Below are 72,089 nucleotides of genomic sequence, written 5' to 3' on the forward strand. Positions count from 1 at the left end.
GAGTATAAATGTTTTATAATATATTTTTTAAATTTTTATTATTAAATTAAATAGATAATCAATTTTTTCTTGATAAATTTTATTTTATTTAATTACATAAGTGCTTGAATCTAGATTATGTGTATAGTTAAAAAATTTCTCACTTTAGTAAAATGATTTGTCATGGTGTTCATTATTCTTGGAGCATGGACAAACTGAACTCTCATAATTTTAAACACCAATAGATCAATATCATCAAAAAGATACCACTACTTCCAAGGTCGAAGAGTTATAGTCGAGATCCAATACAAGACTGATTGAAAATCAAATTTTATAGTCAATTAAGCTTTTTTGGTCCAATTCGCCTCCACAAATATCTCAAGAGCGATTTTATTGTTAATACTTCTGTCTAGTCTGACCCTAAACAAGGTGTTGGTCTCGAAAACATAGTTATAACAATATCTGATTTTGTTCTAAGAATTCCCCCACAGCTAGCAGCTTCCTCTTTGGCAGCCCCATCCACGTTGAACTTCAATTGACCGACCATTAGAAGTAACCATCTTGAAATCGAATTGTTCATCTTGCAATCAGCCTCCAGACAGTCCAATGGATTCTCCCATCAATTTTTACCATTCAATAGTGGACCTTTTTTGATTTCCAAAGTGCCAAAACAACAAAAATAAACCAAATAGATTTGGTCTCTCTTCTTAAAAGGGCATAGAAGTAAAATTCCAATAATTTTTCAATTGTACTTGGACTCGTCCAAGCCACACTCCACCATCTGCACATACAATGCGTAGATGCTCATTTTGTCCGAAAATTTCATTCGAGTTTTCATTTCTGTTTATATATATATATATATATCGTATTAGTTAGTTTAAGTATAAGAGATTATTAGGTTAATTATTTAGTTATATGCATGTAGTATGTTATATAGGTTCATATATGATACTATTACTAGTTATATAAGGATTAATTATTAGTTATTAATATTAATTATGTGAGTGTTTATATATATATATATTATTACTTATATAATTGTATGGTTAATCGCTTTATATATATATATATATTGTTATTATAAGTATATATCTCAATAGTTATATTATTATATGTATGCAATGTGTATACGATTATAGTCTAATATATATACATGTAAGCTAAAAACTAAAAACTAAATATTCAACACTTTATTAATTTTGGTTACAAGCCCAAATATTACACCTAATCAACACACAAGGCCTAAGATGTAACCGCCCAGTCCAAATCCAACAGCCCAAGCTGCTAGGGTTTATAGAAACCCTAGATTCCATCAAGTCCCAATACCGTCGAGCCTCAACCGTCAGATAAAGAACCGGTCCATCGATTCATATTAGGTATGATCTAGGGTTTGTTTACCCTAGAATGTTGTTGCAGCCGCCAATTTGTTACTGTCGTTGGATCCAATCAATGATCCAACGGTCTATATTCACCCGAGAAGGCCTTTTTTTGAGTCATTGGAGGTAACCTTTTCTTGAGTCTCTTGGTTATTTTTGGGATTCAGGTTTCGAAAGGAGGATTGTTGGGTTTTCTTTAGCCCCTCATCGAGGGTGTTGAACAATAACAGCCACGACGACCGCCTTGGCTGAACAAAAGGGGACACATGCTCATTTAACCCATTTAATTTTTGTTATTTTCATTTTTGTACTCAAAAAGATATGATGTGCGCATATATATTTTGTTTAGTCTAAATAAAAATATTACTTATCACTTTAATATGCAAGTAAGTGGACAATTTATGGAACACATGACATCATTTTGGCATGATATGTATGATATCCTCATAGGCATCACTCGATTCAATCAAATAACTGGATTAAGGGTAATACCTTTTCATTTTAAAGTCGTTGTGAAGTGACTGTCTTAACGTATAAGAAAGTCAGTTTTGATAATTTTAAAATGAAAGTGTATCTCATTAAGTGAAACCCTAAAAATCTAACTATGCATAAAATTTGGGAACGAGAGAAAAAGAAATGTTCGTCTAATTAAATTCTAAAAGAAAAGATCGTTAGAACTTATAAAAGGTCTAATCTCAACGTCTTTAAATAATCGAATATCCTTCTTCTTTTTAAAAAGGATTAGTCATTTTTAATTTAATTTAATTTGTTTTATTTTATTTATCATTATTCGTGCAATTTAAATTAATAATGAATTTTAGAATGGAATTGTAATATTTCTTTATTTCGATTGGAGTGAGAATCGACTTTTTTAAGGAATGAAATGTATTTTCTTCTCATAGGAAATAAATAAATATTGTCATTTTTCGTCCTAAAATTCAAAGAATATTCTCTGAAGGGATCTTAAATTAAATTAAATTCAATTCAAACTCGTAAATTTCATTGCAAAGACAATTAATTAATCAACTAGGTACCGATTTAGGGGACTGTGGGGGTACTAATCATTCCCCACGCGTAATCGACTCCGAACGATTTTTTTTAAAAATACACTTAATCAATTATTTAAAATTAAATCATTTGTTTTTTAAGAAAAAAATCGCTTCGACAGCTTGGAGACTCCGCCGGGGAATTTTTTTTAGAGTTAGGCCATTAGTCAATTAGCTAATTGTCTTTGCAATAAAAATTACAAGTTCATTCTAATTTAATTCATGATCCTTTGTTAGTTTAAAATAAATTTGTTGTTTGAAAATTGATTAACCACTAAAAAGTTGGACTGATTTGTTTGCAAATGTTTTCAGATTGAATGTGTCTTTAAGGGAATTAAGAAATGAGTTTCATGTGTTGTGTGATTGTGTGCTTTTTTGCTTTTCCTCACACACTATGCACTTGCATTATCATAACATGAGCTAAAACCTCGCTCTGACCTATTTAAGTAGGAGTGAGAAATTACTCCCTCGTGTAGTTTTCACCTCCATATGGATAGTGGATCATTCTTGGGGCTCACGCCTTATGGTTCTTATGAAGGTTTTCACCTCCGTATGGACATAAGAAGGTGTGTTCCCTCAAATTGAACTCGATCCAAAAGCCTGTGATGGGCCAGGATTGAGGGTCTGGCAGCCCAATGGGGCATCGACAACGATAATTCGAGAACCTTTTACTTTAGAACCAAACCCAACATATAGTGAACCTAGAACCCGAACCTAGGTAGAGCCTAACCCAAACCTTAAGAATCCCGTGAGAAGGGTACACAAGGAAAAGCTCTTTTGAGCCTTTTAATTTTTGTAGTATAATTTTGCTTTCCGAATAAATATATGAGAACTAGAGAGATCATGTGGTTAGGTTTATTTTTTCGAATCAGCATCCGAATAAGTATGGGGTAGAAATCATGTTTCGGTAGGATCTGCTAAAGCTTGATTGGGTAGCCAACATGTGAAGGTAGGCTTTATTGACAAACTATATTATACCCGATTGATTTGTTTATGATTATTGACTAATTTTCTTTTGCCTTTTTGTATTTCACTATTCATTCCATGGTGTTGATCCATGATCGATGTTTATATAGAAGGCTAGTAATATGGAACGAAGGGTCAAAAAAGAGGTAGAAGACAATGCAGATGTTCTGAGATGGTCCGAGCAGTCCCAACTCACCAATGGAGATAACTTACAGCCTGGGTACATGTCAGGTTTGATTGGTTATACCCACATCAATGTCTGTTAAAATGATTTGAGTGAGCTAAAAGAGATTTGGGGAAGATGAGAAGCAATCGACAAGTTATTGTTCTATCAACTCTATGGCGACATTTCCTATCTCCTAGACATGCCGATTGACTGAAATCTATTTATAGCTCTTGCGCAGTTCTAGAACCCCACCTATAGCTACTTTACTTTTGGCCGAGTAGATATAACACCTATCATTGAGGAGTATTATGCCTTGATTTGTTGTCTGAGATTCCAAGTGGACAGAGTATACACCAAACCACTAAACACTTTATCTTTTAAAAAGAAACTACTTTTGATTACTGAAATAAGTGAAGAGTGGGTCGTTAGAAGCATTAAGAAGAAATGATATAGTGAATGCATCATATGGATTGCTCTTAAAGAGGTAATTGATCGTCATCCCGATAAGAGAAAGAAGATAGACCTGTTTGTTATGGGTATTTATGGGCTAGTCATATTCCCAAAGGCCCTAGGGCATATAGATGTGTCAGTGGTTGATTTATTCAAAATATTAGACAAGCATGTGGATCTCGTTCCAGCTATTTTTGGCTGAGATATTTTGTTCCTTAAACTCTTGCAGACGAGAGGGGAAAAGACGCTTCATAGGGTATGCACCATTGTTGTTAGTTTGGATCCTCAATCATTTCAAACATGTTGAGAGGGCGCCTGGATGAGTGTTTCTAGAAGGTTTTTCGCCTTTAAATATTTTTTTTCTGAGAGTGGCCTGTTGGTTTCATTGAGGAAAAATGGATGATCATCTTCAAATATATCTGAGATGGCGACATATTATGGCGTGCTTCGTGGAATATCTCTTCAGACATAACACCACCTAGAACCCCACCTATAGCTACTTTACTTTTGGCCGAGTAGATATAACACCTATCATTGAGGAGTATCATGCCTTGATTTGTTGTCTGAGATTCCAAGTGGACAGAGTATACACCAAACCACTAAACACTTTATCTTTTAAAAAGAAACTACTTTTGATTACTGAAATGAGTGAAGAGTGGGTCGTTAAAAGCATTAAGAAGAAATGATATAGTGAATTCATCATATGGATTGCTCTTAAAGAGGTAATTGATCGTCATCCCGATAAGAGAAAGAAGATAGACCTGTTTGTTATGGGTATTTATGGGCTAGTCATATTCCCAAAGGTCTTAGGGCATATAGATGTGTCACTGGTTGATTTATTCGAAATATTAGACAAGCATGTGGATCCCGTTCCAGCTATTTTTGGCCGAGATATTTTGTTCCTTAAACTCTTGCAGACGAGAGGGGAAAGGACGCTTCATAGGGTATGCACCATTGTTGTTAGTTTGGATCCTCAATCATTTCAAACACGTTGAGATGGCGCCTGGATGAGTGTTTCTAGAAGGTTTTTCGCCTTTAAAAGATTTTTTTCCTGAGAGTGGCCTGTTGGTTTCATTGAGGAAAAATGGATGATCATCTTCAAAGATATCTGAGATGGTGACATATTATGGCGTGCTTCGTGGAATATCTCTTCAGACATACTGTATAGGTTTGGATAGCAAGATTGGGTTCTTTTTCATAGTATATGGGGTTACATGAGATAAACTCCTTTATTGGTTTCCAGGCAGTATGTATCAAGACAATTCATTCCTGCAACTTGGGATTTGTCTGGGTCAGAGTTTTTATTTAAAGGAGAGCAGTACAAAAGTAAAGTCAAAGGGGTTGCTGACGCATGAAAACAAACTTGTCGAGTAAATCTATTCACTTTTGACCTGAAGCTTTCACAAGAATACGAGGAATGGAGAAGTAATCGAGTTAATGATTATACCCCAATGGTTATTCCCGAAATACCCAACCTATGGAAGAACATCTTACATTGGTACCATATCTATTAGAATTAGCCAAGTGTGATTTTTAGGCTGAAAGAAAGAAGTGGAAGGAAACATTACAAAAGATGGAGGATGTGGTGTATCAGATAGGAGTGGAGACCGATATCCAAAAGGTCGAGCTGAACGAATTGAAAAAATAGAAAAAACTCATATTGGATTTTGAAGATCTTCAATTTTCATACCAACGAATGGTAAAAGCTCATATGGCCGCTAGCTCAAGTAAATAACCTGCTGAGTGGAGGCAAAAAGTAGAAAATCTGAAGAGAGAAGTTGGGGAAAGCAAAAAAGAGCTCAAGCAGAGTATAAATTATGTCAAGATACTTTCAAAAGAAAAGAGTGCATTAGAGTAACAATTGCTAGAGAGTCAAGACCAAAATGAAAAATTGAAAGGAAAGTCTTGAGTTTAGATGTAAAATTACAACGATACCGAAGCCGAGAAGGCAGCTCGAGTCGTGGGGAGGTCAAAAGCTTGAGGAAGCGAGTAAGTGAGCTTTCGACTATGGTTCATGATTTTGAGAATGACAAGTGAATTTCTGATAGTCCCTTATGAAGGAGATATACAGTGGCATTATCTCTGGGAACATGCTCAGTGGAGAGTTAAGCAAAGGGATGACCTCATTGCTATCTACCTGGAACATGCTCAAGGGGTAGCTCATTACTTGGTCGACTTAGCACATGAAGCTTCTACTGTGAGCGAAGGATTGGAACCCGAGACTGAAGAAGCCCAGAGGATTTTGGATGTACTTGGACACATACAACAATTAGGGGAAATTGTGCAGATCTATCTGTGATATGTTTAAGCCTTGTAATCAAACATCGTTTCTAATATAAAAAGTTGTTCTAAGGAATCGTTCTTGAATCAACACCTTGCATTTTGCATCTGTATTTTATTTTTCGCATTGCATTTTATCTTTCGCATTACATTCTATTCATTCATAGTTATATTTTTTAATATTCATTAATAAAATATCAACCTTAATAAAAAAAACTCTGTGGCAAAATATTGGGAACTTCCAAGCATCCGTACAATACCAGGAAAAAGGAAATAGATGATAAAATCACCAAGATTAAGAAAAATCAGCAAGAGATACCATAAAACATGATAAAGATGCAAGAAGACATGTTAAATGCCCAGATAGAGATGTTTGCTAATATACTTGAAGGAATGACTCCAAAAAATGGAAAAAGCCATGTGCCTGAAACTGTGACTCCCACCTAGGTTCACCCTAGCTCAATCCTAGATACTTCAAGAAATGCCTATTCAAACAGGAAAATTGCACATTAACCAGTTGGTGTCTCTATAAACTTATATCCTGGAGCTAGCTCACGCCAAGAAGAACATTAGCATGACAAAGTCCTATATTTTGATGAATAAGCTAGGTTGGAGTAAAACAAACAGCTAGAAAAGAAGTGGAAACAACTAGAAGATGAAATCAGGGCTATGAAGGAGGATACTAGTGTGTATGGTATCGATTCCAAGATGTTGAATCTGGTTCCTAACTTGGCACTACCTCCAAAATAAATTCCTAACTTTGAGAAGTTCGATGGCACAAAATGTCTATCTGTCCACATAACAATGTTCTGCAGGAAAATGACTGGTTACGTAGGGGATGATCAAGTGTTGATCCACTACTTCCAGAAGAGTTTAACAGGTTCCACTATTCGATGGTACAATTAGCTTAGTAGGGTTCATATCAAGTTGTGGAAAAATTTGGCCAAAGATTTTCTTGAGGAATATAAGCATGAGAAGGATGTGAGGCCCGATCGAATTATGTTGTAATGTATGGAAATGAGATCCAATGATAGCTTCAGAAAATATGGTTAGAGATAGAGAGACGTGGTTGTACAAGTCCATCATCCACTCCAAGAAGAAGAGACAAACATGCTCTTTATAAACACTGAGATCCTTTCATTAGTCATCTCATAAGGAATTCATCTAAGAGTTTTGCTGACTTAGTCACAGTTGGGGAAATAATTGAGATAGAGTGGAAGACTCGATGAAGGAGAGTCTAACAAGAAACCACTGGTGAGAAAGAAAGATAATGAGGTCTACAACATGAGAAAATATGACTCAAATAACATCATTGTGTCTTGACCTTATGCCATATGATCATCTACATGAAATTCTACTAAGAATGGGGCAAACGAGCCAAAGAAAAAGAGAGAGAAGCCTTAGTTTGATATGATCCCTATGTCCTACAAGGAGTTATTCCAGATCTTATATGAAAGACATGTGGTGTCACCTTACAATGTGTTACCTTTATAATGTCCCTACCCTAAATGGTATGATGCTAATGCGAGTATTAAGCTGGGGTTATTGGAACTTCAATAGGGAACTACATTACTTTTAAGAAAATTATCCAGAGGTTAAGGCAAAAGAGCATCATCAATTTTGGTGATAGTGAGAAACCAAACGTGGCTCATAACCCATTCACAAACCATACAAGAACAAGAATCAATGCAGTTACTAAGGAAGTGGGAAAGCATATCATAACTGACGTGAGTGACGTAAAATACCAATGCACTAGATATGGGGTAAAATGATCAAGGCATGGCTATTGGTTCCTAATCTATCAAATAAATGAGTTATGAATGGGAATATATGCCAGTATCACAATTACAATGGACACACTATACAAGATAGTTATGAATTTTGAGCTTTGGTGCAAAGAATGATGGGCGACAAAGAGATGGAATTTTACAAAGAGGTCGTTGAAGAAGAAGAGGTAAAGGTATGTGCATCTGAGGGTTCTTCTAGGTGAGTTTACAATGCCAATTTCCCTCTGGTCATCACACCAAAAACCCGTGTTCTAGAAAAAGTAACTCTTAAGGTGGTAATCGCGCCCCCGTTTCTATTCCCTTACAAGGACAACAAGTATGTTCCTTGGATATACAAATGCAAAATGGATAACATGGAGGAGAAGAAGCAAGAAGTGTGTGAAGTAGATCATTTCACCAGGAGCGAGAGATATAACTCTCCTAATTAACCGAAAGAACCTGAGAAGAGATCTACCAATGACAAAAGAAAGAAGGTTGACTTGTTGTTAAAAGAGGATGAGGCAACCATCAACGAACTAGTAACTGAGAACGAGGCTGTGGAATTTCTGAAATTTTTGAAACACAACGAATATAACATTGTTGAACAGTTGCATAAGCTACCTACTCACATCTCAGTACTTTCTATTCTAGTGAGGTCTAAGGCACACCGAGACGCTTTGTTGAAAGTCTTGAATCACACTTTTATGTAGAATGATTTACCAGTGGATAATCTAGATAGATTGGTTGCATATATTCAAGCTGATAACTTTATTTCCTTTTCCGATGACAAGATCCCGTCTGGGATGATTGGCAGCCACAAAGCTATACTATCACTATTAGGTGCATGGGGTATGTTTTATCTCGAGTACTAGTTGACAATGGATCTGCAATAAATATGATGCCATTGGTAACCCTAAATAAGTTTCCTGTTGATAATACACACATGAGGAGCTGTCAAAGTGTCGTTCGAACAATCGATGGAACGAAGAGAGAAGTTCTAGGGAAGATTGACATCCCCTAACTATTGGCCCATATACTTCTAAGGTCGAGTTCCTCGTTATGGCCATCATGCCTACCTACAATTTCCTATTAAGAAGGCCTTCGATCCATCAGCCAGGTGTAGTTCCATTTATGTTGTATAAAAAGCTAAAGTTTGTGATTGAGGGGAGGCTGGTATGCATTAATGCTGATGAAGACTTTATTGCTTCTGTTTCCACTACTTCCCCTTATGTTGAAGTAGATGAAAATTGTGGAGTGTTTCTTCAGATCCCTAGAGTTTTTCAATGCAACATTCGTATCTGAGAGAAGAAAGATGTCCAAGCCTAGACTGTCCAACTGCACCCGAATGAAACTCAAGCTGACTCTAGGAAGGGGAACTAATACTGGAAAAGGGCTAGGGAACTACCTGCAGGACCTGTCAATCCCCTTTTTCCCACTACCAAAAGAGATCGATTTGGCTTGGGATATCATCCAACCTTGAGGGAAAAATTAAAGGGAATCCAAAAGAGCCAAGAGAGGAGAAGAGCGAGGTTAGTTGGAGAGGACTTCAATTGGGAGCCGATGACTTACCCACCGTTGCATGATACCTTTGTGCCTAGAGGTCATATGTTCCTGGGCAGTCAATAAGACAAGAAACCCATCATCGAGGATGTACTAAAAGATCTAGACATTAGTGTGATACTAGGTGATGAGATTGAGGAAGAAATGACTCTAGGAATCTATCCCGCACCGCCAGGCTTCGTGTTAAACAATTGGACTACAGAGGAATTACCTGTTGTTTACAAAACTTTTTCAGAGTAACACACGAAAACTTTACATGTTGTCTAAACCCGGGCCACTAGGTGATCATATGTAATAGGTTAATCTATCTATTTTTAATTTTAAATGAAAGATGCATTTCTATTAATTCACAAAGTGGCAAACATTCTCCTATGTATTTCTTCATTTTTTATTATTTATATATTATTATTTCCTTTTATTTATCTTGATATGGGATAGATTCTCTTATTTATGTATAAGTATATATATCCTTTTGTTTGTTATTCTTTTAGAACCTCAAATATCAATAGCATGAATATGATAACATTGACCTAGAGTTTGATTTCCAGCTGCCCATATGTTAGGGGAAATTGAGGGTTGTGTTAATGATGAGGAATGCGACTTACCTTATGAACTGCTAAAAATGGTGGAAAAGGAGGATAAGAATATTTTGCCTCATTAAGAGCCCACTGAAACTTTGAATATGGGATTAGATGGAGATAAGAAAAAGATAAAGATTAGCACCACCCTATCAGTCGAGGGATGACAGAGTTTGATTGAACTGCTTTGAGAGTACAAAGATGTATTTGCTTGCTCATATTAAGATATGTCGGGTTTGGATACAGAATTGGAGGTACACAAGTTGTCGATAAAGCCAGAATGTAAACCTGTGCAAAAAATCATAGAAGGATGACACCCGAGATGCTGTTAAAAATTAAATAAGAAGTAAAGAAACAATTCCGTGATGGTTTCCTTAAGGTGGCCAAATACCCTGAATGGGTGGCAAATATTATCCCAGTACCAAAGAAGGATAGGAAGGTTCGTATGTGTGTTGACTACAGAGATCTTAATAGGGCAATCCCAAAGGATAATTTTCTTTTGCAACATATAGACACGCTGGTGGACAATACTACTGGAAATTCCTTATCTTCGTTCATGGATAGGATCTCTAGCTACAATCAAATAATATGCTCCCTGGAGATATGGAGAAAAAATATATTTTTCACTATGTGGGACGTATTTTGCTACAAGGTGATGCCATTTGGGTTGAAGAATACAAGATGAACATACTAGAGAGTCATGGTAACATTGTTTCATGAGACGATGCATAAAAAGTACAAGTTTATGTTGATGATATGGTTGTTAAGGCCAAGACAGAGGAATAACATGTTGAGAATTTGAAGAAACTCTTCCAGAGGTTGAGAAAGTGCCAACTGAAACTCAACCCAAGTAAGTGTACCTTCGGGGTAACATCTGAAAAGCTCTTGGGATTTGTAGTAAGAAAGAAGGGGATTGAAATGGATCCAGACAAAGTCAAAACTATTCAAAATTTGTCAACCCCACATCTAAAAAAAGAAGTTCGAGGATTCCTGAGGCGATTAAATTATATCGCCCGATTTATCTCACAATTGAACGAGAAATGTGACCCCATTTTTCATCTTCTTCGCAAAAATAACTAAGGGGTATTGAGTGATGAATGTCAAGAAGCTTTTAAAGAAGTCATTTAATATTTGTTAAATACCCCAGTCTTAGTGCCACCTATCTTAGACAAACCATTAATTCTCTACTTCTCAGTCTTTGAGAACTCAATGGGGTGTGTATTAGGGCATCATGTCCACTCTAAGAAGAAAGAAAGAGAAATTTACTATCTCAGCAAGATGTTCACTGATTATGAGGTAATGTACTCACCGATCTAAAAGTTTTGCTACGGTTTGGTTTGGGTACTCGAAGGCTCAGGTAGTATATGTTGTATCACACCACTTGGTTGATATCCAAACTTGACCTTTTGAAATACTATCCAAAAGATTAGCTCAGTGGTAGATTCTATTGTCAGAGTTTGACATTCAATATGAAAGTCAAAAAGCAGTTTAAGGGAGCGCCATAACATATTTTATTGCAAGTAGGGCTTCTGAAGAATATGAGCCGCTGAGTTTTGATTTCCTAGATGAAGATCTAATGTCTATTTCAGTAGAGGAAACAATTATGTCTACTAGTGAACATTCAAAGTTGAACTTTGATGGTACTTCAAATGCCTTGGGGCATGAAATCAGGGTAATTTTGGTCTCACCGAATGGAGAACATTATCCTTTCACCAGTCGGTTGAATTTTGATTATACAAATAATATGACCGAGTACGAAGCCTGTGTTTTGGGTCTGAGAGCTGCCATTGAACGTAAAATAAAAACACTCAAAGTATATGGGGATTCAACTCTAGTAATTTATCAACTCAAAGGAGAGTGGGGAAAAGATCCCAAGTTAATGGAATACCGTAAATTGGTCATGAGACTTATCAAATAATTTGAAAAAGTGATATTCAATTACCTCCCTAGAGAAGATAATCAAATAAAAGATGATTTGGTTACTTTGGCAGCAATATTTAAAGTAAATGAACACTCACATATGATGCCCATTGAGATGTACACCTATGAGTATCCATCCTATTGATATAGCATCGAAGAAAAAGAAGATGAAAATCCCTGGTATTATGATATCTTTCAATATATCAGATAACAAAGTTATCCTGAGCATGCAACAGAGAATGAAAAAAAGCGTAAAGGGTGTCTTGAAACCAATGGAGGTCTCAAGTTGAAAACCCGCAAAAGGCGGCTTGAGTATCATTCAAATTCAGGATTCGTGCATGGTGGAGGTTCTAAATTGATTTTGAGATTAAAATGACTCATGATTTGAGCAGTAATATCAAATGATGATCAGGGTTGGGACTAGAGATAGAAAAAGCTTGACTAAAACAACCAGAAAATAAATTGAATGCATACAAGATTCAATACTGGTTTATAGCATCCAACATCTGAAGATTTGGTAGTCTAAAGGGAGCTTCACAACCTTACGCTTTGTCATAATTCTCGAAATCCCTTAGACAGAAGCTACGCTTGAGTCACTTTATGGCATGCCAGTTCAAAAGCATTATTGCTATTGATATAATGGGATGCCTACTTCATTTTCTTTTAATTTTTTAGTTAAAAGTTTAACATGTATTTACCCAAAAAAATATTTACATGTATATAAATAAAAATAGGTATTTTTCTTTTTAACACCCTTTTGCAAACATCCTACTTTGAAGTTAAATACATGTAGTTTAACTTGAAAAACATGAGATCATCATGTATTATTGTGCAAAAAGTGTAAGCAAGTTGGGGATAATCCAAGATGTTTGTCATTGATCAAGTAGTAGGTGATGAATACTGTTGGGTTTCAAGAAAGAGGAAAACCAAGGCATGTCCAACCAAAGAGTATCTGATCAAGATTGTCAGTTGGGTGAACCAATCCTTCTTTCTATGCCCAAGATTGGATCGAGTCACAAGACGACCAACAAAAAAGGATTCTCCTTTGAAAAAGAAAATAAACCAAAATTGCATTATTGTACACATTTTAGGCATAAATAGGATCATGACATTCATAAATGCATGATAAAAGATGTAATTATGTATCTACATGTCTTCCAAAAGAAAGCTGAAGGTTGAAGATACTGAAACCTCAAGACAAAAATAACCAATTCAAAGTTCCAAAATTGGAGAGGTTTAAATGACACTTGAGTCAAGTCAGATTCCTATATCTGGTGGCTGCAAGACAAATTTTCACAGGAGAAATTGATTTTCAAAGATTCTCGTAAATTCCAAACCTTCAGGTATCATGTTTTCAAATTCACAAACATACACTAACAAGGGGTAATGTTTAATTTTCAGATTCGATATTCTTGAAGACAAGAGAAACAAGTCGATCCTGGTTCAGTTCTTTCCAAAGAGTGGTGGAACAAATCAAATTTCTTTAAAAATATATGGTTTTCCCTAAAGAGTAGTAGAGAAAATCCCCATTTTTTTCTCAGATTTGGTCTTCCTGAAGAGCAGTGAAGCAAATCAAGTTTGATTCAATAATTCCTGAAGAGCAACGAAGTGAATAAAAAAATTTCAAGATCTGATTACCCGAAAAACATAAGTAGATTCTTCTTATTTCATATTTGGCCTTCTTGAAGAACAACAAAACAAATCAAGTTCGATTCAATCTTCCCTCAGGAGCAACAAAGTGAATCAAAATTTTTCGAGTCTAATCTCCCCTAAAGAGTAGTGTAGCAGATGCTTTTTCTTTTAGATTTGGTATTCATGAAGAACAAAAAAAAAGCAAGTTCGATTCAATCTTCCCTGAAGAGCATCGAAGTGAATAAATAATTATCTCCCAGAGAATTGATTCCCCTTGTACCTACGTCCAGTCATCGTCTGCACTAGCAACCACTCCTCCTACCTGTCACGTTCCCCTGCCATGACAGTGGCAGAGGGGCAGAGTCTACTTTATGCAAAACTCCAAATCCCTCGCATGCAGTAAAAAATGAAAAAAAGGAAAATATGAAGAAAAAGGGAGAGCAATATACGAGAACATTTTAAGAGAAAAGAGAGGGCATCTCTTTTCTCTGGGGGGAACACACAACCAAAAGAAAAAGGAGATATTTTTCTCTTCAGCAACCCAAAAAAACTAAAAAATAGAGAGGTCATTTTTTATATGAGTGAGCATCCAAATACCGAAAAGTGGAAAAAAGAGCGTTGAAAGGTAAACACCTTACCTTTCCCGTAGGGAGAAGCTCACTGTCGTCGCCCGGAGCCAAATCACTTTTGAGTCGTTAGAGGTAACCCATTTTTTGAGTCTCTTGGTTATTTTTGGGATTCAAGTTTGAAGAAATCCGAAAAGTGGAAAAAAGAGCGTTGAAAGGTAAACACCTTACCTTTCCCGTAGGGAGAAGCTCACTGTCGTCGCCCGGAGCCAAATCACTTTTGAGTCGTTAGAGGTAACCCATTTTTTGAGTCTCTTGGTTATTTTTGGGATTCAAGTTTTGAAGGGAAGAGTGTTAGGTTTTTTTAACCCCTCATCGATAGCCACGATGACCGCCTTGGAAGAACGAAAAGAGAGAGGATGAAAGAAAAAGAAAGAGAAAAGAGAGAAAGGGGGTATATAATGAGGGAATGGCATAAAGTTAGAAAAGAAAAGGGGTATAAAATGAATTAGGGTATATAATGAGGGAATGGCATAAAGTTAGAAAAGAAAAGGGGTATAAAATGAATTAGGGTTTGGATTTTTTTACCTAAAATACCCTATTTATTCAATCGCCAAAAAGATATTGTTTTGATCCAGCGCCTAGAGATGGGTTATTCATGTAAGGGCTTCACCTAATTTTCTTTTAATTCAATTTCAGTCCTCAAATCGAGTTTCTTTATATTTCTATTTTTATCTTTTAGATTTACGCGTGTTGCATTTTAGTCATGTGCTAAGTTATTCCCCAATCTTTGTTGTTTTTCCATGTAATTTCTTTGATTTCCATTTTAGTCCATACTTTATGTTTGTTATTATTTTGTATTGATTATTTTTTTTCCTGTTATTTCAAGAGCTTTCATTTTAGTCTCCGTATGCTTATGGGTTTATTTTAATTGTCGTACCTAGAATATATGACTTGTTCTTCTTTATGACTAATGTTTGTTTAACCTACCGATTAAGTCCTTAAGCTTGTTTTTTAAAAAAAAAAAAAATTGGTCACATGCTCATTAAACCCATTTAATTTTTGTTATTTCCTTTTTTTTACCAAAAATGTTATGATGTGCGCATATATATTTTGTTTAGTCTAAATAAAAATATTACTTATCACCTAGGTTTTAAAAAGCGCGCCTAGGCGCAGTGCAAATAGAAAAACGCCTATGAAGTTCCAGGCGAAGCGTCATACAAAAGGCTCATCAAGACGGTCGCTTTTGAAGCCTTTTGAGAGAGGCGCTAAGCGCACCGCTTTGCCGCCTGATGAGTTTCACCTTTTTCTGTTCTTTTGTCATACCCTCACCTTTTTATATTCTTTAGTCATGCCCTCACCTTTTTATATTCTTTAGTCATAATAGGTTTATAACACAACTAATCACTTTAATATGGATGTTAGTGGAAAATTAATGGAACACATGACATCATTTTGTATGATATGCATGATACCCTCATAAACATCACTTGATTCGATCAAATATATGAATTAAGGGTAATACTATTTCATTTTAAAGTCGCTGTGAAGTGATTGTCTTAATGTATAAGAAAGTCGTTTTTGATAATTTTAAAATGAAAGTGTATCCCATTAAGTGAAACACTAAAAATCTGATCACGTCTAAAATTTGTAAACAAGAGAAAAAGAAATATTCGTCTATTTAAATTCTTTGAGAAAAGATCGTTAGAACTTATAAAAGGTCTGATCTCGACATCTTTAAATAATTAAATATCCTTCTTCTTTCTAAAAGGATTGGTAATTTTTAATTTAAGTTTTTTTTATTATAATTATTCATGAAATTTAAATTAATAATGAATTTTAGAATTGAATTGTAATATTTCTTTATTTCGATTTGAGTGAGAATTGGTTGTTTTAAGGCATGAGAGGTCTTTTCTTCTCGAGACAAAATGATTAAATATTGTCATTTTTTGTCCTAAAATTCAAAGAATATTATCTAAAGGGCTTTTAAATTAAATTAAATTCAAACTCATAAATTTCATTGCAAATACAATTAATTAATCGACTAGGTACCGATTTAGGGCGCTTTAGGGGTTCTAATCCTTCCTCACGTGTAATCGACTCCCGAACTCAATTTTTTGGTACGTAGACCTAAGACGTTGTTTTAATAAAATTAAAATTATTTTTATTAAAATGACAATCGTTTTGGGTATCCAATCTCACCATAATCCAAGATTGATGGCAAATCCTTGAACCACTTTTTATTCTGATTTTTAAAAGAAAACACAAAATTAATCGAGATGAGAGTTTTTTTTAAATCACACTTAATCACTTATTTAAAAAAAATTAAATTTGTTTTTTTTAAGAAAAAAATCGTTTCGCCACCATGTTAAAAGAAGAAAACAAGTCGACAAATAACAACCAAATGATTAAAAGATTCAATTTCCCACACCACGAACACACGCACTGCAACTCATCTAAGTACATCCCTCGAGACCTCAAAAATTATTTTGTGGGTATATATCCCATATAATTTATCCACCCCACCCATAAATTAGGCTCATTGCTTATTATTTTTTAAATCTTCAATCTCACTTCATAGGCATTTTTGTTTTGTTATCTCATAAGGCATGAAAACATTCATATGTATAAATTTTGAACCATCCTAACCATTTATCTTTCATCATCAATATACAATTAGGTGGGGTCATCCCCTCACTCATCATTATTTCGTTCATTCTCTAATCTAGAATGTTATGCAAGGGTTTATTAATCTTTTTACATCTATTAGTTCATTAGACCACACTATCGTAGTCATTTAATACACAATGCATTTTGGTTATTTCTGTCTCTAAATAGGTCTTCAATGTTTAAGCTCTTAGAACAATTACTATTACCGCTACCCACTTGGTTTATTATTTACTAGCTCAATATTCAACTTAAAGTTAGTTAATCATAGTGACTCTCTATTCACTCACATCACACATTCGTATGATATATCATCTCACTTGTATACATATTCTTTGTAACAAGCTTTCATTCGTGATTGCTCGATACATGCTTAATTGAGGGGTGTTCGAAAGAATCCTACCCATTAAGGTAATTTTTATCATAACCCACTCCTAAAAGTATTTTTAGTCCACTGCAATCATTTAAGCCTCCCTCATGCTGAAATCCACTATTATGGGTCATCATTCGCTACATGTAATACAGATACTTCCTAGTCAAGTATCGATACCCCTTGAGTATCAGTATCAAAAATAACTTCAAAGTTGTCAAGAATCACTCTAGTATCAGTACTGTAATTCTAGTATTAATATTGTAATTCCTATACCGGTACTATAATTTCATTACTGGTACTGTAATTCTAGTATCAATACTTTAAGTCCAATACCAATATTATAATTCTATTATCGGTACTATTATCTAGGGTTATCTATCACTATAAAAACATCATCTTTACACTAAAAACGTCATTTAATCATGAATAAAACAAAACCTCTAATATGCTCAAATACCTAAATCCCCACAAAGCATCACATTTAATGGAGTCATGACACCACAAAGAATTAGAAATACACTATCTTTGTTAGAGAATCTCGAAATGAAGCTCCTTGGTTAGCCACAATCACTATCTCCTTCTCCTCTTGAACTAGGATACTCACCACCGATTTCCTCTAGTCGGAACAAGAAAATAAGATTGTTGAATCATAAAATAAGGTTGCTGGAAGGCTTAAAGAAAAAATTTGGAGTTTAAAAGGAGCTTAAAATGTGCCCAAGGACTTGAATTTGAGCAATGAAGCTTGATAGAAGAATAAAGAAGAAGAAAATGGAGAAGAAGAAGTTGAAGAGAAGAGACAAAAGCGTTTCAGCTTTTTACCCTCAAAAGTCACGTCCAACTCTCTATAAAACCCTAAGATATCAACTTCTTTTTTCTCAATAATAAAATTGCACTTTTGATTCTTCCTTTTTTATGTCATATGTGAAAGTTTCTTTTTTATGGTCAATTGGGCCTAAATTACACCCAATTTACTCCACAATCTGCCCAAATTACATCCAATTTAGTCCACACTCGACTCAACAACTTCAATCGGTATCTCCACAAGGCTCACGTATCTCTTGGGCCAATCCTCACATATTGACCTTGAAAATTAGGGCGTTACAAAGGAAGTCACCTCCAGCCGTGGTATTAAAATATTTTTGGATATCAGATTTTAGACTAGTTCAATTTTGATTATTCCATGAGAGTTAACCATGTATTATTTTGATTATTCAAAATATTAACAGAAAATATATGATGTTCTATCAGCAATTTTTTGTTGTTGCTTAAATCAATAGCTTGCAAGTATCTTCATTCCATGGTTTAATAATTACGTTTAGACAGTATAAATATTTAAAGCATACATAGCCTTGTAAAGTAGAAACACGTACATCAAAGATACATACATGTCTATCTTAATTTAATTGATAATACCCCTGCCGGTGATAACAACTATAACGTCTTGCAGCAACGCAGAGAGGTCGAAAGGATCAAAGCCACCCCGTAGCACGCTTATTACCACCTCTGTTCACCTCACGCTCTTCGATCACCGTTTCCTGGGGAATAAACTGATGGTACCTGTTGCAAGTGAGGTCGGGAAGAACACAAAATTTTATGTTAGTAGACGAATTTATATTATTTTGAAGGTTAAAATAGATTATCTACAGAAAATACAAAAAATATATATCTAAAATATATGAGAATTTGAAATTTTCATGGGTCGTTCCGACAACTCCTCTATTCATCCCGAGTCCAACTATTCATCACAATGTAATTTGCTTAAAAATAAGGAAAACTCCCATCATTTTTAACCTCTATGACTTCATCTTTAGCTGGATTGAAGAGGGAAAGCTTACCCCATTGAAGGTTGTTGCCGGGCATGGTTTGCCTGTGAAGTAATCATTTCATATTCATTTCCCACTTCTATGTTAGGGTTTCCTAACACTTGTGCTGGTTGAAAAACATTCTCTAATTCTAGCTGAAAATACCATAAATGTGCAAGGTAATAGTCAAATTCATTATTCTAGCTGAAAATACCATAAATATGCAAGGTAACGAAACCTGAGATTTTAGCTTATTGTTTTCATCTGCAAGTTCACTTTCCTGAATTAATGCAAAGCAACAAAAACATATCACAAAATACAGTGTTAAGCTAATTCTGAAAATGTTTTCAATTACCATCTCTCTCTCTCTCTCTCTCTCATTTTTGCAGTAATTCATGAGAAGAAAGTTGTTTAGCTAATTGGTTTCTTTTACCTTTTTGTTTAACTCTTCCATTCGATCCAACAACAACTGCATCTGCAGTCATAATCAAGAAATTGAAGTTTCAACGTTATGATAACCGTAAATAATAAATGCATAAGTAGCTACCGGCGTTACCATGATAATTAGGTAAGTTAACAATTCTGTCAAGAAAATAAAATCTTGATTATCTCACGATGTATTTGAGAAATATTACAAATGATTTTTTTTGTGTATGGAATAAAACATCATATTACCAATTTAACACTGAGTTTTCAATGATTTTGAAGAGGTACCCATCTGAGCATAAATATATAAATATAGGTTTAAACATGTTAAAGGTTTCTAAACTATTTTAAAATTTAGTTTTTACATTTTAATTTTATGATGTTTTTATTCTATTTTTTATTTAAAATTTTTTTATTTATTATTTTTTAAATTTTAGGGTAAATTACACAAATGGTCCCTTGACTATAGGATAATGTTTTATAGATTTCTTTGACTATTAAAAGCTAGAAAATGATCCCTAGACTATTGAGAGTTGGTTTGTTGAGTTCCACAACTATTAAAAGTTACAATATGGTCATTCGACTTGTAACACCCTGAATATTGGTATAGTATTTTTGTTTTGACCCAATAATTTATTTAATAAATGTAGTATAGCATGAAAGTCTATCGATTTGATTTATGTTCAATCGGGTAAGAATTAGCCTTATTGGGGTTAAAAAGAGGATTTTGATCTTGAAGTAAAGTGATGAGGACCTAACATGCAATTAGACCCTTGAGCAATAAAAAGACTTAATATAATTTATTTTTTATGAGGTCATCATGGGTTAAAGTTGAAAACTTTTTTCTTCTCTTTCTCTTTACTTTGTCTTCTACTTCATCTTCTTCTTCATTTCTTCTTCTCCAGTAAGCAAGAGATAAAGTTAAAGCCTTTGTCTTTCTTCACATCATTCCTCATCCAAAAATCTAAACGTAAGATTCATAACCAAGAGTACTTGATCTTCATGAAAAGTACATCATCTTTATAAATTGTGGTCCAAGAGCTTTCATGAAGTTTTGGGAAAGTTGAGCTCCAAGGGCTTCCTCCCTCGATTCCATTTGTTTTTCATGTGGTATAGTTGTTGTTTAACAACTACTATTCTTCTTTTTCATATTGGAATCGTTGGTTGGCTTTTGGGTGATGAATAAATGGTGTAAAGGCCCCCCATTAAGCTAGTTCAAGGAAAGGTTGAGCCTTGGGTAAGGTATATACTTTTTTCGATTGCTAGGAGCTAAGCTAAAACACTATAACTCTTCTTTAGCACTTTTAGTACATATCATCTAGCATGAGTTGCTTGCATGAAGTAGAAAAGTATATGGTGGCTTGGGTGCTTGATTTATTTTTATAGACGTTTTGGATGTTACTTTAGTGTAAAAATGATGTATGATGACCCCTGATGACTTTCATAAGTTTTAATAACCAAGTTAGAACTTATGACAAGTTTATGGGGTAAGTTTGGGGTGTTTCCTAAGAAAAACAATATATTTATGGGTTACAATATCAATACTGCATGAATAGTATTGATATTGTTCATATTATGGGTGAAAACTAGTTTTTTAGGTAACAATATCAATACTAGGTGAATTGGTATTGATACAAAAGGTTGTGGTATCGATACTAGAGGCTTGGTATTGGTACCAGAGTGTTGTTATCCATAACAAATGATTTGGTATCCATATAAGATGAACTGGTATCCATATCTAATGAGTTGGTATCCATTCTAGATGAACTACTATCCAAACCAAAGATTGGGTATCTATACCGAATGATTGGTATCAATACCCAAAATGGTTGAGTAACTTCAAGATAGACTCGAAAGTGAGGATGTTAATTACTTTTGAGCTCAAACATGTAGCTCGAGAATGTGATATATTACTAAAATACCCTTAAGGGGCTAAAATCACCAAATTTCCCTTGTGGCCTAAGTGAATAGAATAACATATACGAGTAATATTGGAATTTTTGGATAAGTAGTATTGATACCTTACTCATGGAGTAACAGTATTGTCCCTTAGGTATCAATAGTGGGGGGTATTGATACCATCGATAAGGTTCAAATTCTAGTGACCAATATTGGTATTGATACTTAGGCGGCATCAATACCAAAAGAGAGTAGTATCGATACCCTAGATAAGGGTATCGATACTAGGTTATTTTCCATGCATTAAATGTGAAAATGATACCGGTACCAATGGTTGATATCGATACTCAAGGGCTTAGTATTGGTAACCTCGTACTAAAATAGATAAAAAGTCTCATTTTAGTTTAAGGACTCGAGAATGGGTCTAAGACTACCAAAACCTCTCAATAAAGTTTACAAGTGGAAATATTGAATAGATTGTGTGATAATTATAAAAACCTTATGAAGTAAGATCTCATAAGACTTATACTTTTATTTGACACTTGAGAAACAACAAGGACACCTAAGTTACTCGTATAAGTCGATGACGTAAAAGTTATTCCTTCAATTCAAGGGTGAGTTGAGGGAAAGTACGACGAGAGCTACAAGAGAGTCGTTGTGATTAAACAACCCCGATTCTAATATCGGGCTAATAATAATATACCAAGTGGGTGGCAATTAGTATTAATTGTCTTAAGGGAATAAAAAACTAAAAGACTAACAAACCCTTGCATAACATTCTAGAGGAGAGTATGAGAGAGATAGTAACGAGTTGATGACCTCACCCGATTTTGATGAACTATATTAGTGTGTAGTCGAGCTATCTTAACTCCCCTAGCATGGCATTGATTAATGTGTTTATTCTATAGGCACCCTTGTATGTTTTTCTGTATATGAATATCTTGTTTGCTAGAAATATACAAATATATCCAAGTCAGTTCTAAGAAACTTAAATTTTAGTTACGCGTAGGTTGCAATGCTATGTGACCCCGTATGAATCCTAATTACTTCAGAGGAGTAGACAAGTTGGACGTAGGCTTTGATGCTATGTGACCCTAGAGGCTTCCTAGGTATTGGACAATGAGGGCCTTTCTAGGTGAAGGTTTCAATGTTAAATGATTCAGGTCTTATCTAGGGTACTTTAGGTAGGCCAGAGGGGTGTGAGTCTCGAAGGCTATGTGACCTCACACTAAACCATAATGCCTACTACTATTTGTGTGTTTGATATTTTGTGTTGCATATAATGGTTCATAGTTGTATGATATTAGGGTTAGAGATGCAATATATGTATACTCATGGCGATGGCCTTAGCAATAGATTAAAAGAAGCATGAGACTCAAACCCCTTTGATAGTGGATGTAGCTTGAATAGATGGTTTAGTAAAATTGATGGCATAGTAGTATTGTTTCTCTTACTTTACTTGTTAGCATGTTTATTTTATCAATGCATGTATTATAGTAGAGGTATAATGTGATGTGGAGCTTGCGAGCTCACCGCTAGAAATGTGTTACCATTCGCAGGTTTTAGGTTTTGTGAAGTGCGATGGGACAATGATATCATCGGATGAGTCTTAGTAGAGTACCAAAGTACAATGATGACGACTTAATAGGCATGTAGAAGTCATGATTTGTAATGAGTCAACTTGTAATATTTTAATTATTTATTTCATTTATCGAGTTTCTAAATTAGGGACCCACTTTTGTGAATGGTTATGCTTTTATACATTGTGTAAATTTTTTAAAAGTGAGTATGGTTTCAATGAAAAAATGGTTAGTCACTTTGGTGATTCCATGTGACACTCAAATCCGTGGGATTTGGGTATTTCATTTAGTGGTATTCGAGCTAGAGTTTAGCCAGTTTTAATTTAACATAGTCAAGTCCTATATTCCCTCGAAGGTCACAAAGTGTACTCATGGAATAATACTCTAATATTGTTCATCCATTTTTGATTGGTAAGTTAACGAGTTAGACTTGATTAATAATTGTTCAACAAAGACAAACCTATAAGAAAATTTTTTAGATGACCTATTTGTGGATGCAAACTCTAGTGTGTTTTTCATATCAAATGATAAATATATTACGAAAGGTTTGGGTAAGTAACCTTGTGGATAAAGCTAAGAAAGTGTTTTCTGAATCTATGAATAAAAAGTACTATGATAGAAGTGTAGAAAATATTATCGTAAGACTATAAAAAGACATTTTAATGCTATAACTATAAATATTTGTGGATGTGTGATCTTATCAGGGTTATGAGTGATTCATTAGAATAAGTATCGATTATACTATCATCCTTTAGTCAATATGGTAGTTAATGAGGTTGAATTTTCTCCCTTGAACACATCTTGAGTATCAGAGTACGCAGTGAAAGCGGAAATACCCTATCAATATTACTACTAGAAATCAAAACTTTTTAAGAGTTCGTTAATGTGAATCATAGTCAGCTGACCTAGTTATACTGTGGGGGCAAGTTCCATGTTATTCCTCTAAATCAATGACCCATGAGGATCATATTTCATAAAACCTGTATGTCTTTAAGAGTGATCTTCAGCTCGATTATTATAGATTGTAGGTTCTCAATTGCATCTTAGAGGATGATGTTTATGATAGATATCTCTATAAACTTTGTGAATTCGATTCCTTGATATAATCTTGACATTGTGATGGTTAATCTCAGCAATGGCGTTCGTATGCATTCGATCTAAATCTAGAACCATTGAATAAATTGTTTCGTTAATTCAATAAGTGGAAGTCTTCTTAGTATTAAAGATTTTATACTTGTGATCTTTAGAAGATGTTCGTATGCAATCCAATACATCTTTTCCTTGTCTTGATTAGTGAATGTCTCTTCACCCTTGCTAAGTGAGTACTTTGATGTTCCTAACAATATTCCTCAGTTGAATGTCCTATCTAGGTAAGTGATCGTGTAAATGCTAAACAAATCATACCAAGCTCTAATAAGAGTCGTTATTATGATGATCTTTATGTTGTTAATAAGAGATTTATTATTCCGAAATTGTGTTAGCAAAAACTTTAAAAAATTCAGAGTTGTAAAATTGAATTCTACAAATTATGCTCCATAGATTTTCTCACAACTCTTTGAATTCACTCAAATTCGAGTTTCTTTGGCCTTGATGAATTTGTTCTCGTGATTTCTAAAATGATATTCCTTGATCAGTTTTTATAGGGTTTGATGATAGAGTTAGAACTCAAAGTATATATCATATTCTTGAAAGAACCCAGGAGGTAAAAGTCTATGTTTGTAAATTCAAATTTTATACTCGGTAGTCGGTGAATTCTTCTAACACTTCGTTGACTTCTTTTTTGGTTGAGACTTAGATAACATGTTACGTCTCGATGATTCAATCAACTGTAATTTTCAAAAATGTTATTATGAATGTCTCTTTGAGTTCCATTAGAGAAAAATATTTGTAAGCTTCATGTCTATTCCATGTCAAGCTTTGTAATATGAGTCTGGTAAGACCTCTAATTGTGTTGGTTTCTGCGCTGTTATTAGAATATCGTTCAGTCTATGTTTGATAAGATATTCATTTATGTCATCTTTTTTACCTTGATGTGTCTTTTCTCAAGTCAAAGTATCATGAAACATGATAGAGGAATGTTCATAAATCAAAGATTTTGTTTGTCTTAATTCGATAAATTTGGACAAGTGTCTTTGAATATCTTATAAATTCACAACTTCATTGTAAAAGAGAAAATCCTTAACATATTAATAACACTTTCATCGTATTTCCTTGTGGATATGCTAAGTATTAAAAAATATTTCTCTTAAGCATAAATTCTGGAAATTTTACTCGTTTTATTCAACGATCTTTTTGCAAAGATTAATCAGTTAGTAATTTGTAGGGAATGGGATTTGAGTGTGACATAATGCCTATGGTAAAGGTCTTTTGGAGGAATTGAGGAGTCGTAAATGTTGTGCAGCTTATTGGGTATAGAAGCCCCATAATAACTCTCTCATCGTATTTCCTTATTGGGGAATTGAGGAGTAGTAAATGTTGTGCAGCTTATGTGACCCAATATTTTGTTTAATAGATTTAGTATTGCATAGAGGCCCATCGATTTGAATTTAGGTTCAATCGGGTAAGAATTGACCTTATTGGGAAATAAAAATAGGATTTTTGAGCTAGAAGTAAAATGAGGAGGACCCAATGTGTAATTATACCCTTGGGTAATAAAAAGGTTGAAAATCATTTATTTTTGATGAGGTCACCATGGGGTTAAAGTGGAAAACTCTTTTTTTCTCTTTCTCTTTAATTTTTCTTTTTCTCTATCTTCTTTTTAATCTCTTTCTCCACCAAGCAGGAGATAGAGCTAAAGGCTTCATCTTTGTTAATCTCCTTCCTTATTCAAAAATCTATAGGTAAGCTTTAGAAATAAGAGTTCTTGAACTTCATGAAAAGCTCACCATCTCTATAAATAGTGTTCTTGAGCTTTCATGAAATTTTGGGAGGGTTAAGCTTTAAGGGCTTCCTCCCTTGATTCTATTCATTTTTATGTGGTTTAGTTGTTGTTTAAAAAACTACCATTAGTTTTTTCTTTCATTTTGGAATTGTTGGTTAGCTTTTAGGTGATGAAAACGTGGTCTAAAGACCCCCGTTAAGCTAGGTCAAGGAAAGGTTAAGCCTTGGATAATCTATAGATGCTTTTAGGTTGTTAAGAGCTAAGGAAAATCACTATAACTCTTCTCTACTACTTTTAGTGTAATACCCCAAATTTGGTTAGTGACTAAAAAACATAAATTTTAAAAGTTTGGTTACCAAAGTATAAAATTAGAAAAAGTTTAGGGACCAAAGTGATAAATTTTCATTTATCCAAAAAAATGGTAAATTTTCCTAAAAAGAATTTTATTCCATAAATTGATAATTTACTCTTTAGAGTGGGCTTTTATGGAAAATAGATTCTTGATCCAAAATTTATGTTAAAAACTAGAAGGTGTTAAAGTCCGGTAAGAATTCAGTTAATCGAATCGAATAGAAATTTTGAGAAAATTTGAAGGATGATAAATTAAGCTTAAAAATATTATTTCCATATGTTAAAATAATGGAAAACAATATTGACCATTGGATTTGGGGAATTGTTACTTTGTTTAATTGGAACCGTTATATTAAAATGACATATTGAAATTTTTGAAATTTGCATGGTTAAAATGGTAAAGGGTCATTTAATTTGTTAATCTTTGACTTTATAAAGATGATAAGGGTTATGTGGCTTGATATGGATGTAATTATAAGGTTTCATTAATGGTAAAATGGACATTTCTCTTTAAATGAATTTTATATTCATTATAGCTTAAATAAAGGACAAATTAACATAAAATTACTTAGAAATTTCATGTATTCTCTTTGAAAAAGCCGTGAACCCTAACCAAGGTATGGAAAATTTTATTTTTCATTTTTGAGCAAATTCATTTGGATTTTAGATTAAGACGTGAAATACAAAATCGTTCTATTCAAAAAAGTTATCATTTGGTACCAATATTGTATGTTAATCTTGTTTGCTTCCAAAGATACCAAATTATAGGGTTTAGGTTCATATTAGGATTTGATGAAATGAAGATGGATTTTGAGGTTATTGATGTTGTAATCATTTCCAACCATTATTTTAAAATGAGGAATAGAGGTTGATTTCATGCTGGAATCTAATGAAAACCTTGAAGCCCTTAGCTACATATTATTCGGCCTTGAGGAATTTAATGGGGGAAAAATTGTGAAAAATTTCCCATGGCTTAGAAATACTTGGAAGGTTCTACAAGCCTTAGAAAATATTTTGGTCCAATCTGTAATTTTAAGAAAGTTGATGGACCTATTCGACAATTTTAAAAAGTTATTGTTTGAATGCGTAATTACTCAATTGTTGATGTGCATTGCTAGAAATTACTGTTTGGGGGCTGAAATTGAAGTTAGAATGTAAAATTAAGTTGTTTTGGAAAATTGCCAAAGTTTAAGTACAAAATGGAAAATATTGGAAAAGTTAGTGACATGTAGTAATAAAGGATTTGTTGAGGTACTTGCTGGAGATTTAAAATGCTATAAATTTATTGGGCTTATTTAAGGCTTAAAATGAATAAATAATGGGAAGGGTCCATTATAAGTAAAAAGGAAAAGTTAAGATGAATTTCAGAAGAATTCAAAAATAATAGTGCTTTTGGGTATTATTATTATGTATAAAATGTTAGTAAGAATACTAACATGTATTTTATATTTGTATGTGTGATTATGGATGCTTGTGTAGATTGTGAAAAAACTTGAGATACAAGCAAAGCGAAAGGTAAGGAAAAAGTTCAAGAGTAATAGAATACTGACGGTAAGGCATAATAGTGAGGCTTACTAGATGAGTGCATTTATTATGTGCATATATGATATGATGAAGACTTGCGATGAGTCAACCTCGAATGTTTTTATGAAAGAATGTTTTAACATTTTTTTGAAATATTTTTATAAAGTTATATGAAAATTGTTTTATGAATGATTTTTAGGGTATGAATTTCCCTAAAACAAATTGATGTATTTTATATTGTTTAACGACTATCGATGCTTTAAAATAAATGTTTAACATGCGATTTGGATTTAATAGCATGTTGTATGTACATTGAGAGTCATAAGTGCATTTTGACATACTTGGAGTATGATGATTATTGATCGATTTTGTTTAATGCATTTGTTTCATTTTCATATTAGTACATTTGCTTACTTTCGGCACTATGTGTGCATTGATGGAGTTCATAATTAGTTTGTGAATTACCATTTCGATATTTTAGTATAGTGCAGCTATTACTACAATACATATACTTTCGTTTAGCACTTATGTGCAATTTATGTACCTTATATTCTCATCTATCATACATTGGGCCGTGAATAGATATTTTGGAATATTCTGATTGATAAGTATGTTAGGCATACGAAATACTATTTCGCAGGTTATTTAATGGAAACTTGGCTTATCAAGTTTGTTTTATGTACTAATATATTTTATACGATTAAACTCATATTTTGATCTTTTATGAATTACTTATGTTTTAGTATGCTTAATTTATTTTATTATGTCTCACTAAGTGGATACTTAGCGTGTGATTGTTTCACGCATAGGTAATACAATATGATCGAAGTTGCATTTCATATCATCTGTCAAGGGTTGCCTCATCAATAACAATATGTAATCTCTAGATGTTTATTTTGATATTACTAGTTGGCATGTATTAGTTATATTATGATTCTCTGGTAGGATATTTGATATTTGGTTTGTAGTAATATAATCTAATCAAACTTAAGCTACTATGCGATGACATAAACGCTATTTTACATATTAATAGTTAATTGACGTATCACATATTATATTATTAAATTGTTTTATTTAAAGAAACAAAATTTTACTTGTTTTTGAAGTATAAAAAATGTTTTAAAAATAATGTGACATCTATGACCCATGTACGGGGACATACACGAGGAATGAGTATTATATTTATTGGTATCAGAGCTACAGGTTTAGTCAATTATCGGTCGTAATTGAGTGCATTTTATGTGAAAAGTGTGTACATGCCACTAGGATGTCAAAGTTATTGATATGGTATGATATGATTGATGTCACTCCTTATTAACTTATGTTCTTAATATTATGTATCGTATTAGATGTTGGGATCCGAGAATTCTTGTAGAGAGACACATCAAGAAGTCTGAGAAGGGACTGACATTAGGAGCAATGAAATCAATAGTGAGCGTCCAGTCCAGTCTAGACACGATAGCACACTGACACTTTAGGGAGTGCCAGTGCAAGATCATGGAGCGTTTATGCAGGCTCTTGATTCTAGCTTAGCTCGATATCAGCCATCCCCTGTTTCGCCAGCTCCCTGGATATCGATTCCAGAAGAGTTGAGAAGTCTGAGAGCACCCAAGTTCCATGGAGAAGAAGATGAAGGTCTGATTACTATGAACTTATAGCTAAATGACATCAAGGTAATGTTAGATATTCTTCACTGCTCAGACTTTGAGAAACTAGATGGAGCTGTATCACTATTGCGAGGATTAGCCTGAGTGTGGTGGACAAACACCACAATGTATGAGATGCCTAAAAAAATGACTTGGCAATTCTTTCAGGATGAATTCAAGAACAAGTACATTGGTGAAAAATTCATGGAAGCAATGTTACTGAAATTCCTCAATCTGAAGCAGGGCAACCGAGAAATACATGAGTATGAGGCTGAGTACAAAAAGTGAAATTGATTTGCAGCTGAAGTGGTTCCCAATGACAAGGCTCGATGTGATTGGTTTATTGAGGGTTTGAGACGTAAGATGAAAGAGATAATGCTAGCTTTGAACTTGCATACCTCGTAGGAGGTGATAAACCATGCAAAGGCGATTGAAAGGGCTCAAGAGGAGACACTGGAAGCAGAACAGAGAATGCAGATAATGAAAAGATCTAGATCATCTTCAGGTTCTTATCATGCCAAAAGAGGAAAAGTTTCAGGTTCCCGATACAATAATAGATCCGGTTCTGCTGCAGCTTCACATAAAGATAAACAATCTCAGTCATTTGTTGATAGTTCGAGTAGAACATCCAAGGATCAACCTTCGCCATGCCAGACGTGTGGAAAGTTATATTGTGGAGTATACAGAGCTACTAGTGGCACCTGTTTCAACTGTGGTGACACTGGCTACTTTGCTAGAGATTGTCCTATAAAGTCTGGGGACAAACTAGTTCAAATTGAGATATCAATAACATCTACTTAGAGAGGAAGAGGAAGAGCTAGAATCGGAAGACCATCTGAATCGACTCAGCGACTGAAGACTCTGGGAGTAACCAGAATCTATAACATCAAGACTAATGTGGACAGGGAGGACCCAAAGATTATAGCATGTGCGTTTCATCGATCTATTTGATGAACCTGTATTTGTTTTGGTTGATCATTGTTCTATGCACTCTGTTATCAGTACAAATATTGTTAGAGATAGAGGAATTTCATTAGAACCTATCTCAAGTGACATGATTTTGATAAACCATTTGGTTCATAGTGCTCAAGTGTCATAGATACGTAGAAAGTGCCTCATTAAGATTCATGGGGTTGTGTTCCCAACGAACATGATGGAATTACCTTTCAACAAATTTGAGATCATTTTGGGCATGAATTGGTTGTATCCGTGTTATAGATGGGTAGATTTTTATAAGAAGTGATTATTTCTGAAAGATGCCAATGGATCAGAGATTATCGTAATAGGTGAAAAAACAATATTATCGTCTAATGTGATATCAGCAGTGACTATGAAGAAAATGATGTTAGAAGGGTGTACATATTTTCTAGTTAATGTGATAGATACTCAAATATCTGAAGTGAGGTTGGATGATATTCCAATAGTTCGAGAATTTCCAGATGTTTTCTCGGAAGAATTGCCTGGTTTACCTCCAGATCGCGAGGTAGAATTCAAGACTGATGTTTATTTGGGTACTGAACCTGTCTCCATGGATCCATATCGAATGGCTCCAACCGAGTTAAGAGAGTTAAAGGCTCAATTGCAAGATTTACTCAATCGAGGTTTCATTAGACCTAGTGTTTCACCTTTGGAAGCACCTGTTCTTTTTGTGAAAAAGAAATATTGATTCATGCGATTATGTATAGATTACCGATAGTTGAATAAAATGACAATAAAGAACAAGTATTCTTTTTCTAGAATTGATGATTTGTTCGATCAATTAAAAAGTGCAACGTTGTTCTCTAAGATTGATCTTCGGTTTGGATACCACCAATTAAATATTAAAGAGGAGGATATTCTGAAGACAACTTTTTAGACTCAGTATAGGCATTACGAGTGTGTGATGATGCCATTCGATTTGACTTATGCTCCTGTAGAATTTATGGATTTGATTAACCTAGTATTCCAACCTTATTTGGATCAGTTTGTATGGTATTTATTAATGACATTTTGGTGTACTCAAAGACAAAGGATGAGCATGATGCTCATCTTCGTATTATTCTTCAGACTTTTCTAGAGAAAAAGTTGTACGCCAAGCTATCAAAGTGTGAATTATGGTTGACAGAGGTTGTTTTCCCTGGCCATGTTATCTTGGTAAAAGGCATAAGAGTATACCCCAAGAAAGTTCAAGCTATAGTGGAATAAAAACCCCTAAAATATGTTTTTGAGGTTCATAGTTTCTTGGGGCTTGTTGGTTACTATCGAAGGTTGTGAAGAAACTTTTTTTATGATAGCTTCACCGTTAACCAAGCTTTTAAGGAAACATGTGCCTTTTATTTGGACAGAGAAGTGCCAAGAGAGCTTTGAAACGCTAAAGAAGATCTTAACAGAGACACCCGTGCTAGTACAACCAGAATCTAGTAAAGATTATGTGGTTTTTAGCGATGCATCTCATAATGGTTTGGGATGTTTACTTATGCAAGATGGTAAGGTTGTGGCCTATGCATCAAGACTCTTTAAAGACTCATGAGAGAAATTATCTGACGTATGACATTGTGTTGGCAGCGGTAGTGTTCGCTCTAAAGATTTAGCGTCATTATCTTTATGGTGAGCGGTGCTACATTTATACAGATAAAAAAAGTCTAAATTACTTGTTGACTGAAAAGAGTTGAACTTGAGATAGAGAAAATGAATAGAACTCTTAAAGAATTATGGCGTGATTATCGACTATCATCCAAGAAAGGCTAATATGGTAGCTGATGCACTTAGCCAAAAGACTTTTACAGCCTTACGAGCTTTGGACGCATGTTTATCCCTAAAGAAAGATGGCACCTTGATTGAAAAAATAAAGTTAAAGCCAAACTATGTTTTGGATTGCATATCGTCTAGCATGGATTGTTTGTATGGAATGGAAAAGCATGTAAGGGCCTAGGTTCTTGGTTTATTCTTAAGTTTTGGATGTTACTTCAGTGTAAAAATGATGTATAATGACCTCTAAGGACTTTCATAAGCTTTAATAATGAAGTTAGACCTTAAGATAAATGTTTAGGTGTTTATTGGACAAAACAATATATTATAGGTAATAGTATCGATACTAAATGAACAATATTGATATTGTTCATATTCTGGGTGAAAATTGGTTTTATAGGTCATAGTATCGATACTAGATGAACTAATATTGATATTGGTACCTTGGTATCAATATCGAGGTTGTGAAATCGATAATGGAGGCTTGGTATTGATATCGAAGGGTTTCATATAGAATGAGTTGGTATCCATACCAGCTGAACTGATATCCAAGACCGGATGAGTTGTTATTAATACTGAATAAAATGGTATTCATACCAAAGGCTTGGTATCATTACCCAAAGTGGTTGAGCAACCTTCAAGATGTCAAGTAGACTCGAGAGTGAGGAGGTTAATAACATTTGAGATCAAACATGTAGATTGAGAATGTGAGAAATTACTAAAATTCCCTTAGTGGGCTAAAATCATCGAATTGCCTATGTGGGCCTAAACAAATGAAATAACCTATACGAGTAAGAGTTTTAGGTTTCATATGGGTTAAATATTGATATGAGACGCTTAAGTCTATAACGAGAGCATAATAATGAAGATTTAGTAAGAATATTATAAACAATTAATATTTAGGTTTTTTGGTTAAGTAGTATCGATATTTTGCTCACAGAGTATCAATATTTTCCTTTTGGTGTCGATGTTGAGGAGGACGTATTGATACCATCCCTAAGTTTCAAATTCTAGAGGCCAATATTGGTAAAGATACTTAGGTGGTATCAATACCACAAGAGGGTAATATCGATAACCTAGATAAGGGTATCAATACTAGGTTATTCTCCAAGCATCAAATGTGAATGATACTGGTACTGGTTCCAAGGGTGCTATCAATACTCAAGGGTAAATATCGATACTGAAGGGCTTAGTATCGGTACCCTCAGACTGAAATGGGCAAAAAGACTCATTTTAGTTTGAAGACTCGGGAAAGGGTTTAAGACTACCAAAACCTCTCAATAAAGCTTATAAATGAAAATATAGAATAGATTGTGTGATAATTATTAGAACCTTAAGAAATAAGGTCCCATAAGACTTATACTTTGTTTGATACTCAGGAAACAATGAGGACACTTGAGTTACTCGAATATGTCAATGACGTACAAGTCATTCTTTCAATTTAAGGGTCAGTTGAGGGAAAGTACGATGAGAGTGACTAGAGAGTCGTTATGATTAACCAACCCTGAGTAAGATATTGGGCTAATAATAATATAACAAGTGGATAATGATGATTATTAATTGGCTTAAGGGCATAAAACACTAACATACTAACAAACACTTGCATAACGTTCTAGAGGAGAGAACGAGTGAGGTGATGACCTCACCCGATTATAATGAACTATGTTAGTGTGTAGTCAAGTTACCTTAACTACCCTTGCATGATGTTAATTGATATGTTTGGCCTATGGGAAACCTTGTATGTGTGTGTATATGACGATCGTCTTATTTGCAAGAAATATCTAAATACATCAAAGTCAGTGCTAAGGTCCTTAAATGCTAGTCGGGCATAGGCTCTGATGCTATGTAACCTCAGAGTTGTCCCTAGTACTCTCGATGAGTATACTAGCAGGACGTAGGTTCCGATTCTACATGACCCTAGAGGTTTCCTACGTATTGGGCAACGAGGGCCTTTTTAGATGAAGGTTCTGATGCTAAGTGATTCGGGTCTTATCTAGGGTACCTTGGGTAGGCTAGAGGGGTATGAGTTATGAATGCTAAGTGACCCCGCACTACACCATGATGTGTAACTATTTGTTTGTTAGATGATTTTGTGTTTCATATGATTGTGCATAGTTGTGTGATATTGTGGTTAGAGATCGATTATATGTATACCCATGGCAAGGCCCTTAGTAGTAGGCTAAAATTTATGATAGCGGATGTACCTTAAATAGATGGTTTAGTAGCATTGATGGCATAGTAGTTTTATTTCTCTGACTATACTTGTTTGCATGCTTATTTTATAAATGCAAACAATATAATAGAGGTATTGTGTGGTGCGAAGCTTGAGAGATCAAGATTCAAAATATGTTTCCGTTCGTAGGTTTCAGGTCTCGTGAAGTGGAACTTAATGGGCATGTAGAAGTAATGATTTGAAATGAGTTAACTTGTAATATTTTAATTATTTATTTCATTTATCAAGTTTCTAAATTAGGGCCCTGCTTTTGTAAATGGTTATGCTTTCATACCTTGTGTAAATGTTTTAAAAGTGAGTATGGTTTCAATGAAAAAATGGTTAGTCACTTTAGCGATTTCGTGTGACACTCGAATCCGTGGGATTTGGGTGTTACATGACTATTCATTATGTTACAAACTCGTCCGTTTTCGTTAAAAAATTAATGGTCATCCGAATTGGACATTAATATATTGATCGAGATATGATAGTCATTTGAGATTATGAGATAAGATTTTAACATATCTCTGTCAGCAAGTTAACATACAACTCAGATTATCCTCAAAATTGTAACAAAAAAGAACGAGTTTTGAACATAATTAATAGTTGGGTAACCATTTTGTAATATATAATAGTCGAGGGACTCAACAAAGTAACTCTTGTAGTCAAGAGACTATTTTGTAACTTTTAATAGTTAATTGACTCAATAAAACATTATCCTATAGTCAATGAACCATTTTTCTACTTTACTCTTAATTTTATTTTTAAAAGTATAGTAAGTAATTCACATTTTTATATAATCAATTGATACTTCCAGTTATGAAATTTAATCAAATAGGTTTTTGATCGATATTGATTGTTAAATCTATTGTTGTGGGAGTTAACAGATGATAATGTTAGTATTTTTGTACATGTAACAGTCCACATGGTTGATTTTGTTGTTGTGACAGTCATTTATTCTTATATGTCACATTAACTAATAATTGAAAGTCCTTAAACTTTTTAAGAAAAATCGATTAACACTTTAAATAGACAAATTTATCTAAATAGTTTGTTAATTTTAATAAATTAAATAATTGAAATACTTATAAAATATTTTATAATATTTATATAAAAATATTGTAATAGAAAAATTTATCATTGCTGAAAAATCGGGTAAAAAAACAGAAAGAACACAATAATTTTAAAGAGGTTCAGAAATGTGCTTACGTCTTCGGTGCCTTAAGCGACGCTAGAATTTTTATTCAATGTCTCATAGGTTTTGGTTACATCTCCTTTATAATAAATAAACCCTCGTACATATTTACAAAAATAACCATGTACTGAACCACGAGGCTGCGCCCTTGCACCCCCAACCCACATAATCGTAACCCCCACTACGAGACTTTCTTTGTAAGGATAGATGATGTTCGCTTCGCTTACTCCGCTCCATCCTCTGTCTTCTTTATCGGTATATTTATGAGCCATACCTAACAAATCTCCACCTTGGCGAATATCCTGTCCCTTACGAAACATTGAATGTGGGTTGGGTTACCTTACTTTTTTAATAACTCGAAACATTCAACAAGTCCAAGCAATGCATGAACTTGTCTTTCGTAACTGGCTTGGTGAACATATTAGCGATATTCTCATCATTATGTACCTTCTGAAACAAAATCTCTTCAGATGAAACCAACTCTCTGATCTTGTGAAACCTCACATCAATGTGCTTAGTTCTAGCACGATATACCTGGTTCTTAGCCAGGTGAATAGTACTTTGATTGTCACAAAGCATCTGAACTCCACCTTACTGAACACCCAACTCCTTCACTAAATAAGTAATCCATAAAGCTTCTTTTGCAGTTTCAGCCACTACCATGTATTTAGCTTCAGTTGTAGATAATGCCATAACAGATTGAATAGTAGACTTCTAATAAATAGGCCCTCCACCAAGAGTAAAGACATACCCTATCGTAGATCTTCTATTATCCAAATCACCCGCATAGTCTGAATCCACATATCCTACAACCAAAAGATTATCCCGCTAACTACAAAAACAATTCCATATCCCACAGTACCCTTTAAGTACCTAACAATCCACTTGATTACTTCCTAATGTTGCTTACCAGGTTTAGACATGTACTTACAAACTTGACTAACAACATGAGCTAAATAAGGACGAGTACATACCATTGCATACATCAAGCAACCAACAATATTAGAATACAGAACCTTTTCCGTATCTCCAGCTTCCGTATCTGTCTTAGGGCATTGTTCTGATGAGAGCTTAAAGTGATTCGCCAATGGAGCGCTAACTGGTTTTGCGCTGCTCATCGCAGACCTTTCTAGCATTTTCTCATCATAACCCCGTTGAGATAGCCACAATTTCCTTGAGTCTATGTCCCTGCAAATTTCCATTCCAAGAATTTTCTTTGCAACACCTAAATCTTTCATATCAAATTCCTGACTCAATAAAGTTTTCAAACCGATAACATCATCCATGTTCTTCGCATCAATTAACATATCATCAACATACAGTAACAGAAAAATAAAAGAACCATCATCAAGGCTCTTAACATAGATACAACAATCATACTCACACCGCTTGTAGCCAATCTTGATCATATAGGAGTCAAACCGTTTGTACCATTGTCTCGGAGACTGTTTCAACCCGTACAAAGATTTCTTCAATCTGCAAACTAAATGCTCATTTCTAGGTTGAGTGAAACCTTCAGGCTGCTGAATGTAGATCTGCTCCTCTAAATCACCATGCAAAAAAACCAGCTTTAACATCCATATGCTCTAAATGAAAATCCCAACTAGCCACCAATGCAAGTATTGCTCGGATTGAAGTGTGCCTGACCACAGGAGAAAAAATTTCATCATAATCAACTCCTTTATGCTGTGAAAAGCCCTTTGCTACCAAACGAGCCTTGAACTTCTCCCCCTCTTTTTCTATTACTGCTGGTTTCTTCTTATACACCCATTTGAAACAAATAGGCTTCTTACCCTCAGGAAGGCGAACTAACTCCCATGTACGATTGTGATTCAATGACTTTATCTCCTCAACCATGGAAACCATCCACTTGTCGTTTTCCTGACTAGTAACAGTATCATGAAAAGTAACCGGATCATCACTGCTAACAGTAAGTGCAAAAGAGACCAAGTCTTCAAAACCCAATCTATTCAGAGGCTTTATGTTCGTCTATCTCATCCTGTCTCTGGCGAGACTATAATCATGCAAATCAACTGTAGAGGAACCACCAGAAGTCAGTTGAGAAGTTTTTGTTTTCTCAACTGGAAATTGCTCGAAATCCACCATTGTCGTGTATTTCTTCTGCTGCAGCATGGGCTATTCATAAAAAAACATCTCTACTGATCACAATTTTCTTCGCAACTGGATCCTAGAACTTGAATCCTTTGACACCTGTCTTGTAACCCAGAAAAAGGCACTCCTTCGATTTTGCATCAAGTTTGGATCTCTCATCAGCAGGTACATGCACATAAGCAGGACAACCAAAATCCGTAAGTGATCAAAAGTAACATCATGACTAGTTCATACCTCTTCTGCAACTTTCCCAGCCAATGATGCCCTTGACGATCTATTGATAAGATAACACACCATGTTAACAGCCTCAGCCCAGAAGTGTTTGGGAAGCCTCGTATTCAACCGCAAACATCTAGCTCTTTCATTCAATGACATGTTCATCCGTTCCGCAACACCATTGTGTTGTGGTGTCTTGTACACTGTAAAATGTCTCTTAATCCCATGCTCCTTACAGAAATTTAGAAACTGTGAATCTGTGTACTCCGTACCATTGTCAAACCGCAAAAACTTAATTTTTCGTCCTGTTTGGTTTTCTACCTCAGTTTCCACAGCTTGAACTTCTCAAAAATGTTAGACTTCTATTTCAAAAAATACACCTAAACTTTCCGTGAAAGATCGTCAATAAAAGTAACATAATACCTATATCCACCCAAAGACGATGTTGTGGAAGGCCCCCATACATCAAAATGCACATAATCAAGAATCTCTTCAGTTGTGTGCTTCCCAGTCTTGAAACAAACTTTAGTCTGTTTACCAAGAACACAATACTTGCAAAAATCAAGCTTACAACTTTTAACACCATGCAACATATTTCTTTTATGTAATTCAGCCATACCACGTTCACTAAGATGAGTAAGACACATATGCCATAGTTTGGTAGTATCATCACATGACTCAATAGAATGAACTCCACCTACAACGGTACTCCCTAACAATCTGTAAATATTCCCTGCAGTCATATTTCCTTTCATCATAATCAAAGCTCCTTTAATAATCTGAATGGTTTCCCTATCCTCATAATCCTTAGGGATAAAACCATTCTTGTGCAAAGTGCCCAAAGAAGTCAAATTCTTCTTCAAATCTGGGAAATACCGAACACCACACAACATCCGAACAGAACCATCATACATCTTAATTTTGACATCACCAATACCAACAATATTGAAACATCTATCATCACCCAAATAAACAGAACCATAATTAACATACCTGTATGTCGAAAACCATTCCATATTTGGCGTGATGTGATAAGAACATCCAGAATCAAGAATCCAGGCATCCATCAGTTGATTCATTGAAATAGAGAGCATATCACCCTCACTGCAATCAGAATTATCATCCTCGACAACATTCACTGACTTAGATGATTCATCACGCTTCTCATCAGTATGGTTTTTCAACTTCGGAAAGTCTTGTTTCATATGTCTCGCCTCCTTGCACTTGTAATAGTGAATTGTTTTCTTATCCCTAGATTTGGATATGAAATTTTTCTTCCCAGACCCTGCCTTCCGTCCACGGTCTCGATTACCCTTGACATATAAGCTGTCAGCTTGAGAGCTTTCCCATGCATTCTGCTTCCGCTGGTTGTGAGCCAATAAGGCTACAGTAATCTCCTCAAATTTGATAGTCTCTTTCTCATATGTAAGAGTAGTCACCATGTGTTCGTAAAAGGGAGGCAACGAACACAACAGAATTATCGCTTTGTCTTCATCCTCAATTTTCACATCAATCCGAGCCAAACCATAAACGATTTGATTGAAGACATTCACGTGTTGCGCCAAATCATGATCGTCCTGCATCTTCAGCTCATATAGCCGCTGTTTTAGATACAGTTTAGTCGTTAAGGATTTGGACATAAACTAACTTTCCAACTTCTTCCAAATTTCATCCGGAGATGACAGATGCATGACGTGATACATGACCTCGTCCGCCAAACATAATCGTATGGTTTCTGCCGCTCGCTGCTGCAATTCTTCCCAATCTTCCTCATCCATTGACGCCGGCTTTGTAGGTTGCAAAGCCTTCAGGTTCCCTTGCTGCGCCAACAGATCCTTTACCCTTGTTTGTCATAATCCGAAGTTACCCTAACCATTGAATTTCGCAACTTCGAATTTAGTTACTGACATATGATACCAATTGTTGAAAAATTGGGTAAAAAATGGAAAGAACACAAGAATTTTAACGAGGCTCAACAATGTGCTTACGTCCTCGGTGCCCTGGGCAGCGTTAGAATTTTTATTCAATGTCTCATAGGTTTCGGTTATATCTCCTTTATAATAAATAATCCCTGGTACATATTTACAAAAATAACCATGTATCGTACTACAGGGCTGCGCCCCCGACACCCCCAACCCACATAATCGTAATCCCCACTACGATACTTTCTTTTTAAGGACAGATGATGTTTGTTTCGCTCCCTCCGCTCCATCCTCTGTCCTCTTTACCGGTATATTTATAAGTCATACCTAACAATCATACTATTAAATTTTAAGAAAAATTTAAATTATTTATGAATAATTACAAGTAGATATAATATAAGAGCAGAAATGCCTATGAAATCTTTGACAAAAACATAAACAAGAAAATAATTAAACAGGGTAAAATATATATAATAAAAATAAAATAATCACATCATCAAAATTAAACTTGTGATGATCACTTATATAAAAATTGTTAATGTTATTATTCATTAATTATCATGTTAGAAGATTTAATGATTAATATCGGTCAAACAGTATATCAAGTTAAATTTCAGGATTGGTGGGTTCAATTGAAGTTGTAAGGAATATAATTGATTTTTTTTTTGTAATAGTTTGAGGCTATCTGAATTATTTTTTAAAGAATTTTATTAATATATTAGTTGTATAAAGAAATAACCAAAGAGCCTGCCAAGGAGAATGGTGGTAAATCAGAAATTAAGAACAAAATTGAATATAGGATGATAAACTACCTTCTTCTGTCTGGCTTGTGAGAGAGCTCTGTCAAGCTGTTTCTCAATCTTATAAAGCTCTTTTATAGTAAGTGAGTCAAGCTCTTCTCCAAGAAGATGCCTTCACATGTACATTTTATATCATCCAATAATCAATGCCCATCAACACAATTACTAATACAGGCTATAATAAAGTATATTATAATTTTGGAAATGGCATTTATAAAGGATAATAAAGGAAATTAATTTAGTGTTAAATTATAAATTGTTCTTTCATTTTCTAAAGAAAGTATATTTTGATATCCTGGTTGGTCCATATAAGTACGATAATAATACGTGCGCGAGCACAACTGCACATGCATGTGAATTAAGTAGGACAAAATGAAAATAGAAGCATTGATTTATTTATTTAATTTCGATATAAAATTACCTTTGAGACCGCTGCAAAGATTCATATATTGCCTTTAACCTCGATACCTCTTGGGACAGAGTCTGTATTGTTGACCAATAAATCATGTACTAAATTAAGAAATATGTCATACAAGGAAATAAAGATTACTGTAAGTAGTTCGAACTTTTTTTTAATTGGCCAAACATTTTGATATGAAAGTATAATATTTAAAGATCTCCTAAATATATATATATATTTTAAAATATCCGAACATATTAAAGTCGGATACATATTTGTATATGACATTTACATAAAAATCTAAATAACTTCAATAATAATGAAAAGACGATAAACTAATACAAATGTGTTAAAATATTTATTCATAGACTAGTACGGTGTAAGTCGAGTTCAACATCGGATAATTTCATACACTAAAAAGGAAAATCAAGCAATTGAAAAGAAATTGAAATTGAACTTGTAAACAAGTTTACCTGTGTTTCATCCGCAGGAATATCGACTGGGGAGCTGTAACGTTGCTGCCAGTATTTTTCCAGAGTTTCAGCCACACTGCTGAAGAAAGAACCAGGAAAGGTGTAAAAAGCTAAAAATCGCGATTTAATTAATATGCATTGTAATAAGAAAACGATACACGTATTATTGCATGTATAAATGGTTTAGTGTGGGAAAAGTTCACTAATTAAAGTGCTTATATATATATGAATCCCTTAAACTATACAACTTATTCAAATAAGTTCAAGTAGTTTTCTTTTAATCCAAATCAAACCCTATTATGAGGTTAATTTAACTTCAGTACATAGAAACACTTGGTGGATAGATTCTGGCGCTACTACTCACATTAGCGTTTCTATGCATGGTTGCCTAAACTACCGAAAGCCAAATGATGGTGAAAGACACATTTTGGTGGGTGATGAAAAATCGGTAGAGGTGTAAGTAATTGGAAATTTTAGGTTGCTATTAGGAATTAATTATTATTTGGATATAAAAGACACTTTCAATGTACTATCGTTTAGGGAGAATTTGGTTTCTGTTTCTTTATTTGATAAATCTGAATATTATTGTTCATTTGGAAACAATCAATTTTGCTTTGTCTTTAAATTCAAATGTTGTCTTTAATACATATGACAACCTTTATTTACTCAATACAATTGCATCCTATAATGAAACCTTGCACCTGGATTGCGTGGTACTAAGCAAAAAATTAAATAAGGAAAATTCGACATCATTATGGCATAAGCGCTTAGGTCACATCTCAAAAGGTAGAATTGAGCGCTTAGTGTCTAATGGTATTTTAGGATCCCTTGATTTTACAGAATTTAATGTATGTGTTGATTGTATCAAGAGAACACATACCAAAACTAAGAGATTAGGTGCCAACAGATCTACAGACGTATTAGAATTAATTCATACGGATATTTGTGGGCCATTTCCTACGACATCTTGGAATGGTCAAACATACTTCATAATATTTATAGATGACTACTCACGTTATGGGTACCTATATCTCATTCATGAGAAATATTAGTCTTTGGACGTGTTCAAAGCTTATAAAGTTGAAGTTGAGAATCAACACAAGAAAAGAATTAAGAAAGTCAGATCTGATCATGTTGGTGAGTAGTACGGTAGATATAGTTGCTTAGGTGAACAACGTCCAAGACCGTTTGCTAAATTCCTAAAGGAATGTGGTATTATCACATAGTACACCATGTTAGGATCACCTAGTTTGAATAGTGTAGCTGAGAGATGTAATATGTCTCTTAAGGATATGGTAAGGAGTATGATTGCTCATTCCACCTTACCTGAGTCTCTCTGGGGAAAAGAATTAAAGATAATAGTTTACAATCTGAATAAAGTACCCACTAAAGCAGTTTTAAAAACAGCTTATGAGCTTTGGACATGTCAAAAGCCTAGTTTAAATCATTTTCACATTTGGGGATGTCCGTATGAGGCAAGGCCTTATAGGTCACAAGAATATAAATTGGACTCCAAAATAGTGAACAACTACTTTATTTGCTATTCTGAGCGATATATGGGCTATAAATTTTATAGTCCCATAATTAAGAAAAAATTTAGACGAGAATTGCAATAGTTTTTTTACGATGTTGATTTTGGAGGGATAAATGAGGTTAAAGACATTGTTGTTGAGGAGGAATGGAATTCCAATTCAGTTCCTACTATCACTTTTGATATTGTTCGGGTTTCTATACTTATTAATCAAAAAGTGAATCCAAAACCGCAACAAGACAATGTTGAACAACTACTTATCCAAGATGAGGTAATTGTTCCAGAAGAACAAACTCAACATGTGTTATTAAGGTGATCCACGAGACAAAGGAGATATGTTATTCCGGATGATTACATTGTATTTCTTAAATAAAATGGGGATGATAATGGAATGATGGAAGATGATCCAATCAAATTTCCTCAGGCCATTGAAAGTACTAACTTTCAAAAGTGGATTGATGCCATGTAAGACGAGTATAATTCCATGCAAGACAATAAATCTTCGGAACTTGTCCCATTACTTGAAGGTGCAAAACCAGTTGGTTGCAAATATATATTTAAAACCAAGAGGGATGCAAAGGGCAATGTGGAGAGGTATAAGGCACGTCTTGTAGCTAAATGATATACTCAAAAGGAAGGCATTGACTTTACACAGACTTTTTCTCCAGTTTCACCAAAAGACTCTTTTAGGACAATCATTACACTTGTTGCTCATTTTGATCTTGAGTTACACGAAATGGTTGTTAAGACCATGTTTCTAAATGGCAACATTGAAGAAACAATTTATATAGTGCAACCGAAAAACTTTGAGCTGTGAGATCCAAAGGATATAGTTTGTAAATTAACTAAATCCATATATGGACTAAAGCAAGCTTCTCGTCAATGGTACCAAAAGTTTCATCAATTAGTTATCTCATTCGGGTTTGAGATGAATATGATTGATAGTTGTGTATATCACAAGTTCAGTGGGAGTAAGCATATATTTCTATATGTCGGTGATATTTTGCTTGCTATAAATAATGTAGGTTTATTACATGAAACCAACATATTTTTGTCTAAGCATTTTGAAATAAAAGATCTTGGTAACACTTCTTTTTTCTTAGGAATCTAGATACACCGAGATTGGTCTCAGGGTATTCTTGGATTGTCACCAAAGAAATACATCGATAAAGTACTTACAAGGTTTGACATGCAAAATAGTAAATCAACTAACACCCATGTTGCTAAAGGAGACAAATTTAGTCTTGCTCAATGTCCTAAAACCGACCGTGAAATTCAAAAAATGCAAAAGATTCCTTATACTTCAGCTGTTGGGAGTTTGATGTATGCTCAAGTATGTATGCGTCCAGATATTGCATACATTGTTGGGATGTTAGGCAGATACTCAAGCAACCCTGATATGAACCATTAGATAGCAACCGAGAGGGTTATGAAGCATCTTCAAAGAACAAAAGATTACATGCTCACTTACAAGAGATCATATCATTTGGATGTCATCGGGTATTTTGATTATGATTTTGCTGGATGCTAAGATAGTAGAAAATCCACTTCAAGCTATATTTATATGCTAGTTTGAGGAGCTATATCTTAGAAAAATTCCAAACAAACATTTGTATATTTTTCCACTATGGCGATTGAGTTTGTACCATGCTATGAAACATCAAACCATAGAATATGACTGCAAAATTTTGTCACTAGACAACATATTTTGGAGAATGTTGAAAGACCACTTAAATTATTTTGTGACAATAAGTTAGTAGTTCTATATTACAACAATAATAGGAGCTCGTCTAAGTCAAAACATATTGACATAAAGTTCCTAGCTGTGAAAGAGAGTGCAAAATGGACAAATATCCATTGAACACATTGGAACAAGCTCCATGATAGTGGATATGCTCACAAAAGGTTTAGTAACTAAGGTATTTCATGAGCAAATTGCTCATATGAGTGTTATATCACTTGATGATATCATTGTTTGAGTGGGAGTTTTGTTTACTTATGTTAGTTTTTAGTCATTTATGTATTTGATTATTTTCTGATCAGAAATAAAATATTCAGTTTATTCACTCTGACCTCACTTCTGTTTAAAGAGGACTAATTGGAAATAGACATGTGTGGTTCACATTGCATGTAATTTCCATGCTACGCTCCATGATTGATCTATGCCATTTGACTGTGTTTATATACGTGACTATAAATGGGTATAGTCATGATAGATATGACAAAGGTTGCTTTGATCATATATGAATATAGTTAATGGATGAGATTGTCATAGAATACCTATTACATGATAACAAATTTTGAGCTCATAAGGTTATACATTTATTAGGAAACATAAGTTGCCCAAGTGAGAGATTATTGGATTAAAATCCATAATTATGGGCACATATTTATAATCTATATTGTTATCATAAAATATGTATTAATTGAGTGACCAGTTATGTTATATAGTCTTATATTGATATAAGAAGTATCATGGAAATAAAAGTGTAGATACTATTAAAGTTGTATTTATAATTTGATGAGGGACAGAGTTATAAGTGTAGACAAAAACTGATTCAATCAGTTATATAAAGGGGTTATGGTCCCCAAGAAATAGATATATCATATTTTCTCTTATCCCGTCAGAGAGTTTATATTCAAAGGAATTCTGATTTCTTGGAAGATCACAACTGGAAGGCAATCTTCAAGTTCTCAACCTTCTAGGTAATCTTCAACAATGGATTCAGGTATGCTACCACAAATCTAGTATTTATTTTGTTCTAGATGATTTGGCATAATTAGATTTTAGTTTGATTTCATATTTATTTATGGTTTGGCTCTAACACTTTTGAGAATTGCTGATGTGTTTGAGTAGTTTAAAGATGCCTCAATATTTTTCAAGTTAGATCTTCATTCTGGTTATTATCAGGCGAAGGTGAAAAATTTCACTTTCTAAAAGTTGCGTTTAGGACTCACTCTGAAAACTATGAGTTCTTAGTTATGTCATTCAAACTTACAAATGCCCTAACTACCTTTATAGATCTGATGAATCAAGTGTTGCAACCCTATCTTGACCATTTTTTGGTTTTCTTCATCTATGAAAGACCCGTGTAATCCAAAATCGAGGGTGATCATGATAACCATCTCCAAATTATTTTCCAAACTTTTCAAGAGAAGCAATTCTTTACAAAGCTATATAAATGAGAATTATGGTTATTTGAAATATATTTTTGAGACATGTTTTATGTTACGTTAGAATTCAAGTAGACCATAAAAATATCCCTTGAACCATTGATTGGAATCTCCTAAGAATGTCAATGAAGTTAAAAAATTCTTAGGTTTGATTCGGTTATTATAAGAGATTCGTCAAAAAAAAAATCTATGCAATTGCTCTATTGACCTAGTTTCTCTATAAAGGTGTAACCTTTAGTTAGACCCAAAAATAACAACAAAAAAAAGTTTGATAATTCAAAGTTCATTTTGATGAATGCCCCTATCCTCATCCAACCCATATCGGGTAAGGACTTAATTGTTTTGAGTGATACACCACACAATGAATTAGACCATGTTTTAATGCATTATGAAAAAATTATGGCTTATAGTCCTTGATAGCTTAAATTATACGAGATGAACTATCTGACTCAGGATATCGCTTGAAATAGTACTATTTTTTCTGAAAATTTATAAGTATTAATTGCATGGACAAAGATACAATCTGTTAAAAACATTATAAAAATCTAATGTACATTTTAACTTAGAAAGAGTTAAATCTCTAACAAATGTGTTCTATCAAACTTCTAAAAGATTAAAATCTTATAATCGATTACCATCCGAGCAAAGAAACTGATATGATTGATGCACTAAGTTGAAACCCATATTTAATAAAGGCTTAGTTCCCAAATAAGTGCTCAAACTATTTCTTTTGTGCCAGATAAATTCCTATGGTTTTTTTCCCATCCGAGTGTCTAACATTACAATCGTTAACCTTTTAGGTGCCCATGTCGTCAACGCTGTTAGTTTTCCCCGTTAAGTAACACGTGTTAGCACCTGATAATTTATATAAAATTTTAAAAAAATAAAATTATATATATATTTTAAAAAAACATAAATTTTGAATCAACCCCTAAACCCACATTGATCGTCACCCTTTACCGTCAAAGAAGCTCCCCGGGCCTCGCGAAAATAACCCCTATGAAATCGTAATTGGTTGACGGTCAATCAACCACAAATTGATTTTTAAATCTCACAAACCCTATGACGAAAATTGTGATCCCACAAGATTTCGATGGTGAATTGGCAACAACTACAACGGCATATAATTAGGATGATATCAAGGACTGTCGGTGACGACGGTGGTGACCAGAGAAGGCGCCTACGACGGATTAAGGTTATGATTTAGTAATTTGGGGTTATTTTATAATAAAAGAAAAGTTAGGGTTTTTTATAAATATAAAAATATTTTTAATATTTTTATAAAAATAAATTTTAAAATTACCAGGTGTTGACATGTGACACTTAATGGGAAAAACTAACGGCGTTGACGACCTGGGCACCTAAAAGGGTAACATTTGTAATGTTAGGCAATTGGATGCGTAAAAAAAACCGTAAGCACTTATTTGACAAAAAAGGCATAGTTTGGGCACATATTTGGGCATTAAGCCTTTAATAAATATTAAAATCCCTTTGATGAATTCTATTTGTATTCCAAACTCTTTTTATAAAAAAAATTCTTTTTTCTTTTTTAGCTTTGATAGCTATAACTGCTTATTTCTGATTTCAAAAGAATGGGAGCCTTCTAGCTAAAATTCAAGTATGATCTTTTTTTTCAACGTATCCATGAACTTTAATCTTCTGATGATAAGTTAAATGTCATTTGTGACCAAATGGGAAATCACTGTGAACCTGAGTTCTCTATGAATTCTAAAGATTGCCTGTGCTTTTTGTAAGAGACTATGTCCTTGAAAATTTTGATCTGAAGTTGGATATTCTTCAAAAAGCTCACAGTAGCTCAATTTCAGTACACCTAGGATCAGTGAAAATGTATATAGATCTCCAAGAGTACTATTAGTGGCCATTTCTAAATGTTTGACTTGTCAATTAGTCCAAGTTGAGATTGGAATTGATTTTAGAAAGGGGAATATAAGATAATGTGGATCGTGGTTGAATGTATATAATGATAATTGATTATCTATTTTAAGAATGCAAAGTTTCCATTTACAATGTATTTATGCACCTAAAGTCTTCGTTTGATTATCTTTCTTTGTTCCAAAATGAATATGTGACCGGTTACTTTATGGGATGAAATCTACAACATTTAAAAATAGAAAGAAAAAAAGACTTGCTACTCAAGTCGATGCATATATATATATATATATATATATATATATTCAAGGGATTTTATTGTATTATTTGAGAGAGAACTTTATTACTTTACACAAATTAATTTATTTGAGAAACATTGTAAGTGTTCTATTGAGATTTTTTTTAACTTTATTTTTACAAGTGTTAAGAAGTTAGTGAGGATTATTTAAGGGATAGAATAATTAGATTGAGGAAACGCTTACAACTAGCGTGCATAATTAGATCGAGGATTTAAGTCTCTTGTATTGAGAATATTATAGTAGAATTCTCTCTAAGAAAGGTTATATAGCGGTAAGATTATTGATCAATCTGAAATATGTAGATAAAATCTCTTATATTATTGTTTATATTTTGATTTTTCTAGTTGTTCATCCAGTACTACTGACTCAAGTATTGTTCGGCAAAACTATACCAACAATGATGGTAATCACTCGAATGATGTCAATTCTTCGCAAGAGCTTAGATTTTGGTCTATTAAGTAAGCCTGCAAGTTGAGTAACAATACTTTGGAGTGCAATTGTTATACTATTGGTTTTTATTATCAAATATTTAATGTTAATTATAAATTATTAACCAAATTAGTTTACCTAAAGTAAAATCTAATTTCGTTATTCAATTGGTATTTTTATTGTATGAGACAATTTTTTATTATTTCTAACATTGGTTTGGCGGTGGTTCTGCCTGTTAGTTTAGTTGGCAATACTTATGTTCTTGTCTCGATTCCCTGTTGAACCTGGTGATTGCCTCGGACTTGAAACTTTGCTGGGCTAATAAAACATTGTACAAAAAATATATTGGCTTTTCTGCGAAAGAATCACATTCATTTTACAAAATGTATCGAGGTTTTTATAAAATAAAATTCAATAATTTCTTTGAAATAAATTTAGTCGAGAAACTTTTCCGATAGAGTTTGATTTTAGTTGAAATTTATTTTAATGAAAATTCTTTACCATTGTATTAGACGAGCTTGGTTGAGAGCATGAAATATTGGTTGATTAATTTAATTTGTTGAGAATATATTTGATAAACCATTAAAATTTTAAATTTTGAATGATTTTTAATTTACTTTTCCAGTGGACAATATTTCAATTTTGAAATTAGTTAAATATAAAAAATGTCTTAAAATTCAAATGTTGATGGATTTAAACATTCTGTTAAAATATTATTTAATTATTTTAAACATATATTTTATATATTTGTTTTTAGTTTTAATTTTTTTTATTAATGTGAGTTACTTTAAAGAATCCAATTAGAATTGTCGATGTTTTTCAATTTCTTTTTCTATGTACCCATACCTCAAATTTGAAGCTAATATACTTGGTTGAAAAAAGTGCTAAAAAGAAATTTAATTATTTTATTAGGAATATTATTTAATCATTTTTAACCTTATCTTCTCTATATTTAATCATGTTTAGTAATACACTTATACAAAGTACTTGAAAAAACGAAAAAAAACAAAATTTTCAAAGGCGTATAAACTATTTTTATAGTAAAGATTAGGCTCTAGCTTCCTCACCCTAACCCCCACCCCACCCGGGGAACCGGGGGGGAAAGTACTGTCAGAGTACGATATATTACCACGATTTTCTTTCTTTTAGTCATGGAGAAGATATTTTTTATAAATTAAATTTACTATTTTATCTCAAAATGAATCAAAAAAATCTTGATTTTTCCTTCTTTGCCTTTACTAACAAAGGAAAACGGGGAGAGAAACTTGTTTGCCTTGAATCTTTATGAATGAAAAAGATGTTCCGAAATATGCTGAGGAACCCAGAAAAAGAAGTTAAATATGAAGTGTTAGAGAAGCACAGATTGAGAAAAGATCCGAACCCAGATAAGGAAAAGGAGAGTGCTCTTGTGGTTAATCAAGAAAATGGAAAACCCTAGAGACAGGAGTAGTAAAAATTGAGCTTCTGTTACCAAAAACACCTGTTACATGTGTAAAAACACTGAACTATTGTGAACAGAAGAAACACCAGTCACAGTTTTTGGTAATGGACAAATCTCAGGTATGGAGATTTTGTAAGATCATGGACGACAAAGAAAAAGGAAAAAAAATTAAAAAAGGTCGTCAAACTGTTGGTTGTCATCCTTCCCTCTCTATATCAGGTTATCACTTGTTGGTTTTTGGGTTTGATCATATGATATCTCTCATGGATTTTCAATAAACAATGGAAAAAACAGATGGCTGGAAACAGATCACAAGAGAAAATAAGAGAGATAGGAATCTTACGTATTACTGGCAAATTCAGAGAGTTTGCCTCGGCTAGAAAAGACGATGAGAGCAACTTCAGCATCGCAGAGGACGGAGAGCTCGTAGGCTTTCTTCAGCAAACCATTTCTTCTCTTGGAGAAGGTTACTTGGCGATTTATTTTGTTCTCTATTCTCTCCAACACCACTTTTCCTCTTCCCATCTTTGAGTGAGGCCAAGGAAGCTACCAACATACCCAAAATAATGCAAGCCTCAAAGAGATACATTTATTTACTTGTTTTGGAGTTATATTTACTGCAATGTCAATAATTCAATAGTTTTACCTAAAAACTATATTCATTTAAATGAGCTAAAATCTTCAAACTTCAATTTGAAGTAAGGGACTCATTAAGTGTTCTCGGTGGTAAAAGAGAATGTTAATCTCTCTAGAAATCCTGAATTCGAGCAACTATGTATACAAAATATATGTTGTCATTTCAAAAAATATATATGAAGCAAGAGAGCGTATGAATGGAACAATTTAGGGAATAATATGTGTCTTATATTGACTATGCACATAGTTTTATGAGATATATTTAACCAAGAGAAATGACAAAATTATTCCTAAAAAGTTATTGATAGATTTGTAACACCTTAATTAGATCCAACCTGTAATCCGAATGATTAGAATATTATATGGAACCACCGAAGTGGCTAACCATTTTTTAAATCAATAACATTGAAAATCATCCATCATCATGAAAATTATAACACTAACATAAGTTTAAAATATAAGTGCGCATTGTTAACAAAATGGGGAGCTCCCAATTGTATACGTCAAAATCTAAGAGTTTATCAAAATAGAGTTACTATTCGAATACACATAAGGTCTATGAAAATTCATGCACATTAAAATACTTGAGATGTACTATGGTGCTTGGTCAAATCTAGAATCTGTGGTCTGACAATGAGGTCGTCGAATAGGCTTCTAAGAACCTACGCACGAAAACAAATTTTGAACATTGAGCTCAAAAGATTAGTACCATACAAATAACACTATTATACTATATGTAACCACCAATGTAGGTATAATTATGGATAATAATGCATCAAGCACACAACACAAGTAAGCATCAAGGTGTAACTCGGGGTCACATATCATCGCATAACTCACACCCTTCTTTGCTTTCTAGAGGTACTCCGATAAGACCTAGGTCATGTAGCTTTAGTGTCTTACAAATAAATGGCACCCATTGCCAAGTACTTCGGAACGAGATTTGGGTCACATAGCATCAGCATCTTACTCGGGTAGTATACTCCTCTTAAGTATACAGGACGTCTCTAGATCACAGAACATCAGAGCAACATCCTAGCATCTTAAGTGCCCTTGCACTGATCGGATATGTTGGAATATTCTTTACACAACAAGAAGTTCATCATACATAAGTAACTCATATATCCTCATTGTTTCTCAAGCATCAAACAAGACATAAGTCCACATAATTATATTATTGTATCATATAATTTTTAATGTTCTCACTTGCAAGCTTCTATTAAGAGGGTTCTATCAAACCTAACCCATTTCCGAGTCACTTGATCAAAGCAAGGCTTCTAGCTTTTGCATTCATGATGATACTGATACTTAACCTTGTAGTATCGATACTACTCTTTCTTGTGGTATCGATAACGTCCTGAGTATCAATACTAAATTTACATAATGGAATTTGAGAACAACCCCCACTATCGATTCCCCTATCTGGAGTACTAATACTACCCTCTTGTGGTATCGATACTACCCCAAGTATTGGTATTAGATTAGCATTTTTGAATTTGAATTCAACCCTTAGTATCAGCACCAGGCCCTTTGTATAGATACCTTATGAATAGTATCGACACCCTATGAACATAGTATTGATACTACCTATCTAAAATCCCTAATTTTGGCCTATCAGTGAATTATATCGATACTGTTGATCCAGTACGGATACCCCAAACCCAGAATACCCTATGTTTCATGAGTAAAACACTCTTACTCACTCTTAAGGCTCTCATGAGACCCTCAAACTTTATTAAAAGCTTTTGTAGGTTCAAGGGATAATGAAATGTCATTTCTTTATGCATGAACAACAAAAAATATCACATCCATTCCATGTACACCCCAACATGCCAAATGAGCTCACAAACAACGAAACTACACATGCTAAACTACAAGTGTTATAGAAGTGTTAAGAATGCGTTAATTTACTACTAGTTGCCAGAGAAATAACCACAAGCTCACCCGAACACTAGCTTTTCCTTTCCTTTCCTTTTAGAGCCTTCAGTCACTTATTTCACTACACTAACAATCAAGATAATGAGTTACTAGCTTATCTAAAGGCTTAAGATGATTAAAACATGATTACTAAAGATTGGAAATGATTTTGAGTTATCCAAGAGCTCTAAAACTTAAAACCCCTCTAAACCCTATCATGATCAAACCTTGAAGTTGAGAGTTTGAAAAAGATCTCAAAGGGTGGAAATAACTCCTCATTCCTTCCTAAATTCAGACTAAGGGTGTTGCCTACAACATTCTCTCATTTCTCTTTCTACACTTGAGAGAGATAAAGAAGAAAGAAGATAGAAAGAAGACAACGAGTGGTGAAGAAAATAATGTCTTTTTTTCGATTACATCACCAATGTTAATTGGTTTCAGCTTTTAAAATGATTTAGGGTTTAATTACCTCCTTGGGCCCTCATCATTTGAACTCAAATAAAAATATCCTTTTTAACTCTAAATGTGCTCAAACCTAACCCAAAACAATCCCACTTAACCTAAATATTTATAAAGGGTACTTGGGTTTATCTAAAATCCTCTTAGGTCAAAATCGAAACTATTAATCTAGAAATCGGATCATTACAAGATTTGATAGATTTATTTTGTCAAGTTTAAAAGAGTGGGACATATAAGGGTAAAAAGTAAATATAAGTACCATTATTTGTTGACTTTTCTTATAAAATTTTTAATGGAAAATTTAAAAGATCAAAAGGGACACATTTAGTGGAACAGAGAAAGTTTATTATTTGCTTTAATTATTATTTGAAAGTAAAAAATAGAGATGTAAAAGATAAACACGACACATATTTCAACATATTTACCACAAATGGTGAGCAAACTAGTTTTATTGTCAAGGTTTTTGTTAATTGTTATTTTTTAATATATTTTCAGTAACTAATTTATGTAAATATTTAACTTTGATAAGGGAATGATCATATCATTGATCCATTAATTAACCATGTGAGGAGACCTCCCCTGATATTATTATTTAGTAATTAGATCAAGGTAGTGTTTTATATATATCTCGGTTGGTTGGAGGTTTCAAGCTAAATCCAACACAAATTTTGACGCTCGTAGAGAGGTGGAGACTGGAGATGCACACCTTCCATCTCTCATGTGGGGAGTGCACAATCAATCTTGAAGCACTACAGTTAGGTCTCTTAGTTGATTATTGTGTTTTGACGGGTAGGAGTTCTTTGTGCCAAAACTTGCTTGGAAAGGTCCCCAAAGATTAAAAAGGTGGTTGAATTCTCTTGACATGGTTGAACTAAAATTTTGATATACTATAGGATGATCACTCAGAAGAGAAGGAAAAGACATCTTCTTGGCACATATTTTAAAGAATGAAACATTTAGTTAGGGATCGATCATCTTAGTTTTTATTTTTATAAAAATATATAGATCTATTAATCTAAACACAAATACTTAAGGTATAAGTACTTCTGCTTTATATGGTATCGATACTCCCCAAGTATTGATACCAAATATGGCTACTCAAAGTTATAACTTAACTATGATATCGATACCCGAGGAACAATATCTATACCCTACGCACATGGTACCGATACTACCCAGCCAAAAACACCTTTTTTAGTTATTTGAAGAACAATATCTATACTCTTCATCGAGTATTGATACTCAAACCTAGAAATACTATGTTTTTACAAAAAAAAAATAACACCCAACTTCACCCCTAAGCCTTTTTAACTTTAATCATTATTTAAAACTTATGTATGCTAAGAGGATTCATAATAGGTATTTTCTCATTCTATATAACATTCAAAAACATCACAAGCCATGTTTAACTGCAAATGCACTTATATTCTCTACAAACTCATACAAGCTAACCAAACACACATAATAACTTACAAGTGGTAGAGATAAGTTAGAAGTTTGTTACCTTGTTCCTAAGTTGCTAGAAAAACTTTGTTCAACCAAGTGGTAGCTTTTCCTTGCCTTTGTTCTGGGAGCTTTCTCCAACTTCATTCACTAATTAAGAGACATGTAATGGAGTTACTAACTCACTTAAGAACCTAAAAAGAAGTTAAGAAGGTTTTTAAAGTCTCAAATTAACAAAAAAACAAGTTGATTATTACGAGTTTCTAAATCCTTCTCAAACCCTACTTGTGGTCACCATGGCTAACTAATTGGGAAAACAGCTTCAACGGAAGCTTTAAAGATGCTTATTAAGGATCTTACCTTCATTGATTTGAGCTAGTATTGTTGGTAGATAAAGCTATCACATTTGATTAAATTTCTAAAGGGAGAATATAATGTTTTGAGAGGAAGAAGAAGACAAGCATTCAGGGAGAAATAATGAAGTGAAAAAGCTTTTCTCTGCACGGTTACATTATCTTTATTAATGGTTTTTAGCTTTTAAAGTATAAAATGGGATAATCAGCTCTTTGGTCTCTCTAACTTTGTCCCCAATTGAAAAATACCTTTTTTTATCTCTATTTGGGCATAATTCAAGCCTAAACCAACTCAATTTTGGACTAAGGCATCCTACATGGGTAATAGGTTTATCCAAAACCTTTTTAAGTCAGCTCAAAGCTACTAATCGAGGATTTGAGGCGTTACGGATCTCACCTTCCAAGAATAAATTTCATCCTTTAAATTTACATGGGTAGAACAGATTTGGATACTAAAGTTCCATATCTTTCTCAACCTCCTATGTTGTCTGCTCGATAGTACTATTTCTCCACAAAACCTTCACAAGAGGAGTATTCTTGTTTATTAACTCCTTAACATCTTACCCTTATTGATTCCTATTCATAAGACATGTCTTAATTCACCTCGATCTATTCTAAGTATATGACGTGGAAAGGGTCAGAAAGGTACCTCTTAAGCATGGACATATGGAATGCATTATGAATGCACTCCCACTCTGGGGATAAAGCTAATCAGTTCAACCTTGTCAAGTAATTCATAAGGTTCTATAAAATTTGGGGCTAACTTTTCCTTGTTCCTAAACCTAAGCAATATTTTCCATGGGGAAACCTTAAGGAATAACATATCACCCACTATAAAATCGATGTCCTTGTGTTTCAAGTTTGCATACAACCTCTGCCTATCGAAAGCTTTTATCAAACAACCCTAAATTAATCAAACGTTTTATTCAGTTTCTCTAATCAAATCAGAACCCACTATATTTCCTTTATTCAGATCTATCTAGCATAATAGAGTCCTACATTTATATCCATACAAAGCTTTATAAGGAGCCATTTGAATGCTAGACTAGTAACTGTTATTGTAGGCAAACTCTACTAAAGAAAATTAATCCTCTCAAATATCCTCAAGGTCTATAACGATACACCTAAGAATGTATTCTAAGATATAAACCACATGCTCAGCGTGACTATCTATCTAAGGATGAAAAAGAGTGTTAAACTATAATTTGGTGTCTATCACTTCATGAAGCACTTTAAAAAATTATGAGGTGAAATGTGAGTCTATAATGAATATGATAGAAGTAAAAATGAGCTAACCTCTTTAAAGTAAAGTCTATCCAAACTAAAAGAAAATAAATTGCCTTCGTTAAGTGGTATAATATAACCCACACTACATCATGTCTCTACCTATTCATTGGTAATTAGTCACAAGGTCTATAATCACTCTATCCCACTTCCATTGAGTTGTCTGAATTAGATAGAGTAACCTTGAAGGAACACGATGTTTTTTTAATCTACTAACAAGCTAAGTATCTAGCGACAAGCTCATATATTTCTCTTTTCATGTTCGACCACCAATAAAACTATCGGAGCTCCTAGTACATCTTGCTACTACTTGGATGGACAGAGAGTGGACTGCAATGAGCCTCATAAATAATATTACTACGTAGTTGTTCACTTATGGGTACCCATAAATGATCACTAAAGTATAACACATCCCCATCATACAACTCAAAACTCGGTGCCTTACCTTAGAGAACTTGCTATACTTATCTCTTAAAAGATTTCTAGTACTCTGCAACATCTTAACCTCACCCACTAGCTCGGGCTCAACTCACATATCAGCTACTAAACCACCATCACTAGTTAAATTCAGGCGTGTCAATAAAGCTCACAATTCTAAAATCAACTTCTTACTAAAGGCATCTACAATCACATTTGCCTTTCCCAAATAGTAGTCAATCACGTAATCATAGTCCTTTAACAAATCAACCTATATATGTTGTCTCGAGTTCAACCACTTTTGCTAGAGAAAGTACTTAAGGCTCTTGTGATAGGTAAATATTTCACATTTTCCCCCAAATAAATAGTACCTCTAAATATTTTAGAGTAGAAACTACTGCAACTAGATTTAAGTCATGGGTAGGATAGTTAAGGTCTTACGGCTTTAGCAGAAGGGACAAAAAGGCCACAACCTACCACTGTTGCATCAACACACATCCTAACCCATTTAATAAGGCATCACTAAACACGGTAAAATCCTTATCTAACTCTTGATGAGTTAAAATAGGGGCCTAAGTTAAGATGATATTCAAAAGATCAAATTTTTTCTATCATTTCATGACCCACACAAAGGGAACTCCCTTATGAAGAAATTTGGTCATAAAGACAATTATCATCGAGAAACCCTCAACAAACTGATGATAGTACCCAACAAGACCCAAGGAACTACGCACCTATGTCACACTCTTTGACAGATCCCACTCAATTACTACTTGAATATTATATGGATCAACTCAAATTTCATTTTCCACTACGACGTGACCCACGAAAGAGACTTCTAATAACCAGAACTCACATTTACCGAACTTGCAATATAACTACCACTTCAGAAGTTTTTGTAGCATGATGTAGAAATATTGGTCATGCTCTTTCTCCAATCACAAATAAAAAGGATTTCATCAATGAATACAACCACGAATTGGTTGAGCAAGGTTAAAGAATCAATTCATCAAGTCTATAAATTTTGATGGGGCGTTGGTGATTCAAAACGACATTACTAGAAATTCATAGTGATCATACTGATTCCTAAAATCCGTATTCACTACATCAGAATCCTTAACCTTCAGCTGAAAATATCTTAACCTAAAGTCAATCTTTAAGAACAAATATGCTCCTCTAAGTTGATTAAAAAGTTCACCGATCCTAGGGAGGGGATAACAGTTATTTATGGTTAGCTTGTTCAATTATCGATAGTTCATGCACAACCTCATCGACTCAGCATTCTTCTTGACGAAAAAATTGGTGCTCCTCATGAGAATATGCTTGACCAATTAAATCTCTTCTCTATAATTCTTGGATATCAATCGTTAACTCTTTAAGCTTTGTCGGTGCCATGCAGTAGGTAGTAATGGACACCAGAGCCGATCCTGACAACACTTCAATGCCAAACTCTAATTCTCTGTCTGGCGACAACCCTTATAACTCTTTAAGAAATATATTAAAAAATTCTCGTATAATACAAATATCTTTGAGTGTCATAATTGAAATCTTATTATCCACCATGTGAACAAAGAAGGCTTCACAACCTCGGTCAATCATTTTTTAAGCCACTGTGACCAAAACGATATTCCAAGAACACCTTGACCACTTTTCGGTCATTACTACATTAGTATCATCTACCCTTCTAAGTTTGAGCTACCTAGCCTTACTGATGTGATCATACCCATGCATCTACTCATCATTACTATTGTATCTTTATTCATAAGGATGAAAGCGGAGGGAGTTTTTACTTTCCTAACAAATATTTATCTATTCTATGTTTTACATACTTATGTAGCATATTTCATTCATGTCATGTTATGCTTTAATCATCATGTTTTCATATCATGTATATTCATGAAATTGGTATATTTTACACTATGCATCTTATAATATGATATATGTTTTTAATATTAGTCCTTATAATATGCATATTACATGATTTATATGAATATTATATGATCCACATCTTTATATTTATGTTTATACTAAAATATGATATGCATCTTTTATGTTACACATCATTTTCATACTTTAATTAGGCGTACATCATGTATACTTTATGTTCTTAGCTTTAATCTAGGTAACTTGGTTGTTTTCATGCTTTCCTTAGGTGCAATGCTAAGTTATAAAAGATATGAAAGCTTATTAATAATTGAAGGAAGCTCATTTATCTAAAGGACAACTCAAAGCTTATGAAAGATATTTGAGCCCGCTGTAAAGTAGGTCAAAATTTAGCAAGGGAGCTTAAACTAGTTGGAAAAGAGCTTAAGACCAACTACCTAACCAATGAACTATAGCTAGCTACAAGCGAGCTGAGCTGAAAGTACACTTGGAACCTAGCTAAGGACCTACCATGTAACAAGTCACCAAGCTATCTTCTTAGAAATCATCTTGGTACCAAAACAACAAGACATGTACGAGACACACCCTTGGATGAACCATCACCATGCTATTTGACCACATGGAGTCATGTGTGTTCACAAAGAGACAAGTACATTCATTTGGTGCCTAAGGATGAGAAGTCACAAGTATTCGACTAAGGATCATGCACTTTCATTTAAGCCAATCAAACTAAACTATCACAAGAATTTGGCTAAGGAGCAGGTAACTACATTCAAAGCATATTCCAACAAACCAAGATGTTCGTATTTGACCAAGTCATTCATCCAAGGGCATTTACATTCAAGGGAGGGTGACTAAATCAAATTGTTCCCATTCGGACATGAAGAATCCTATGAATTTAATTTGATTCTTGTACTTTCAAGGGATATCACCTTTAGCCAAATAGATACAAGACCTTTCGGCCATGCCCTTTGTAGTCCATAAATAGTCAATACATTGGCACTTGTAAGGCATCTCATTACAATAAATTAAGCTTCTTGGTGAGAATTTTCTCTCTTTAAGTTCTTCATTAGACTATATCGACTTATCATTCCCTTGTGCTTGTGGCGTCACCCTTATATTTCATCTTATTACTTGTGGTTCCTAATTCTCTTATAACTAGTGAGTCCAAGTCTTTTTTACCACCCATACATAAAACTTATAAGGTGTACGTTTATGCTTTAATATATCATAGGTTTTACCTTATTCTTGCTCATACTATTCCATCACCATACATTCTTTCTTTTATAAACCATCACGACACCCAAACTATTCTTAAAAAAGCTCATTCGTTATCGATTCCTTTATTCTTTTTTATTTCAATTCTAGCCCAACTTATATTCCTTACATCATCTTACATTTAACCATTCTCTTTAATCCTATCTTACTTGCAGGTTTACTTACTGCCTTTCTAGATCCAATAATAAAAGGGAAGCGTCTTTAACATCAACCGAGGCTTACACCCTTAACCTACAACACTTGCACTTAAACTAGTTTCGTGCTCGATTAACAATTCTATCTCTAAATTATTGTCAAGTTCTCAAAATGAAAACTCCATTAAGTCATTTAGGAATGTTTGACCTTAAATCTCTATTTGAAATCGACGGTGAACCTTTCGACGAGGGCATATAATCCTATGTGACTATATACTTTGACTTCTATCTCTATGTCCTCCACGAGGATGTTTCTCTCTCAGACAAGGTCGAATCAAATAAATGAGTGGGTGGATCTTGGGTCTACCAAAGCATTAACTAGAATAGAAAATATCATAAATGTACCTATGATCACATCTGTTGTGTTACACTTCTCTTAAGCTCCCATTATATATTGATGTAGTTGTACCCCTACAATGTTGTACGAATATTGTACCACAACATCTCGATGACCCTTGGCCACTCTCTACTTAGAATCAACTACTGATTTAGCTTTACCCCTAATGTAGTATTTTGATGTTGTGCCACCACCTCTCGATGACCACTAGCCTCACTAAATAGACAATGTTGACCTATTGGTCAACGTAAGAGCCAAACTTTATACCTTATGGAAATACCTGATGAAGAGAACCATTATAAAAGTAACCTCTTGATGCATGCTGACATATCCTTGTATGTTTCTTACCATAAAAAGAGTAAATTGGGTGAGATATGGTCCTTACAGATCCATAGGTACTAGCCCCATTTATTAATGATAAAGGTCTCCTACGCGAGTCAAATATACTCATAGTTTGAACTTTGACTGGGCCTTCTAGACTAGCCTATTAGAGACCTTCACGATCCCTGAGAGTTTTTGGCCCTCTTGGCCGAAATCTTTAAAAACCTTGCTCACTCTGAAGCTATCCTACTATGCACTATAGATCCACTTAATAGTATAGCTCTCATGCTCCTAACTCTATCAATATCCTTCTCTTAACGTTTCACCTCAAAAATGATTCTAGAAGGACCAACCATAATATGGGTAAGAATACTGAGGCGTAGGACCTCCACAAACCTCCAAAAGTGGTGGTCTTTAGTCGCTACTAACTTTGATGCATTCCTTCTAAAACGGAGGAAATATCGGTCGTACTCATATAAGGACTGGACATCTTGAACTAGATGCAATAATTGATCTCTTAAATTATCAATATGAGCTTCTCTAATGTACTTCTATCGAAACTCTAACAAGTACTTCTCTCAATTCGGTTTCGTAGACTCTAAATTTATCTCTATCATCTCCCACTAGTCCATGGAATCACTCTTCAGTAGAGCCGTGACGCACTCGAACTAAACCTTAATGGTAAGATGTAATTGATAAAGCATGCAGAGGATCTAATGAAACCACTTATTTGCGACGATGGGGTCTTCGTCCCTAGAACCAAGAAAGTCAATTGTTTTGTATTGACGGAGCCTCTCGATCGAATAAAGTTGGCGGTGTTGTTGGGCTAGTGAAATAATTGGCACCCTAAGGATAGAAAAAATAGTGTGGCTAAGTGCTAACATCAAGTCCCTAAGTCCATAAAGATGTTGCCTAGTCAACTCAGTGTCTCATGGAACCCAAACTTCTTAGAATCTAGGATAAACTCATTGTCGGAGTCATTAGTTAAGGAGGCACGACTCTCGTCCCTACCCTTATTACTAGTAGCAGAATTGGTGGCCATAAATCTTCTAAAATTCAAGAAATAAAAGAAACTTTATTATTGACATTATAGATATTCAAGTACTATTGACATTCTAGAGCCATGTAACCACACAAACGCTTATTAACCCTAACCCAGAGGTACTAAGAAATACTAAACCTGACACTCTCATACCATTAAATGTAACATCCTAATTTGGTATGACCCAAAGATCGAATGACCAAAGCATTATACGAGACCATCGAAGTGGCTAACAATTTGGTCTGATCTAAAGATTGAAGGACCAAAGCATCATACGAGACCATCGAAGTGACTAACCCAAAATTTTTCTTTAAAATAACATCATGTTATCATTTAAAATCAAGGATGTGAAACATAAGTATGACAAGTTTACAAAAGTGAGGAGATCCCAATACATCCCAAAATAATAACATGATAAGTGTATTAAAATTGAGTTACGACTTGAATACATAGAGTTCTATGAATAGTAAAGGCTTTATAAACAAACTCAAGATGTAATTTGGTGTCACGATTGATCTGGGATCCAACTAGGTGATAAGCTACTCAATTCTCCTCCTAAGAAAATGCGCACGGAAACAAATTCCAAATGATGAGCTCAAAAGCTTAGTGCCACGCAAATAACTCTACTATACTACACGTGTTCATCATATATGCATGCTAGCAGGTACAAACATAAGCATGCAAGAACACTAAGCACACATGATGAGGTAGGCATCATGGTGTGGTCGAAGGGTTTATTGCATCTCGGGACTCATAACCCTCCATCCTATTTATGGTGCCCTTGAGTACCTAGAGATATATATAATTTCTACATCAGAAACGTACACTCGACTAATTTATTCCTCGTAAGTACTCAAGGAATCTGTGCCCAGTCAACAATTGAAGTGTTGTGACACTAGTTGAGATATATTTGAATATTTCTAACAACCAAGATGATCTTTATACTTACTAAAGAAATCTCATGTGTCTTTATTGTTTCCTAATCATCACACAAGGTCTTAAGTTTAATGCCATCTTACTTTATAAGATTCTTAGATTTTGTTGTATTAGTGTTGACAATCCTTGGCTCCTTCTCAAACCCTTACATTAAAATTAAATTTCTTACCCTGTAATCCCTTAAACATGACTTGGGAGTTACGACCGAATCTAGACGGTCACATGCCGTATACAGAAATACTTTCCATATTCAAAATGTACTTCAAATCTCTTTCATTAAATAAAATCCATGTTACTATAAAATGTTGAAATTACCATCAGAAAAATCTATGCAATAACTATACAAAAATAAACATAAAAAAAAATAGTAATACAGGTACGTGAAGACAATAGTAAAAACACGTATCAACAATGTATAAAAAAAAGGGCATACAAAAATATACAGTGGTACTAAAGTGAGGAAAGCTAGGTCCACATGATGTCAGGTCTTCTAGCCTAGTGTCTCATACTATCTGAAAAGTTAAAAATTAAAGATTGAGTTAGAAAGCCCAGTGTGATCCTTATAGTGTATAAAAACATACATATAAATTTTTTTTGTAAAGGTTTAGTATAAATTAGGTTTTCAAAACATGAACACTACCCCCCATTTGAACACCAGAATGTATAGGTTCCCCTGAACCATACACCCACATATACACCCGGTAAGGACCTTATACTGATAGCATAAGGGCCCGCAGTAAGGACCTACCCTTTTCACAAAGCTGAGGAGCTTGTGATAAGGTCTTATAAGTCATAGACAAAGCGCGAGATACTTCCTCCAATCATATCCCCAATGACAGTAAATATGCATGTGTTTGAGTGAAAACAATAATTTAATAATTTAAAACATGAAATCATGACCTTTTCCAGAAGTAGATATCAGAAATATACAGTAAATCAAATGTCTTAATTCCATGCATGTGGTAAAAACAGATAATATGTAGTCAAAATTTTAAAATACCATAAAATATCCATAACATATAAGATAAATAGTTCAAAAGAATAATGTAACACCAATAGGAACACATCTATATCGATCGGAGAAGTCAGATATGGTAGCCTACTCTCTGGTCTGCCTACCATGGTCAGAAGCAACATTAGATCCTATGAATCAGAATAACTATATCAAAATCCTAGCATAATAAATAATAAACTTTAATTCATCTATTTATAAAAACTTATTAGTAGATCTTGAAGAACGTGGACTGTACGGATCTATTGGACAGAAAACGTCAGACCTAGTAGGCACTCGGAAAAAGGAATCATGAGTAGCTTCATAAAAATAATCAGATTAAAAATGAAGAAATGCTACAAATACTAAGTATTTTCAATTTAACGGGCTCGATTTGAGGCTTTTGGGTTAGAATTTGGAAAAAAAAGATCGTAAAATCGGACTCAAGATGTCGAAATATGTCAAGAAGAAGTTTTCAAAAAATTCAACGCCAGTCAGGAGTCAATGTCGGTCAACGATCAATGATAATTATCAACAGATCAATTGGACCAATTTGGGTTTTTGGTTGGATGGATCAATGGGTCAGGTAGGATGGGTCAATGGGTCGAATTGGTGAACGGGGCAGCGAGTCGAGTTAACTTGCTTCTAGAATGTCCACCAAGTGGTGGACAATCCTCACGCGCAGCGACAATGTGTAAGGGCGTGTACAGGGTCATTATTGGCCGAACAAATTGCGAAAGATTTTCTAAAATTATTCTAAATTGTTTTAAGGCATTTCCCAAGCTCGGTTTAAAATGGTAACGACGGACAGCTTGATTTAGTAACGTCAAAACATTACACTATCTCACCCCTTCACACATTGGCGATAGAGACATCAAGACGACCACTGTTGGACTTAGAGTGATGCAAAGAACACGATGATATGGGAGGTGTTGAAAATGGACTAACAATCGACAATGAAACGACATTTAATGTTTTCCAGGAAAGGTTTATTAAAAAAGAAAGCTTGAAGAGAAAGAAAGTTATTGTTTCCAAAAATAGAAAATTTCATTTGGGGAAGCTTTTAAACTAGCCGAAAAAAAGATAATGGAAAAATCAAGTTATAGGTTATTCAAGTTTTGTTATTTTCTGATTTGGACCCAAGTTTGATTAAAAAATTATTTTTCCCTGAATTAAATCAAAATTTCAATTTAGTCATCAGAATTAAAATTAAAAAATCTTAGCCCTATTTTGGTGTGTGACAACTCTCCCCCTTAAAAGAAATTTCCTCCTCAAAATTTACATAGTCTAGACAAATGTGAAAACTAAGCCTCCATCGACTCCAATGTCTCCCAATTAGCTTCTTTGGGACTACGGTTGCTCCACTGAGCCTTTTGTAATAATAAAGTTTACCTTGAAATATTTTTAGATTTTTTGTAATAATAATTTTGTTTAGTTGGAAGTTATTCTCTGACAATCACATTTTGGGAACAAAACTTCAAATTTTCATATATTTTCCACACATTTCACATTCTGAATTTTTTAATATTGTAATAACCTTTTAATATGCATTCATTATTAAAATATAAGTGACTAATAAAGAATGTTTTGTTAAAAGGAAAAACCACTAGAAGCACCACATACTCATAATAATCGATCCAAGATAAAGCAAATGGAAGCAAGACTTTCTCAGTTGGAAGTAGCCATGTTAACGCTTCAGCAAGATGTCATCCAAAATCAAAATATTAGTTCGGAGGCTATCGCAAAAGGCCAAGCTTCTATGGTTGACCAAATAATGTAGAATTTAGCTAGACTGAATTTTGAAAACATCTTTTAGGCAAGGATTTCTGAAGGAGTAGTGGTGTAACCCACTCCAAAGTTAGTGATCACACCTGGAAGATTGCGTGAATACCCGAGTGGTCTCTGCCACCAAAGCACAGACTCCAATAACAAATCCTCAGAATACTCTTGAAGACTATCACGTCCTAAACTTCGATGAAGATGATAAGCTGAATAAAATGGAAGATAAGATAAGATAGTTAGAAGACCAAATGAAAATGGTAAAAGGAGAACACAATTTCTATGGGGTAAATGCTTTGAAACTGATCTTGGTCTCAGACTTAATTCTACCCCTAAGCTCAAAGTCTCAGACTTTGAGAAATTGTATGGGAATAGTTTCCATTCGGGTCATATTACCATGTTTTGTCAAAAAAATGACATGTTATGTCAGAAATTACCATCTTCTGATCCACTATTTCCAAGAATGTTTGACAGTTTAACTATTCATTGGTACAATTAGCTTAACACGTCTCACATTATATCATGGAAAGATCTCACTAAATCTTTCCTAGAACAATACAAGCACGTGAATGACATAAGACTCGATCGATCAATATTGTTAAGTATGAAGAAAAAATCTAACAAAAGATTTAGGCAGTATGTGCAGTATTGGAAATATGTATTTGTACGCGTTATCCACCCTTGGATGAAAAAGAAACAAGGAATCTTTTCGTACATACTTTGAAAGATTCTTTCTTTGGGATCTTAGTTGCGATCACTTTAAGAAGCTTCGCCAACATCGCCATGACCATAGAAATGATGAGATGGCCATCAAATAAGGGAAGATCAAGGGAAATGAATCTTATAAGAGGTCATCCGTAAAGAAAAAAGGGAGAGGTCAATAATTCAAGCACCTATGGTTCTAGAAAGGGCATCACTATCTTCCGAATAAAGTCAACTATATATGTATCATCAAATCCTCCAAGACAAGACTCAAGGGAACAAATGAGGGAAAGTGAAAGAAAACAATTTAATCATATTCCTATGATTTAAAAAGAATTATTTCAACAAATGTTTGATAACAATGTGGTATCCCCATATCCCATGGATCCCTTAAAACCACCATACCCTAGGTGGAACAATAAAAGGGCTCAATGTGAATACCACGTCGATGTCCAAGGCCATTATATTGAGAATTGTCTTACATTTAAATTGCCTAAAGATTGTAGAATAAAATTTCATTTATCTCGATAATTCATAGTCACCTAATATTGCATAAAATCATCTACCTAACCATAGAGATGCAGAAGTTTAAGCCATAACTGAAGAAATAGGAAAAAAAACCCAAGTCTAGTATCTTTAAGATGAATTCTCCCATTGTCTGGCTACGAAAACATATTATTAACACTGGATTGCTCGTCTCATATCCCAATGTTATGGAATTAGAGAGTTTGAACTATTACCATTATCATAACAAATAGGGTTCATTATACAAAAGTGTCATGAGTTTATAGCATTGGTCTAGCAGATGATGGCAAAAAAAGAGCTAGAGTTCTATGAGGAATATGAGGATGCAGACATTTGTGCAATAGGAGATTCATCAGAGAAAGGGTATGGTGCTAACTACCCTTTGATAATCACATTTAAGATGAAAATAATAGAAAATGTGCCAACAAAAATGGTGATATCGACATCGAGTATTTCCCTTATAGGGACAACATGAAAGTTCCTTGGAAATAAGAATGCAAGGTAGAGACCATGAGGGAAGATGTCAGTAAAGTGGGGTATTTCATTAGATGTAGGAAATACTATTTCAGAAAACTCAATCCACCACGAAGAGCAATTGAGTCATTCAAGGGAGATGAACCAGTAGTTAATGAGCATACAAAAGGGGAAAGAGTTATAGAATTCTTAAATTTTTTAAAGCATAATGAATATAGTATCTTGGAGCAAATGCACAAATTGTCTTATCATATAACAGTGTTGGCATTATTGTTATGTTCTAAATCACACCGGAAGGCACTTTTGAAGGTCTTGAATCAAACGTTCATACCAAATGATATACCAATCAATAAGTTAGACTGATTGGTTAGAAATATTTAGAATAATAATGTTATCTTATTTTTTAACAACGAGAACTCATTCGGAGGTAAAGGTAAGGCCAAGGTATTGCACATCACTACCCATTGCAAAGGACATGCCTTAGCTAGTATGCTAATTGATAATGGTTCCGCACTCAATACGATGCCCCTTATCATTCCCAAAAGGTTTCTAGTAGATAGCTCACACATGAGAGTATGTTAGAGTGTGGTGCAAGCATTCGATGAGATAATAAGAGAAATGAATGGAAATATCAAGATTCAATTTAATAATGGACCTGCCACATTCAACATAGAGTCCCTCGTTATGGATATCATGACTTTGTGTAACTTTCTTTTGGGAAGGCTTAGATTCACCAAGCGGGATCAATGTGTTGAATTAAGATTTTGATATAACAATAATTTATAAAATTGATTTTGGACTTAATTAAATTTATCAAAAATAATTCAAAGTTCAAGTTAACATGAAAAATATGTTTTAAATGTTTTCCAACTTAGTCAAACCGTTTCAAAAAGAGAGTTTCTTATCATTTTCATGCTTTATAGTCGAGTTTCCAATTTTTTTTGCTCAAAGCATCGATCCCTTAGCAAAAGGATCTATCCTTTGACCAAATGATCAATCCCCTTCAAAAAGGATTGATCCCTTGGATCCTATAAGGTTTTTGGATTGATCTCTACATAAAATGATCGATCCATAGAGAAAATGCATCGATCATTCACCAAAAAGATCGATCTTTTTTTTTTTGCAACAGTTAAATTATTTGAAAATGATCTATATGTTTTACCAAAAGATTGTTCTTTGTACATTAATTGTTGTTTTTTTGTTGTAGGCAATGGCTATAATGATCCACAATGGCTCCAAATGGATAGAGAAGATAGAAATTGATGGTCAAAGCATCCCAAGGTCGATAAGAACAATTGATCAAATACACCAACATCAAAGAAGTGTTTTTTGTTTTAATTTTCAATATTTTTGCTGTGAAAAACTTGTCAGCTACATTGTTTATTTTTCCCAAGTGTGAAAGGTCAATTCACCCCCTCTTGGCATATTTCAGTTGATCGATAAAACTAATAATTGGTATCAGAGCGGGCCTCTATCTATTTTTTAACAACCATTTGAATGTCCTTGGAGAGCTCTATCAACTGGTAAAGATGACTTCAACCTCTAGCTCATACTATATTGAAGATTCTCAATCGGTCAATAAGTCACCATATTTCATTGTAGCAAATTATACCTATTGGAAGAATATGATGATACTCTTCATTCAAGCAAATGATCTAGGATCTTGGAACTTAATAATGAAGGTTCACTATACTCCAACCAATGAGATGGAAGATTGGAGTGAAGAAAAAAATAGAAGTTTCAACAAATTGTCAGGCCATGAACATTATATTTTGTGCATTAAGAACGAATGAATATGGAAGATTATCCTTTTGTTTAATTCTAAGGAGATTTGGGATAGGCTCGAAGTCACTCATGAAGGAACTGATGAAGTAAGGGAAACAAAAATCGGTCTTCTCATACATAGCTACAAAAATTTCAAGATGAAACCGGATGAAGACATCAAAGTTATTATGGATAGATTTTCTGTGATTGTAAATGGTCTCAAGGGATATGGAGAAATCATCCCTAATGAAAAACTTGTAAGAAAGTTGATTTACTCTCTTCCAAAGTCTTGGAAATCGAAGAAGATAGTGATCATCCAAGCAAAGAACCTAAAGTCTCTCAATCTTAATGAGTTTATCGGTTTCTTTCTCACTAATGAGTTATGGTAAAAGAGGAGGAGCAAGAAAAAGAAGAAGAAACTAAGAGAAGAAATAAAACAAAAAGAAAGTTGGTGTTACTTTAAGATCCTCTACACACAAAGAATGCAATTCCAATAAAGAGGATGATGAAGAAGATAAAGAGATGACCAAGATTTTTAAGAGATTCAAACAATTCATGTCATCCAAAGATAAAGAGAAAAAGCTTGAATCGAAGAAGGAGAAGTATTTCATCATATGCTACAACTGTCAAAAACCAGGATATGTGAAGCATGATTGTCTCCAATTGAAGAAAAAGGGATCAAGTAGAAGAAGGCTTTTGTTTCTACTTCGAGTATTGATAACATCATCGATGATAAAGAGGATGAGGCAACCATCTTTTTTCTTATGTCTATGCAAGAAGATTCATAGGTATCTTCTAACTCAAATGGATTAAATTCATATTATTTTGATGAGTTACAAGATACTTATGATGAATTGATTTTGGAATTTGAGACCATGAATTCTAAATATAAGAAAATAATTTCTAAATTTAAAAACAAAAATGATTCTCTTTTGAAAATTAAATTGGATTTTGAAAGAAAAAATGAATTTTGAAAAAGGCACTTTTCTTTTTGGTGTGTGTCTTATAAACAATAGAGACATCCTTTTCTCCATTAAAGACTGTTTGCTTCATCTCATTTTCACCCATTGCATCCATTCTCCCGGCACAAAATTTTCCACTGTTCGCAAGATTGACTATTGGTGGATGTTTTTCATCTAGCAAGGTCACAAACTCCATCTAGCCATTATGATCTTTAATGATATCGTGAGTGTCATCAAATCGAACGCTCGACTGAACCTTGTCTATGGGATGTATCTTAGTCACTTGTTTGAGCTTGTTGATATCGACATATCTTACAAGCCCAACACATTCCCTTCCGATGAGAGGACCATTGGCACTATGGCGAAGATCGGCTACATAGAGGAGCCCAAGGGATCCATGTTTTGTATCCATAATTGCAAAGTAGAGCATGAAGATGATGATGATGGAGATGATTATATGGATGAGGTTCATGATGAAGATGTTGGTAAGGATCTCGAGAAAGTAGCTCATGTAGACCTGGCACCTCCGGTAGATTTCTTTTGAGGTTTTGTGGAGAGGATGCTTCACTTTATTAGTTCTGTCTGAGCCAATGTTAACTCCCACTTTGATGTGATTTAGCAATCGTCAGGATTCTATTTAGGCTTGTATGATCGAGGAGGTTCGAGCAATCTAACGTCAGCTTAATGGATTTTCCTTCCCTCCTTCATCACTATCTTAGTTCATGTATGCATTTTATATCATTTTCATGTAATTAGACTTTGCTACATCTATGATGTTTGGAACTTTGATCTTTTATTTAGTCTTTCGTGCTTGAATATTTTTATTTGGTTATTTGGATTTTTTATGACTTTGGTACTTTGTATTTTGTATGGATTTAAGTTAAAGTACCGTGATGTTTCATATGTAATTCTCCATATGTGTTTAATTTATTCTAGCTTTATTTTTCCTGTACATTAAATGACGTTTTATGTTGTGGTAACAGCTATAATGATCCACAATGGCTCCAAACAGCTAGAATTGATGGGGAAGGTATAAAATTGAAGGTAAAAACATATCAAGGTTAACAAGAACCATATTAATCAAATATACCAACATCAAAGAAGTGTTATGTGCTTTAATTTTCAATATTTTCATTGTAACACACTTGTGAGCTACATTATTTATTCTGCTCAAGTGTGATTTGGGTGAGTTCTTAATTATTTAAACACATTTTCCTAGTGAGGTTTTCTCTTTGTTTGCTTTATTTGTAATTCCTCTTATGGAAAGAGTGTAAATAAGGTTTTGGGGTATAAACCTTATGAGGGGTTGTAAGGTTACACCTTGTTCTCATATGTTAGCAAACTTAGTGCATATGCTAAGGTAGTAGATGTAGACTTGGTTTAAAAGTCGAACCACTCTAAATTCCTTGTGCAAAAGTTTAATTTTCGGTTGTGTCCACTATAAAATTTTTAAAGGCCAATTCACACCCCCTCTTAGCATATTTTGATTGATCGATAAAGCTAACACAATACCATCAATGCTCCACCAAAAAGATTAAGTTTGTTATTGATGGAACACTAGTGATTATCAATATGAGGGAAGATATAGTGGTGAAAGTATCCATTGATACTCTATACATTCTATAGTGTGCTCATTTCGTTCGCTATAATTTGTTAACACCAACTTTATGAAAGAATGAGGTAAAATCCCTAAACCTCATATATCAAATTACACTAGAGTGGGAATCAAATTGACCTTAGGAAGAGGTTCCATGATAATAAGAAGATTTGGAAAATGCTTACAAGGGATGATTGAATCCTATGCCTCACTATCAAAATAGATCATTTCGATCTTGGCTGGCGAATAAGCTCAGTGGGAACCGATGGTCTTCCCTGCTCTTCATAAGACCATTTTGTCAAGTGGATACATATTCGAAGAGAAGTCAATGATATTTCTACTTTCCTTAGAAGATTTCGTGAAAGACCTAAGTATTAATGAAATAGTGAAGTATGGTACTAAAGAGGTTGATGATAGATTAGGGATTCATCTATTATCATTGGGGTTCATGTTTAACAACTAGAATATTGAAGAACTATATGTGGTTTTTAAATGTTTTTCAAAGTGATACTAAATCTTTTCCTATTTGCTCATGACTG

General features: G+C 34.0%; 1 protein-coding gene across 1 annotated transcript; it reads right to left on the reverse strand.

Annotated features, from left to right (window-relative positions):
- Positions 1 to 18,744: 18,744 nt before the first annotated feature.
- LOC120158584 (truncated transcription factor CAULIFLOWER A-like) lies at positions 18,745 to 50,802 on the reverse strand. The gene is made up of 8 exons (XM_039169411.1): positions 50,599 to 50,802; positions 41,492 to 41,570; positions 41,040 to 41,101; positions 40,631 to 40,730; positions 19,561 to 19,602; positions 19,366 to 19,407; positions 19,161 to 19,282; positions 18,745 to 18,882 (listed from the first exon to the last, which is right to left on the reverse strand). Exons 1-8 carry the CDS (start codon positions 50,778 to 50,780, stop codon positions 18,795 to 18,797), a joined length of 717 nt encoding a protein of 238 aa, XP_039025342.1. The 5' UTR covers positions 50,781 to 50,802; the 3' UTR covers positions 18,745 to 18,794.
- Between the last annotated feature and the right edge of the window lie 21,287 nt (positions 50,803 to 72,089).

Source organism: Hibiscus syriacus, unplaced genomic scaffold, assembly GCF_006381635.1.
Source record: "Hibiscus syriacus cultivar Baekdansim isolate YM2019G1 unplaced genomic scaffold, ASM638163v2 tig00111330_pilon, whole genome shotgun sequence".
Classification (NCBI taxonomy): domain Eukaryota; kingdom Viridiplantae; phylum Streptophyta; class Magnoliopsida; order Malvales; family Malvaceae; genus Hibiscus; species Hibiscus syriacus.

Bases quoted from the DNA above. Each gene is read 5' to 3' on its own strand.
- LOC120158584 (XM_039169411.1), bottom strand. From the start codon at position 50,780: ATGGGAAGAGGAAAAGTGGTGTTGGAGAGAATAGAGAACAAAATAAAT. The intron at 41,102-41,491 runs GTAAACTTGTTT...TCAACAATACAG, and splicing joins TTCCTGCGGATGAAACACAG to ACTCTGTCCCAAGAGGTATC. The intron at 19,283-19,365 runs GTTTCGTTACCT...TGGTATTTTCAG, and splicing joins ACAATAAGCTAAAATCTCAG to CTAGAATTAGAGAATGTTTT.